The 60,948-nt window shown below is 46.0% G+C and overlaps 2 protein-coding genes across 3 annotated transcripts; one reads left to right on the top strand and one right to left on the bottom strand.

Moving 5' to 3' along the window:
- The first annotated feature begins 1,556 nt into the window (after positions 1-1,556).
- PLS3 (plastin 3) lies at positions 1,557-51,390 on the top strand. 2 transcript variants are annotated; one of them, XM_058814341.1, is made up of 16 exons: positions 1,557-1,639; positions 31,044-31,130; positions 37,684-37,847; positions 40,112-40,241; positions 40,672-40,804; positions 42,107-42,188; positions 42,824-42,989; positions 44,069-44,211; positions 45,553-45,648; positions 46,185-46,380; positions 47,008-47,086; positions 47,249-47,363; positions 47,483-47,616; positions 48,452-48,575; positions 49,137-49,261; positions 50,077-51,390. In XM_058814341.1, the coding sequence occupies exons 2-16, from the start codon at positions 31,064-31,066 to the stop codon at positions 50,207-50,209; spliced, it is 1,887 nt and encodes a 628-aa protein (XP_058670324.1). In that variant the 5' UTR covers positions 1,557-1,639; positions 31,044-31,063; the 3' UTR covers positions 50,210-51,390. The 2 variants fall into 2 exon arrangements, with proteins under 2 accessions (XP_058670324.1, XP_058670325.1); XM_058814342.1 differs by lacking the exon at positions 1,557-1,639 and adding an exon at positions 20,459-20,558.
- A 3,282-nt stretch (positions 51,391-54,672) lies between these two features.
- LOC131564087 (nyctalopin-like) lies at positions 54,673-55,938 on the bottom strand. Its single transcript, XM_058814347.1, has one exon. The coding sequence runs from the start codon at positions 55,936-55,938 to the stop codon at positions 54,673-54,675; it is 1,266 nt and encodes a 421-aa protein (XP_058670330.1).
- Between the last annotated feature and the right edge of the window lie 5,010 nt (positions 55,939-60,948).

Below are 60,948 nucleotides of genomic sequence, written 5' to 3'. Positions count from 1 at the left end.
TGAGACCGTGTCACTCTGCAGCTTTGGAAAAAACACTGCAAAATGAATTTTCCTGGCAGTTTTGACAATAAAATGTGTTTTGCCTTATGTTATAATGATCAGACTGACAGCCTTTCTGTAAATAATTCATATAAAAATTCATAACATAGGACTATGCAATACAGATCCAGAAATGTTCACCTGTAACATTGCCAACACAGAGAACTAAGTACTCACTGCAATCAGTTTCACTGGGCAGTTCCAGTTAAATATGTCCTACATTTATTTAAGTTTGAAAGAGAAGAGAAAGAATGATCTAATGCTGGTGTGTGCCTTATCTATTAATAGTCTGTTAGGTAACTGTCATCTTTCGGCAAGCTTAATTTTTCTGACACTGGTGGAAATAGTTAAACAGCAAAATATGAGATGTGCTTTTACATTATACAAGAACTGACATCTTCCATTAGTGTCCCTGGTTGTTATAGAATTTATTACTTTGTGCTGTTCTCACATCCAGGCACTGGAATGCCTCATCCTTCTGGCCTGGAAAGGGTTTTTGTGCCTGAATGGATATTTGCTTTTCTCCTAAAACCAGAAGAAGACATTAATATCCTAACTCCTGTTTTCTCCTGGTCATGCTGGATGTGCCAGTGTCAGCCAAAAGTGTGAAGTTTTCAATTTGGAGAAACAACTTCCCCTTTTTTTGGCCCAGGTCCGAAGTGCAGGTCTGGCCCCATCTCCTTCTCCCTGCTCCCGTCCCTCTTCCCACAGCAGGTGTTTGCTTTTTCTTTCTCTTTTCAAGGCCTATTTGGATTAACTTCTGTTCTCCGCCACTTTTACGCAAAAGCGTCCCCAAGGCCCTTGATTTCCTGAACCCTTCTAGCAATGTTCAGTGTGAATATCTGTGTAGCAAATGTAGAAATTAGGACAGTTATGAGGTCAGCTATCCCAAATCGGACAGCTGGAAGCTGCGTGGGGAAAGGCCATGGCAACGCTGTCAGGTCCAGGAGCACAGAATAGCAGGGTGCAAGGGACGGGCACCTGCACTTCACTGAGCCCTGGCTCTGCTCTGTGCCAAGCTCCGTGCCCGATGTGCCCACCAGCGCCAGCCTTCCCTGGACATCCTCAGCATCAGCCCGCAGGGTTATCCCTGGGGGGACAAGGGGAATTTGCAGGAGAAGCGCAGAACTGCTCTGTCTGCGTGGCAGGGCTGAGGCAGCCGGGGCTGCGTGTGCAAGGGAGACAGGACACAGGGAGGAGGGACAGCACGGGAGGAGGGGATGCCTGTAGGGAAGAAAGGACTGCTTGGGGGAGAGTTGCGCACAGGAGAAGAATGAGAGGAGGTGAGGCGTGCGCGGGGCTGGGGACACAGGCAGGGGGTGAGGATGGATGCATGCAAGGGGGATGAAGGCAAGGAACGGCGAGGGGCAGACGCGGCAGAGCTGCCCTACGGCGGCAGGACGAGGACGGGGCGTGCCCTCGGCGGAGCCTGAGTGACTCCGCGGCCGCCCACTGGCAGCGCGGGGCCCGTGATGTGCGGCCGGGCGGCCCAATGGGGCCGGGGCGGCGGGGCCGGGGCGCGCCGAGCGCGGGCAGCGGGCGGGGCGGCGGCGGCGGGACGGCTCGGAGCGGCACGGCACGGCACGGCGCGGCACGGACGGTGAGTGCTCCGGGGCTGCTCCAGCGCGCCTCCAACTCGGGCAAACTTGCGGCGCTCGCCCCGTCGCTGGACGGGCGCCAGCCCGCGCAGAGCAGCATCCCGCCCGCGGCGGCGGGGAGCGGGGGACACCGACCGGCCCCGGCGGCTCCGCGGGGCCCGGCTCTGCTCTCGCTGCCGAGCAGGCGTGTCCCGGGGCTGCCGGGGCCGTGAGGCGGGCGCGGAGCCCGGAGCGCTCGGCGCCGCGGGACGCGGGGACGTGTCCGCCGGGCGCGCTGCTGCCGCCGCTCCCAGCTCCCCGCGGCGATGAGAAGGCAGCACTTGTCTGATTCATCCCCATGGAAAAGTTCAGCCCCGGGCTGAGCCGGGGCGGGCCGGCCCGGGGGATGCGCTGGGATGGAGCCCCGGTGCGGCAGACTCGGGCTTTGTGCGAGTTGGTGGGAGCAGAACCCGGCCGAGGGGAGGGGAGGTGCCGCTTCCCGCTGTGGGCTCCCGCAGAGCGGCACTGAAAAGGGGTTCGGTTTGTATTGCACTTTTATCTTTTGTGCAGGGTAGTATTCCCAAAGCAGAGAGCGTGAGGAAATGGGAACGACTTCACTTTATTTCACCCCGCTTCAGTTAGATGAGAAGTCGTGGGACAGCTGTGTGGGTTTATTTTTATACATCTCTAATTTGTACTGGGAGAGGAAGTGTCACCCTACTCCCCCTAACAATGGCTTCTTGTTGGGAGCCTGGGAAGGGAAAAGGAAGAGCAGGGGATTTTTCAGGACTTAAAGCTTCAAACTTTCCTTTGCTGGGGCACCCTGATGCTGTCTGGAAATAGTGTAATGGGTAACATCAAGTCCCAGTGCTCACAGAGGTAACAGCTCTGCAGGCGTGACTGTGCTCCAGTTGTAAGTTTCTGAGTAGAAACAGTGGTGAAACGTGCATGGGAACCGAGCTCCAGTTAATGCTTCCTTGGGACAGGCTGCATGTGCCTGCTCTGTGAGGGCATCCGTGCCTTCAAGCAGGGCACCCCTTGGACTCGCTGATTTCTTAGGAGAGCTGCTGGTATAGATCTGAGCAAATGCCATTGAATCAGCCTTTGAGGTTGTTGTTGCTGTTACACAATTCCAGTGGAATGTGAGAGCTGGGCTTCCTGTTTTTGGTCAATCTGTAGAAGCGACTATAAAAGATAATAGATATCTCAAGTAAATTGCTTTTGCATGACAGCTTGGAGCCATTGTTCAGCCAGTAGCACTTGTGACTTCTCCAGTGAGCCTGGTAACCTGAGAAGCAAAACTCCTTAATGCTGGGAGCCTCGCTCAGAGTAACTTTAAAGACAACAGCTGGAACCTGGATATAAAGAGGGAATAGTTACCGAGATCAGCATGTGCTAGTGCTGTGCATAATGATGTATAGAAATTCGATCTGTTTTGAAAAGAAATCTTGTGCAAAGAGGAGCTGCTGGTAGTTTGTGAGTGGAGAGCAGTGATTCAGGGGGATTAGTGGACACAAGGCCAGTCCCCTGGGTGCAATATTCTGCAGCTGATTCTGCCCTGGGGGTGTTTGATGGCTTTATGTGGAGTGTGTGCACACACGGAGACTTAAAATTCCAGATCTGTTTGTTTGCTTCTAAATAACTCTTAAAAAAAGAAATTAATAAAATAATTTGTTAAATGAAAACCTTTTCCAAACGTTATTGTTATCATAGCCTGTTAATCTTGCCAACAGTTTAACAATTTGAGGATGTTGCTTGGTTGTAACCAAGCTCCTTTGAAGGAATTTTCTGCTTGTGAAAGATGAATTACTCATTCTTTGTCTGAGCTAAGAGATCATAATGTGATTATTAAACTCAGTTATTCAGTGCTAGATGTAAAGAATTGTGTTTCATCAGGGTCTTTGTTCTCTTATCAAAGTTAATCTCATGAAGTTTCCACTCCTGTAAAATACGCAAACGTCTCCCCAGGTTAAGAACGCCCCTAACTCCAGAAACCTATTTACCACTTTTGGCTAGATGAGCTTTACAGTGGACAGGGCTCTGGGGACTGGTGACTTCATTAGGTATTTGGATAAACGCAGAGGAAGCCCTTCCCCTGGGGCTCCCTTGCTGACTCCTCTGCTCCGGGTTTCAATTGTTGTGAGATTAAGATGGTGAGTGAAGGAATTGCAGTCTGGTTAAATGAGTTTGTGCTGAATCCACTCATGCGGGATCTTCTAGTAACTCCAGTAACTCTTTCCTGTGTTTACTTGGCTTTCTAGTGCAGTGACTTCGGTGGCTTTGGAGAAACGGAAACACAACATTTCTGACTCTAGGAAAGCAAAGGAGAGCACTGCTCAGTGACTGACTGGAAGGGATGCTGGGGACAGTTAAATCAGTAGCTGTGCTTAAGCAGCTGCTGGTGATCTGAGTGGTCTGTGTGCCTTGTGAGCCACTTTATCTGCACTTTTTGTGTGGTAAAACTGCAAGTGCTCCACTTGGAGCTTCAGCATGGCAGTTCCATTATTGATAACATATAGTGCATTGGGAGAAGATAAATACTTTTCTTTTACATGATTGGCAGTGTGTTTAGGGAGGGTGTGCCCATCATAGATACTGTAACCTGCTTCCTTATCTAAGTAGATGATGTGATCAGCAGCTCATTTCACACCTGAGGTTGTCTTGGTGGTGATATTTTAAGTAGTGCTAATTTATTTGGTGACTCGTCCCAACACACAGATAATGTTCTTGGTAATCTTATTTTACACAGCTTTAAATAATAGGTGGTGAAACACAAAGGGGCTGTGTTTTCAGCAGAGCCAAAGACCAAGTTCTGCTTTATATCAGTACAGGGTATTCCTTGTTTGTGTTTGGGGTTTGTTTGTTTTTTTAAGCTACAATGTTTTGCATCTCTGTGCTTCATAAAACTGAGAGCTGTGGATTGGAATTCTCTGAGGACATTTGTCCCTTTTTAGATACAGGCCTGATTTTCTTGAACTGCCTGTGGCAGGGAGGTGATGGAAAAGCAGCATCAAGCCTGCCTGCATTATTCCAGCACAGGATTTGTACAGATCCATCTAAGCACAGTCCTGGCTCTCCTGATGGTGCTCACAAGGGCAGCTCTTGACCTGCCTCGTTGGGGGAGGCAGTTTAACCCTGTGCAGGGACATGGAGGTGCTTCTGATCACAGAGAGTGAAAGGAAGGAGGGAGCTGCCAGCTGCTACAGTGTTGCTGTGCAGTTTGCAGAGGCTTGGACAGGTGGAATTTATCCTGCTGCTACTTGGTTTTTATCTGTGTACCGCCAAGTAGCGCTAAGCAGCAAAAGAAACATGGTTTAAAGTTGGTGTTTTGTTTAGGCTTTGAATATTGCTCTGCTTCCACCTATATTAGAGCAGTAGTTCAGCATGAAAAAAGCAGATTCTCATCTCTTCAGGCCAGCTGTTTAAACATGTGACTGACAAGCTATCAACCTGCCTGCTGCAATAAGATATTAATTTTTAACTTGTCAAATTGGGAATAGCCACAACATTTTATGTTAATATTTATCAAGCAATTGCTGGTATTTGGATGGTCAGCACTTTTTGGACTAAATACTACTGTGCATTTAGTGATCTGTGTATCTTTTTGGACATTGAGCTCATGACGTAATTAAAATTGCTAATTATATCAAAAAAGCCAAACATGAATCCAGAAACCCCTACCAGCAGATGGGTGAAAGGTGGATATTAAATTTTAAAAGTTTACTAAATAGCCTTAATGCATACACAAAGCAAAACATTCCTGAATACCTTTTTTTTTTTTTTTTTCCAAGCATGTTGCAAAACTGAGACCAGCTCTTGTAATGAGGGCGATGCAAGGTTGAATTAAACCTTGAATTAATTTGTTGGGTTACTGTAACAAATGTCACAACATCACCTATCCCTGGCCCCCAAGCCCCTTGATAGGCATCTGTTGACATTGTTGCACGCACATTCCTGTTGGCACTTTGGGAATTACATTATTGCACAAGCAGCAGTGGTTGTGTTTGTGGTGGGTGATGTCTTGGCAGAGCTCTGCCCTCCACTGCTGGCAGGGGAGGGCATGAAAGGACTGATTACCCTGTGACCATCCCAGAGAGCTGCTCAGACTCCTGTGCAGAATCAGCTGTCCCTGCTTGCACCATTTGCACTCTTTTCTACCCCAGAGGTGCCTGCTGCTCTTGCTGCTGGTGGGTGAGTAGGTGGGAAGTGTGAAAGCTGAAGGCAGTTGTGTGATGGTCCAACATCTGGGCCCTGGGTGCTGTGGCTGATGATGCTCAGGGAGCAGCCTGGAGGGCCCCAGAGCAGCAGCAGCTCAGCTGACAGGGACTGGGCTGCTGTAATCACTTTTAACTGTGTGACTGCTGCTCAGGAATAGCCACTGTTGTGTCCCCTGCTCTGTGCACAGGGGTTGGGGTGTGTCTGTGGGTGTGCTGTCTCTCTGGAATTTATTGAATTAAAAATGGGCATCTCCAGTGTGCAGGGAGTAAGAATGGGTTGGTGGTGTTTGGACACAGCAGCATTATTTCAGATTCAGCCTTAGCAGCTGCCTACTTTGTGCTCTTCAGTGCTGAAGTTGTAGGTGATGGGTCAAGCCTGTCCTGTCCTTGCCAGTGTTTCCTGCCCTGGATATCCTTCCAAGTGTCTCTGAAGGGGAGGCTTGGATAGCACCTTTCCATGTGTTGTGAGATCCTCTTGGAGCCCTGCAGAATGCTCTGGGAAAAGTCTTCTGGTTTGTGCAAATACTTCCCCAAGTGCAGGGCTGAAGGTGTAGATTTCCTCTTCTTTACCTGAGTGGCATTGCCAGGCTGTGCCATCAGCATGGGGACAGGGGGTCCTGGCTGTCAGAAATCCTCCTTCCTCATCTCCCTGTGCTGCAGGCCATCCAGACCATCTCCACGGGCAGATGGCACCCCTGGGGTGGCTGTGCTGTGACATGGGGACATCCTGCCCAGGGAGGGTGATGGAGGCTCACCCTTTTAACTGTTGATTGAAGAGATGATTTTTTTGTAGCCAAAAGATGGGACTTATGTGTCTGTGGCTGCAGAGCCCAGTCAGGGCAGCAGGCACTGTGTTTGGGATTTCAGGTGTTTGGTGTGTTCCTGTGAGACCTTGCCAGCCATGTAAAGAACAACTGTACCAGCTAAACAAGCAGATGTGGTTAATTGGTGGAGCTGAACACAGAAGTCCCCACCTGATAGGCCTGGAGAATGGGGTGGGAGGAGAAGATGTGCACATCTGTACTCTGCTAGTGCCACACTTTGATTTGGAGATGACAGAGCCCTTGGGGTGGGCACATGTGACATCAGTGCTGACCACACTGACATCAGTGCTGGCCAGCAGCTGCCCTGTCTCCAGGACTGTTTGCTTGGCTGCTCTGCAGTTCTGTTCCCATCCGGGGTGTGGACTTCCTTGGGCAGGGTGCTGAGGTGTGGTGGCCAGCCAGTCCACTCAGCTACTGTGGCATCCACTGGCCTGCTGGGAATCTAAGATCTGTTGGCTTTTTTTGGTAATAGATTAGAAATGCCAAGGACAATAATCAAGTCCTGTCTGGCCTGCTTGAAGAATTATATCATGTGTGCTCCTCTAACAGCCAGGGTTTCCTGTCTGGGTTTGTGGGTTCATGCCTGGGCTACTTAAAGCTAGTTTTGCACTGGGTTTGTGAATGGAATCATGATGAAAAGAGGGCTTCCATGCCCTCAGGAGAGCTGCTATCAGCAGAGATGGAGCTACCCAGAGTCATTCCTTCCCTTTTGTTTGTTTTGCCAGCTGATTCCTGTTAGTTTGTCTCTACCTTTCAGCAGCTGGGCGATGAGGGTGACCACAGCATCCTTGGCCAGTGGGCTGCTTGCCTTAGGTCCCATCCTTGTGTCCCCTGTGCTGCTGGACAATGTGCACATCCTTGGGGGCAAACTGACTCCTTCTGCAGCATCCAGGCTGTCCCCATGTGCTGTGGTGGCCTGTGCACCAGTAACATTTGGGAGTTAGTATGGAGGAAATAAAATAATGATTGATTTGACATGTGTCTGAGGATGTGGGGAGCAGGATCACTGTCTGAAATGGTGAGCTCTGGTTAGGGCTGCTGCAGATTGCTCATGTCAATCCATATGGGCCATATGCTTCTAACCAGTCTCCTTGTCTCATTTCCTTCTCTGAAATGCTTACAGCTGTTTTTCCTGCCGCTTCAGTAGGTTTTTTGTTCCTGTAAAAAGAGTGACAGCTCACAGATGCTGCTGGGAGTCCCCACTGAATAGCTGGGAAGAGAGAATATTACTGTGATCTTCAAGAGAAGATAAAGTGTAGTGTCCCTGCAGGAGGCCTAATTACTGGTGTTTTAAGTAAGCTTTTTTGTTTTTTCTTTTTAAAGTTGACAATAGACTTAACTGTCTCATTCACTGTTTCCTCATCACATACTGACCTTAGTGCTGTCCGCGAGAGAGGAGGGAGTTGATGAGGTTCCTTATGTGTAGAACAAGGAAGGATGAAGGGAAGTTGTCCATAATCATGTGTTGAGGTGTTCAACATCCAGTTTTGCTGCTATGCTTATAATGTTGGGGGTTAAACTTCACAATGTTGCTTAGATGTTGGCTTTTTTCCTAAAGAAGTCTGTGACCAAAGTGATGATAGCAGTGCTTGAGGTTCATCATTGTTGGTCCTCCACTTATCCCCGTGTTCATCTCTTTGTCCTGCCCTTCCTGCAGGGGGAATTCTGCCAATAATTCTGCCAAGAGAATTAATTGCAGACTTTTGTGCTTGGGTTAATGATCCAGGCCTGGCCAGGTGAAGAGATGCTGATGCCTGTGCAAGAGTTTCACAGTTTATGGCTGGGTGCTAAAGGGGCACCTGAAGACAGTGAGAGAGGCTGTCTGTATCTGCTTTTAGACAAATGACCTGTGCACTACAAGGAGTGTGGGGCTGATGTGGCAAAGTACATGGCTGTGTTGAATTGGCTTGAATGCCAAACTAAGACAGGGTCTGTAGCAAATAAAACCTAGTGGGATGTTATGTCTGAAGTTTAGGTGCTGAGAGTACAAAAAATCTCTGCTTTTAGTGGGTTGGTTGCCTGGTGGCCAGAAGCCCTAAATAAGCAAAACTTGCCAGATTCCAATCCTCTGCTTTGCCTTTTTTGCAGTCCCAACAGAACAGTGAGGTGTCCCAGCAGCTGTTGTCCTGGTGTCTGAGATAGGAAACCCTGTATGGGATCCTGTGGGATGTCTGTGGCTGGTGATTGTTTTCCTGCCTTGTCTTCCCAAGGGTCTCAGTGCTGTGCAAGGAGCCATGGATTGGCTTTTCCTCCTGTAAAAAATATACTGGGGCTGTACTCTCCTCAGCCCTTGTTATAAATTATAAACTGCTGTGGGAAATGGAAAATAGAGTAATTCTGATTTGTGTTCTTTTAGAGCCTTGTTCTTTAGACCAAAATACACAGGATAAGTCTAGCCCTTCCCTCTATTCACTTTTCATAGCCTCCTTTGTTTTTAATTTATATATCTTTTTATTCTAAATTCCTCCCATCCCCAAAATAGAACAGACATCAGCCTGCAAGCAAAGATTGCCAGGCACTGGTCTTGTGGATTATAGTGGCTTTTTGGCCTGGTTGGAGACTGAGCCCCACCCTACGTAGGCTTGGATTAAAAATAGTCTTCCTTTTCATTAGTCTGTACACAACACATTTATGTCTTGGTTTCTGGGGTATTGGCAGCCACAGGAAGCCCTTCAGCTATAAAATACCTCAGAAAATCTGTTTGCTGCTAATTAATGCAGAAATGCTAAGGTGACCAGTGTTGGAAAGGTGTAGAGCCAGATGTCTCACTGCCAGCCATGTAGTTATCATACGTGTTGATCAGAGTTTAGCTGTGCTTCTTGAAGGACCTGAAACAATTGAAAACTCTTGCCCACAGCCTATGCATTAGTCTGCCCCTTCAGGAATGTCTCAGCTCAGGTGCTGCAGGGATGTCCAGTGGCCAGGACACTGCCCACAGCCTCCAGCTCAGTCCTGTCTGCCCAGACCTGAGCTGCACGCGCCTCCCTCTTTGTGTAAAAAAGAAAAAGCATTGAGGGCAAGAAGCTGAGCAGTATCTGGTGTGGTGATCTCATTCCCCACTGCCTCTTGGCAAAGCCAGGCCTCAAACCCAAGCTTAGGCAGGTCTGGGTGCTTGGCCATGGCACAGCAGAGGGAAGATCTGAGCATCTCCTTGCCCTGGGCATCTGTCCTCTGCCTCATGAACATCGAGTGTTGACTCCTTGTGTTGTTCCATGTGTTTCCCACTGTCCTTGGCCATGCCTGGTGGGCAGTGAGTGCTTTTGCAGGGTGCCAGGCAATGCTGCTGGCAGGCCCAGGGCTGCTCCGTGGGGAAAGGCAGGATGCAGCTGAGCCGGGATCTGGAAGCAGGCAGTGCTGCCTGGCAATTCCCGCAGCTCAGACCCAGCTTTATGGCTGTTTAGGGCAGGGCTGGGAATAAATGAGCAGGGGAGGGATGGGAGGAGGGCAGGGAGGCTCTGCCCAGTGCCTGTTCCATGGCTGTTAGCGACTGGCGTGCTCTGTGTGCCGGCTTTATGTGACCTTGGTGATCAAAGGTCTCTCTGTAATCAGAGAAAATGCTGCCTTCTCTTCAGTTTTTGTAGACTCTGCCTTGGCCTGTTCTGTTTCTGGTAATTCCACTCCAGAGTAGACTGTAAAAAAAACTTAAAAATGTGAAATATTGTATTGTCTCATAAAATCTTTGTAAACAGTCGTGAAACTCTGTGGAAGGACACTAGAAGGATTTTATTTCTCCCAAAGCCTAGGGATGAGCTTTCAGCCTTTGTCTAGCTCAGTTACATGCCTTTTACTTTGAGAGTCAAGGGGCTATTTATTTGTATCTCAAATTTTTAAAGTGGAAAAACTGACTCCTACAGTTAGGTCTTTACTGCAGATTTTTTTTTTCTTTTTTTTCTTGCTAGAGGAAACCAAATTTTTTCCTGAAAATATGCTGGCCAGGCTTTTAAAAAAAATTGTATAAATACAGGAACTTACACAAGGCAAAGTGAGTTGCTGCCCACTGCAGGGTCAGGTCAAGACAAGGAAAAACCTGCAAAACACCAACTTGGGGAAAAGCATAAAGAAGATCTGATTATCTGGTAGATGAGACAGGCTGAGTAACATCAGAAATGCTGCTGGCTTCTATCAGTGTTTGCCATACCAGCTGCAGAATGAGGCTGTGGCTCAGATGCTGTGGGTAATCTTGCCTCTGGCCTATGTCCTGTTAGTTTTGTGCTTCTGCTGGAGTTTTGTGTGCTAGAGCTGCTTCTCTTGTGCCCAAATGATGGGGAGACTGTCTTGATAGGGGGAAAACAGAAATAATTGATTGCAGAGGTCTGGGGACATCCTCTTGGATTGCTCCTGAAATTGTTGTCTCTTTGAGGTGGTGGGAAAGGAAGCTATAGAAAAATCCCCTTTGTTTTATCTTTTTTTCCCTGATAGTTGACATATGAAAAGCATTTCTATACTTGAAAGCAAATAGGAAGGCATGTGATTCTGCATTATATCTGTGTGGATTATTTTTTCCAGTATATTAGTGATTAAATTAGGGGCTCTCCAGAGCTGAACACACAAGATGTTTGAAATTCAGATTGAAGACCTTGGATAAAAGAAGCTTGTATCCTGTCTGGGTTAGATGGAAGGTGATGTGCAGTGGGTTGTTCCTGAAATGAATTTTCACAGTCACCTGTGTGCCATTTCAATGTTCTTCCTTGCCTATTGTGTTATCTGAAAACTATAGCTGAAATCCTTTTTTCTATGTGCTCATTCCCTCAAAGTTCCCTTTTTTTATCAGATTTGGGGTTTTTGATGCTTGTATGGATCTGTGCCTCAGTGATGTTGCTGGTGCATGTGGTGCTGTCCCAGCCCTGGCAGCAGAAGCCCAGGCACCAGGACCTCTGCTCCATGGATTCTGCTCAAAATAACAGGGAAGGGGAGGTGCTGATCTGCCTCTTCCCCTCCCTTCTGTACTACAAGGTAGAAAATGTCTTGCTCTACTTTCACAAGCAGTAGGACTGAACTTGTTGCCTTTGACTCTGCCCTGCTGGGAAGGTCAGGAGCTGGAGGAGGTCCTGTGGGTTTCACCGTCTCTGTTTTCATGGAAGATCTTGGTGCAGATGAAACTGCTGGGCAAGCACCAAAGCTCTCAGTCTGTCCAGTGCAGCACCAACCAAGTGGAAACTTGAATTCAAGCTACCCATCCCTGTAATTGGCATTCATATTTTGTGAGGCAGTGCTTCAGCTGGGTCTGAAAAATCATTAATCCTGGCTCCTTATTTGTGCTGCCATTGCAACCTTGTGCTCCTTCCTGCTAATCAGCCAGGAGGGGTTTGTGGAGTTTTGTTTGGGTTTGGAACAGGGCTGTGGTTTTGAGATTCCAGGATGCTGAGTCTTGTCCCAGGGACTGGCTTGGATGCTCTCCTGCCTTGGAGCCTTAGTGAGCAGGCTGATATTGCAGCCCATCCCTGTTTTCCTTGGGCTGAACCAGTGTTTGCCTTCTGTTATAACTGTTGAGCAGCTGCAGTGCTGTGGTGATATATACACATCTATATTGTGCTATAAATCCTGTAGTTAAACATTTCCTTGACCCAGCGCACAACAAGGTGCTTGTCTCCAGCTGGTTACAGAAATAAAGGAAGTGAGTTCTAAAACAATATTGCAATTAAGCTGTTTTTTCCTAAATTTTGCACAAAATGTTTTGCCTCCAGGAATGGATTGTGAGGAGTTTTATTTTAGGGAATACATAGGGTGTTGTGGGTGTGTATAAAGTTACCCTGTTGTGATTGGTGTTGGGCAGGCATTCAGGGAGAAAGTTGGCCCTTGCTTTTAAGAACTGTTTCTAAGATAGCAACATTCTGAAGGTCAGTAGAGAACAAATGGAAATACATTTACAAAAACATTCATGTTTCTCAGTGCTCCTGGTAATAACAAGCAAGTTTCTGAATCCTCACTTAGGCAAAATTCACCTTTTCATACAGAGGGAGGGGAAACCAGGCCTTCTGAAGACTGAAAATACTTTGAATAAGCAGCCTTAATGTCTGACCTAAACTTTAGCCTGTTCCTTTCTGCACTGTTTTTGGCTGAGGCTGGGACTAAGCTTTCCTTGGGGACATGGATGGGAGGTTCCTGTGCAATCCTGCTCCTGCCCTTCTTTTGCCCACCCCTTTGCAATGTTCTCGTGTATCTGATTTCCAGCTGGGCTCTTGCCACTGCATTATATAAACCAAATGCTCAAGCAAAGGCAGCATAGTCAGACTTCTTGCTGAAAACTTGAAAAATTGACATTGCTTCTGCCCGGCTGAGAAGCTCCCAGAAGTTGCTGTAGCTGTGCTGGATGGATGGTAATGGCAGTGTCCAGCCTACATTAGTTAGATCCATCACTAGTGGCAACAACTTTTATTCCTTCCTTCCCTTTCTCTAAGTAGTATAACTTTTTCAGGGTTATATAGGGTGGTTTTAGTTAATCCCTTTGCTCCCTGTGTTCTGAAGGTCTGTATAAAAAGAGTTTTGAAAGGCATGAAATGGAGTAAGATTCTGCCCTGCACAGTCCTTGAAACTCTGTTATGCAAGAGCCTTTACAACCAGGACCAGTCAATGATTCACTTCAGCAATTAAAGCTCTGTGCATGGGTCTGATATCACCCTGGCACAAAGCAAGGCATTGCACTTTCTTTGGTGCATTGCCCTTTCATGTGTAGCACTCACAGCTGATCTTCTTGCTCAGCATTTGGACCTCTCTGGTGTGATCCATGTTGAACCTTGTGGTGTCATTGCTCCCAGCCATACATCTGCCTCTTCTGCCTAAGCTCCAAATTTGCTTCATGCCTTCTACCAAATACCATGCCTTGTTTGGCTTTATTTAGGATCTGTAGATGTCTGGTTTTTGGTTTTGTTTTGCTAACTTCTAGGATGAGAGTTTCTTTAATACTAATACTAAAATATTTTAATACTAAGCATTAAATGTTTCATACTAAGCATTAAAGTCGACAGCAACAACAGACTAGAGAATAGAAGAAATCTGCTGTCAAAGCAAAGACTGGCTTCACAGCACAGAGATCAGTCTGCTACTAGTAGCTGTTTTTTATGATCTGGAAAATGGGAGATGGCTTCCTAATTAACAGTGTAATGAGCTGTGTGGTGAAGATTGTGCTCTAGGGACCTGAAGGCTATGGGTGACAATTTACAGTGTGTGTGTGAGCGGTAATCCAGCTCTACCCCACCTTTCTACATATTTGAAAAGAGTGCAGTAGTTGTGGGAGCCCCTGGAGTTACCCTGTTCAGTGGGTCCATCCTACAGGAGACTTTCTGTGGGGGTCTGAGATAAAAAGAGCAGTTGGAGGGAAGCCAACAAGTGCATGAGCTAAATACCAGAAAAAGCTTCAATGCCCCTTGAGATGAGAGTTTGGACTAGTTCAACACAGATGAATTTGTACAATATGATGAGCCAGTGCTCCTGGCAGGGTGATGTCCTGATGAGATACAATCCCTCCCTGGAGATCCTGCCTGCCTGGGCTGGGTGTGTGTGCTGCTGCCCAGGCTGGGCACTGCCTGGAACCTCTCTGACAGTGGGAGCTCACCTGCAGATGTTGATGGGTTGTGTGGGACTGAGGAGCCACCCAGTGGCAATCTCCCACAGCCTCCCACTGGCCAGGAGTGGTGCAGCAAACTGGTCTGTGCAGTGGCCAGCAGTGGTGGCCAGAGCTGGCTGTGACTGCAGAGGTGAAATGTCTTCTTGCATAAAGGTAGAAGGTATTAAGCACTTCCTGACCTCTGGTTCTGCACAATTGCCAGCCTTGCTACAGCCCATGGATCTATGTTTCAAACCACATCTTTTTAACTGTTGTGGTTTTATTTTGAAGATTACACCTATTTTATTAGCAATCTAATAGGGTGCTCCTATAGGCAAGTCCCTGTTGGTGTTTGGCTTTAGAGAGAGCTTTGTTTCCAGTTGACTTTTTTTAAGATGAAATGAGGTGTAGTGCTTGGCTTTGGTAGCAGCATTTATGTTTTAGTATTTAGAAAGTTAATCTTCTCAGGGGCAAAATCTGGCTCAAGTAGCTGAAAACTTTGCAAAGATGTTGCTCCTGCTCAGGCTGCAGAGTATTTATTGTTGATAGAAAGTTAAAAGGCCTGTGACAGACTTGTATGAAAATATGACCCTCTTCTAAACAAATCTGTACTCCTGTAATTTGCATTGTGCCACCATTTGCATTAGGATTGTTTTTTTGGTGCTTCTTAAAGCTTTCTTTAGTGTGTGTTAAAAGACCTTAGTTCAAAGAACTACATTCCTATTAAATGGCAGCTTTCCCATATTAATACATTCCGTGAGGATGCAGTCCACATGAATGCTGTATACATCTCATTTGTAGATGTGTCTAAATTGAATGTTGCTAAAAATGGATCAGAATGGTTTTCCTCTTCAGAAATATTCTGTAAACAGTCACTTGTGTTCTGCAGTAGTGCAGCTCTAGTGTAAAATTCTATTTCCTTGAGTAGTGACTGAGGGTGGATAGTTATCTAGAGCACATTCTCCTGGAGAGCAGAGGATTGCCTAAGTCATGTCAAGGACAGACTTGGGTGATGGGCAGAGCTGGCAGCTGAGATGAAAGATGAAAAAGTAAATTTGTGTCTCCAAGACCCTCCAACCAGAGGCAGTGCCACTCTTTCTCCAGTGGCCTGGTCTGTGGGTGCCTGAGCTGGCTCTAACTGGGATGCTGTGCTAACAGAGGGCCCTCTGCCCACTGCCTCATCTTCCCTGTGCTGGTGTCCACAGCCAGCCAGGGTGGGAAGACTGAAATGCTGAGGAGAAGGAAAGGGACAGGATGGCCTTTGGTTGATGTCAGCCCTGCCTGGGTGCAGTTTTAGTGTGCCAGGGCAGTTTCTCTTCTCATGCCTCAGTAACAGCCATTAGCCATTCATCTGATGCTGTTGTAATCACCCAAAGTGCTTTCTTTGTGATTGTTGCAAGGTGCCCTTTGTGATTTGTTAGGTGGAGATGCAAAACTGGCCTAAAAATATTCTCTGCTCCAAGTTCCTTCCGGTGGCTTGTCATTTGGCTCATAGATGTAGCAGACAGGATGGGAAAGTGCCTCAGAACTGGTGATGCTCTGCTCAGGCCTGCAGGACTGGCTGGAGAGATCCCAAAGGCACTGCAGGCTCCTGCAGTGGTTTCAGTGCTGGCTTCTGCCCTGGGAATGCAGCTCATCTGGCAACTGCTTTTCCAGTGGGTGTGCAGAAGGGGTTTCCAGGTAATCTCTTAATTTCTTTCTCCCTTTACAAAAAACTCATTCACTGCCAGACTCCCCATGGCCCATGATCTCCAGAGAATAACTTGTTCACTTTTTTCCCACTTATCCCCTCTCCACACCCACCTTTTTTGTATTTTGTATTTAATAAAGTGGGTGACTCAGTACTAAATATAAAGCCTCCTGCTTCCGGCATCATCTGCCTGGGGCTCATTTCCTGGAGCTGACATCAGTTGAAGCTCCCGATTTCCTTATGAAATAGCAGGACATGAAATGTCCTTTGCGCGGTGATCTGGGCATCCTTGTGGACTTCTGTGGTGGCTGCTTGGCTCCCTGATCTAAGCTCTGAATAATTAGCTGGTTAATTGCTAAGCTGAGCACTGGTGGAGCAGAGGGTAAATGGGGCAAGTCCTCAGACCTGTTTTGCACTGCAAAATTGTACTCAAGTTTGCAGGCGATTTTTTAAAATAAAGACCAACTTTCAGTCCCTCCTGCATATGCAAGGTTTTTATTAAATAAGCATGAGCCTGACTAATGTCTTGCTTTCTTCCAGATGACAGGCTCGCTGACAGAGCAGGTCAGGAAGCTTTTAAGGGCGAAAGCTAGCAAATATGGACCTGTTTTTTCTTACTGATAAACTGAGGAATTAGGGTCAAATGCTTGCTCCTCAGTTGTCACATCTTTCTTTCCATAGCCGTTTACATTGATGGGATATACATTGCCATTGTTTGGCACTGAGGGAGAAAGCAAAAAGTGCATAAACCCTCAATTTGTGTCAAAAAGCACAGGTGAGAGTCTTTCTATCTGTTCATAATTTCATTAAAATCCTTACATTTAAAAGAGATTGTGGACAGAACTGGAGGAGGGGAACATGTTGCGCATGGTAAATGGTCACTGATGTCAGTCCAAAACAGGCTGGTGGGTGGCCCCTCAGCTTTGCTGTCTAAAGCCCTGGCTCACAGAGCATGGTGTGTTTTCTCTGGTGAAGCAGGCTATTTAAGTTAACTGGTTTTCTCTTTCAGTTAGGTACTCTTTTGAACTTCTCCCCCTTCGCTCTCTCTCTCTCTCTTTAATTTTTAAATTTTTTTTGTAAGGAGAGGGGATGTTCCTGAAAATCCTTGATTTGCAGCACCAGCCCAGGCAGAGGCAGGAGATTGAGCCACCTTTGCAGCTCCTTGAAGGCTTGCCAAGGTTTGCTGATGCTCTGTTGGCTCTGGGATCTCCTGAGGCTGCTGTGGCCCTCTGCCCATGGAGGTTTCTAGCATGGGGATGCTGAAGTGGTTCAGCATGTCTTACACTCCCAAGTTGACAGTGAAGCTGGCTGTGTCCTGCTAAATAGGTATTTAGGCAGAAGCTAGAAGTGCCAGCAGTTAAACCCATCCCAAAAATCACTGGGACAGATGTGGCATGCCCAGGAACTTGTTCATCACCGTGGATGTCATCACCAGTTATGTTGAACAGCTTCCAACATCAGCATGGTGTGTCTTCGTGTTAGTGAGAAAAACAGCACTTCTGGAGTGGCAGGAGAACTTGGAGTCCAGAAGCAGATGGTTGTCCTCTTCTGGACCCACTGGGGAGAGCAGTGGGGCTGCACAGCCCACTGTAGCCAAAAGGCAGCACACTGGATGAGCTCCCTTCGTCCCCCAGAACTTCACCAAAGGGTCTGAGCTCCTTTCCTCCCCCAGAACTTCACCAAAGGGTCTGAGCTCCCTCCCTTCCCCAGAACTTCACCACAGGGTCTGTTCTCAAGGGTTTGTGGTGAAAGATGACTCCTGAATTTACCCTTTCTGCTCCCCTGTCACCTGGCAGGCAGCAGCTGCCACTCCCACAGCCATCACTGAGTACCTTCTGGAGGGCAAATACGTATTAGTGGCCTCCCAGTGAAACTTGGCAGCTGGAGCTCTGGAGGAGATGTATCCCCTTGTGCAATGATGTGCTGGGGGAATCCTGCCAGTGCTGGAAGTTCTCTCTGTGCATAAACCTACATCACAATGTTCCATGCAGGGGAGTGGATGTGTCACCTGAGCACCTCAAGCACCTTCTTCTTCCCTAAAAGGCTCTTTCTTAAAGCAGGAAGAAGAGGAAAATACACTGCTATACTGGCTCTACCAAAAAAAAATTCCTATTTTGGAAGAGTGTGGGGAGTGGTGTGAGACCAGGCGTGTGAGGAAGTCTGCTGGGAGTGGAGTGCCCGGGGAACTGAGCGTTCGCTGCCTGCCACGCCACACCCGGGTGTGCTGAGTCTCGGGACATGACGTGGGGATGAGTGGTGCTGGCACCACAGAGCTGCTATTTTAGGTTTGACTGTAATTGCAGGTTGGACCGCCAGGACTGGATTTGGAGTATTCACAGAGCAGAGGGCTCTTAAAGCTCAGGAAAAACTGGCTATCTCTGATCCTTTGCAAATGTGGGAGATGGGGATTTCACGTGCGCTGTGCGTGAATTGAATTCCTTGTGGTGGAGCCACTGGGGACCTGTGCTGGCTGGTGATGGGGCAGGGATGTCCTCTCCCTCTCAGAGGGAATGATTATACCTGATAGCCTGTAGGATGCTTTCCACTTACCTGAAAAAAGAAAAGTGGGTAAGCAGAGGTGTGAAGAGCCACGGTCTGGTGGCTTTTAGGCATTTTCCTCTGCAATGCCAGTCTTCCACCTGCACACCTGCAGGTGCTGCCCTGCTGTTCCAGCAACACAGGTGACAGACACTGAGCAGACATTGCTTGTGCAATGGCTCTGCCACTGACAGAAAGTCACAGCCTGGTTTGGGAGCTGGGCTCTGGTGTGCTCTCCCCCAGAGCTGTCAAGCCCCAAAGCCTCACTAACCCCTGCAGGATGGATTTGTGCTGTGCAATGTAGGATGGAAAGTGGAGATGCTAAACTTCACAAGATGAGTTTTTTCACTTTTGTTGCATGATTGCCCCTAGACTTCAGAGGCTGGATGCAGTCCCTGGTTTTGGTCAGAGCAGCCAGCTGGGCTCTCTGCACCCAGATGTGCTGTGATGCTGAAGCTGGCTGCTGGTGCAAATCAGCAGAGCTGAAATTGCTCTTCCCTAAACCCTGCCTGATGTGCACTCAGCCTGGTCTCCGTGGACTGCAGAAGTGTTTTTCTAATCCAGCTTCTTTCTTTTTAAGTTACAGCTGCAGTTCTGGGCATAAAACCCTCTATTTTTGTTTCCATGATGTTTACCATCCTGAGGAAGCTGGCAGGCTGTGGGTTTGGGGTTAGGTTTTTTGTTTTGTTTTGTTTTTTGGGGTGTGTTTTATACCTCCTTTGAAACTTTACAGCTGGAAGCTAAATTTTCAGGTGGTACCCAAGAAATGGTACCAGGCAGTGACTCACTTTCCTGGCTGATGTAATTTTTAAAGAGAAACAACAAAAAAACCACCCAGTGACCATAATTTTTAGGACAGTCAGGAGTTCTTCAGATTTTTTACTAATTCAAATATTGTGTTTATTAGTAAATGACATATTTTCCTTTTAGCTATGGAAATGCTCAAACATTATGGACTTAACAGGAGCAGAAATCTCTGAAATATATGATTATAGTTTGGAAAGCCAACTTAACCTTTCTGGTGATTGATTCTGCTCCTGTTCATTGCATCAGCAGCACACAGTACATGATGTTTCTGTTGCTTGTGTCTTCCTGGCTCGCAGCAGATGTCTGTTCCTGTTTCATCTAGAGCAGACAAGGATGAATTGCTGAGGTAATGCAATATATTACAGTATGGGCCAGCTCTGAAGTCTGTATTTCATTTAATCTAATCTATTCAGACAATTTTTAATTTTTTTGTTAGTTTTTGTTTTTGAGGAACTGTGAGGTGAGATAGCAGGCAGCATCCTCCTTCAGTGCAGAGTAAGGCCAGATAGGTCTGGATCCTGAGTATTCTGTGAGCTTCTGGTTGTTTCAAAGGCATCCATAAAATAAGTACATAAAGCCAAATACAAGCTCTGCGTTGCTGTTTGGACACGCTGAGAACGAGCAAATCAAAATCCATTTGTTCTAAAGAGTAAAGAGTGGAAGATGGATTTTTTGTTCAGTTTTTTTTTGGGGGGAGTTTGTGTTTTGTTTCTTAATAATTAAAAAAATAGTTTGCTTACTTACATAAAGCCAAATGCAAGCTCTGCGTTGCTGTTAAGCTCTGCGTTGCTGTTTGACTGGACACGCTGAGAACGAGCAAATCAAAATCCATTTGTTCTAAAGAGTAAAGAGCAGTAGAGGGATTTTTTTTGTTCAGTTTTTTTGGGGGGGAGTTTGTGTTTTGTTCTTTATTAATTAAAAAAAATAGTTTGCTTACCTAAAATCTTCTGAAGAGTAAAGCGCAGTAGAGGGATTTTTTTGTTCAGGTTTTTTTGTTTGTTTGTTTGTGTTTTGTTCTTTATTAATTAAAAAAAATTAGTTTGCTTACCTAAAAGCTGTGTATCTTACTGCTTCCCATCCCAAGTGCCAAGCCATAAAGGACCAGGAGCTGTTTTTCGGGAGAATCCCTGCTCTCAGGGGATGCTCGGGCCGCTGTCGCGGCGTGACCGCATCCCTGGGAGCGAACCTCCCCTCGCTGGGCGGGGAGCGGGAGGAAGGGAAGGGAGGGAGGAATGCTGGCTGCCCTGCTCCGGGCCGGGGGCGGGGGAGACGCTGCGGGCCGGCCGAGGCAGCGATTCGGCGTCCCCGGGAGGAGAGAGCCGGGTAAGGAGAGCCGGGAGGGTGGCCCGGTGTGCCGGGCTGGGCTGTGCGGGCCGTGCCGGAGATCGTCCTGCAATAATTTGTCCTGCTGTGCTTTTCCCTGCTCAAAGTCTTGTGATTCCTCCTGCTGTAGTGGATGGAGGAAAACAGCTGAGGGCAGAGCGAGTTTCAGGTTTTGGTGTGTCTGAGTTTGGAATTTATCAGCGCGCCTGATAAACGCGTGCAAGCAGCAGCAGGGAGGGCTGCCCCGGCTGGGCATCAGCGAGGGATTCGTGTTTAGGGCTCAGGGTGTGTCCTCCCAGCTCTGGGTTTGTTCCATCTCTGTCTGCTGCGGGCTTTTACAAAGCAGAACTGCTCAAACTTACATGTTAAAGTGTTAAATATTTAAACCTGTGCCTTGCAGAAAGTGCGAGGAGCTCTGAGTGCTTTTGGGAAGTGGCTGTAGGCTGCTGGCTGTGTGGCTGCTGAACTTTTTGGGGTCTTTCACCTGGAGAGGTTGGGCTCTGAATGCTGCCCTGCCATTGCAGCTGGAATGGCATGAGGCATTACAGGCTGGCAGGATTTCATCTCCTAACAGAGGAGTTTATCTGGCTTGCTGTGGTTTCTGGCTATACCTGATGCTGGAAGCCAAGGCAGACCCTCTCTAAACACTTTAGTAGTCACTACTAGCTTAAAACACTTGTATACCAGTACTGAAATGCTGAGTTTTTTGTTCTGGAAACTTCATTTGTCTGCAAACCTGTAAAACACTTCTGGTATAGCTTTTTCACATCCTAATTTTGTTTGTACTGAATGTATTGCTCTGAGGTTTTGCTAAGTTATGTTTTATTAAACTGATACTGTATTATCTCTTAGCCAAAAGGCTAAGAAGAGATATTTCACTCTGCATTTATTCTGCAAAGCATCTGTCTCTAAAGAATGATTTCCACAGCTGGAGGACTCTCACACCCTCGAGAAATTCAAACTAGTGGTGAGGTTGCATGCTGTTTACAGGGCATACATCTCTCTAACCACAACATCTGTCCTAGGGGTATTGGGCACTGGCTGAGCTGGGAAACGGAGGGTGAAGAAGGAAGAGGAAGCAAAGCAGCTTGAAGAGACCTAAGGAGAAGTTAGTGCTCATCTCCAGGAGTGCCTGATGCATTTTCCCAGCCCTGATGCTGGATGCATTTACCTAACCTTGAAACCTGCTAATGAGAGTGCATTTTGTGGAGGTTTTTAATGCTTCTCCAAAGTCCAAGAGTCACGAACCAGAGCTTGCCTGATCCTGAACTGGTGGCTGCTGTCTTTGGCTCCCTATCACTCCTCCCCATATTAAGTTAAATTATAGAGAAGTGTGGGGAACACCCTGCAGTTAGACTAAATGTGATTTCACTGTCATTGCAACCTCCTGGGAGGCAAAGCCAGCAGCTTTCCTTCACTTTTGGCCATTTTGCATTAATTTTTGAGATTAATGTTTCTGATTTTGTGAAGAGTAGATAGGATCTACACCATCTATTCTGCAGTAAATGAGTGGTGAATTTACAGAGATTTTTCCTACTTCATAAGCCACTAGGACAGCTATGTAGTGGCACTGATTTATTGCAGTCTGATGTTGCTTTCTTGCTCTGAAACATTAATTTGACTTCTTTCCCTTTTTCCCAAGTGCTTTCTAAACAAGATCACAGACAACAGGGGAAGGATGGAAAAAGGTTTTTCTTTTTTCAGTAGCTTTTTCTAGTGAGAGATCTGTTACTGAAATTCCTAGGGTTTAAGACACTTTTGAAACATAATTACAACACTCAGGGTACGGTTTGTAGTTTCTAGTGTTTTGTTTCTTATTTAAGAAAACATTAATTGACACATTTCTCTGCATGTTCATCATCTGGGCAGCCAGAATTTCAGCCTTGGCTGTCTCTTTCTGGACAGCTCTATTTACCTTCAGCTGATAGAACGGTTTGCAAACTGCTTGCCCACAGCTGTACCTTCCAAAAGGTTGCACAGAACCCACCTTCCCAAAATGAACAGCTGAAACTCCTTTTGTCCAGCTTGCCAGGCATCAGCACCGTCATGCTGGGTGTTTGGCTTGCAGGAGCTTGTTTTTGCTGTTGAATAAGCAGTGACTGTACTGTGATTTAATTTAGGGATCTGGTTGATTCCCCCACCTGGGTGGAGAGGAAGTGTAACAGACTGAGTAATGCTCCTTGCTGCTTTATTGTGGCACCCTGGATATCAGTTCCTTTACCTGCCAAAGGTGCTGCCTGGGAGCAGAGCTGGAGCTGCTGGGGGGATGGAGAGTGTTCTGGGATTTGCAGAGCTTTATCCAGCTCCTGAACCAGGCTGCAGGCTCAGCTCTTGTAAGGAACTGGGCTCCTTTGGGGCTGAAAATTGGGAAATTGAGGGACATATGCTTAAAGCATGTTGAGGGTAAACCTGCAGGTCTCAGCAAGCAGGTGCCAAGTGCTTCTGGGGAAGAAAATTTGCACAGATTCAGCCTTGTGAACCTCATTCCTCCTTGTTTATGCTGGCAGGGAACCCGCTGTCTTTTACACTGTTGCTCTGAGAGTCCCCTCATAAAATGAGGGATGCTGAGTTTTTGCAATGGAGGGTAAGAGATGGGTCCTTTCTTTAAGGCATTTATGGTTAAGGTACAGAATAAGCAGAAGGAAGTGTTAATGCTGCTCTTTTTTTTTGGGAACTACACAAGAATAAGAATTACTATCAACATAAGAATTTCCTGAGAGGCTTGCATGACTTTTCTGTGTTTGAGCCAGGAATTTAAATGAAGCCTTCTGAGTTTCAGTCCATTAGCGACACCTGACCTCAGCCCCCCTCTCTTTTACCTTCTTGCACTTAAGTTTAAATAATCTCTGTTTGCTTTTGCAAGTTCCAGGTAGATGAGTGTTCAGCTCTTCCTTTCCTGAGACGTCTTGAAAGGATCACCTGTTCCATGTTGTGCTAGCTAGGTAATGAGAATATTGCTCTTCTGTTTCCTCTGACATGAGCAAACTATTTCAAAAGTTAGTTAAACCAGCCTAGTGGGTTATGATTTCAAACGTTCTCTAACCCTGGAGCAGCTGCTCTACTAAAACTGGAGGTGTGTCAAAATGCAACACTTAGTAGGAGTATTTGTTGAAGAGGCTTTTAAGGATTGATCAATCAGTGCCTTGAGCAGTATTTTATCTGTTTTCTACTGTGCCCTGTAGATTATGAATGCTCTGTGGAGATGTGTAATACATTTTGAGCAAGGTCTGTGGGCTGGAGCTGTGAGCCTGCAGCATGATGGGGGTGTGAGTGCACTTGGTCAATCCTCTGTGACCGACCATCCATCCATCCATCCATCCACCCATCCATCCATCCATCCATCCATCCAATCCACTTGGCCCTGGTCTTCCATGACAGGAGCCTTCAAAGAGTGTAAGGTCTGCAGAAAGCTTTTAGTGCTGCTCCCTTCCATTTGAGTCCCAAAGCAGTTTTGTGTTCCTGTTCAGCCTCCTGGTAGATGAGAGTGACCAAGCATCCATCCATGCTGCTCCAGGACTGCATCTTACCCTTGGTGTGCATCAGAGGCAGCTCTGGCTCAGGGGACAGGGATGTGCTGGGGGAAATTTCATTGAGGGCTGGGGAAGCTTTATTTTTTCCTTTCCATGGGCAATTGGAGTGGAAGCATTTGTGTTCTTCTGACTTGTGCTTCCTTCCAGCCTCTGGGCAATTTGGTGCCATGTGACCAAGCATCCTCAGCTGTTTGCTCTCTGTCTGTTTTCTCATATCTGTGAGACAGGGGGATTGCTGTACTTGAATCCCTGTGAATTTCTGTTCATATCCCCAGCTTTCAGTAATTTGGATGCTGCTGTGCAGGACATGGCTCTCCTGGGCTTTTATCAAGGGGCTGATTCCTGTTTGATGCTGTGAGCAAGTTTGATGCTGATTTTGGGTTTTCTCTGGGTGCTGGCTGCAGTTCAGTTCTGATCATGCTGATCATTATCCAGGCCTGACCACACCCCAGAGAGCTTCCTTGGCTGTGCAGGGCTGTCAAAGGCATGTAAATTGGCTGATGGCTCAGCAATTGCTTTTACTAAGGATTTAAGATGATTGAACCTCGTGAATCTGGTTCTGTCATGAAGGGAGAGAAAACACTTGGACCAGCATGCAAAAGGGGAAGGATCAGGTTGTCCAGGCTGCCAGTGGATGTTGGGGTGGTGGATAAAGTCTGTGGATAGGAAAAGTGATTTGCTGCATTTGTTTCCATACTGTTGGAGTGGCCCTGCCTCTCTGCAGCCCAGATCTCTGGTGGGCATCTGCCCAAGTGCTGCTCAGAAAAATACCTGGCATCACTCTCTGCAGGTCTAGCTGGGAGAAACTGAGCTTGTAACCTGGACTTGCTGGAGGAACATACTTGTCCAGAGGTGACTACCCCATTGAGACATGCCTCCAGATCTGGAGAGAAGCTCTGGCAAGCCGAGAGCAGTGACTAATTCCAACATGTGTGTCTGCTCCTGATGGATTTGGCAGATTTTTCCCCTGCAGCAGTGGTGGGTTGTGCAACAACTGGAGCAAAGTTTCACAGTCCACTCCCAGGTGATCATAAGCATAGCAAGGAGCTTGCTTCTCCCAGCATGACAGTTTCAGGAGTCTGAAAGGATATAAAGCAAAACCTGCTGGTGGGACTTCTGCTTCAGAGGTGCTTCAGAAACAGCAGCTGGAGGTAATCTCAATGTGGAATTGGGATGGAGTGACCTGGAGGGTGCCTGTGCAGTGGGAATCTCTATCTGCAGCCCTGTGTCCTTTCCCTGTGATGCTGCTGGTGGGCTACACAGCCAGTCAGGAGGTGTTCTGTGTGTAAAGGGAGCTGGAGAGCTGAGTGGTGTAAGGTGGTCCATTCAAATGGCCAGGCAAACTTAAAGTAATTCATAATTAAAGCTGAATTTATGTAGTTGGTCTTGGCTGTTGAGGTGAGTTTTTTGGTGCATTGCATGGCCAAGAAAAGCTGAACTAAGAGAAATAAAGCTAGATTTGGGTAATGGCGTTGCAGGGTTTAGGGTACAGTGGTGTTCAACAGTTTAAGCACTGCAGACCTGACAGCAGAGCTGTAGATTCACTGCTGTTGAGCCTGATGTGTTTGGGGCTGGGGAAACTTCACTGAAGGGGAGATCCACAGATGGGAGATGCAGCCACTCAGCCAAATGTGGCACCACAAAGCAATGCCTGCTCAAAGCATTGTGTGCCCCTTTCTTCCTGAGGCAGGGAAATCAGCTCCCTGAGGAACACCTCAGTGTTTGTGAGCACAAGAACCACAATTGTGCACAGAGCAGCACCAAACTGATTTCAGAATCTGCATCATCATGCTGATGGTAAGGGGTTAGGCACCACCATGGTGGAGCCTCTCTGGATGGGCAGCATCTCCTGATCACTGCTCCTACCAGGATGACATCTCTCACCAAAGGGTGAAGGGGAAGGTCTGGTTTCAGCCAGTGCCTCTGACCAGTGGCTGTCTGGAAGGTAATTGCCAATTAAAAGTTTATGTGCTTCCATCAGCTTGGTGTTTGCTAACAACCACATCCAGGGTGGGGGTGCTGTCTTGTAGGAATTTGATGAGCAAAACACTGTGGTGAGCATTTGACGAGCACACAAACTGATTATGAGCTGGAGAGGATGGATTTTATGATAGGTTTTCATTTACAGGCCATCAATCCCTTCCTGTCTCCCTCCCAAGCATTGGAAACTGTTTACCTCAGAGGACTCATCAGAGCAAGTCTGTGCACCATCATGTCCTCCTGTCAATGTCAGTTTGGGACTGTTGTCTGTAAAACCCCAAAGGCTTTGCTTGGACTGGACCACTAAAAGCAGCCATCAGAGATGATGGTGGAGATGATAGTGGATGTGTCTGTGCCTTCTCCTCCCTGCAAACATTTCCAAAAGCAGCATGAGCCCAGGCCTGTGCCTGTGCAGGAGGGTTCCTGCAGCGTCAGGAGATTGCTCTGACAATCTCAGCATCCTCTGCAGCTTCCACTCACCTGGGAAGGGATGCAGAGAAAACTCAGGCCTGTATCCCTTGCCGGTGACTCTTCCCTCACTGCCCTGAGGGGCTGCTCTGGGCTGTCCTGGCAGCTCTGGAGTTGCAGAGCCCTTTGGCATGGGTACAGTGCTGCTGGCTGCTTTCAGAGGGGCTGGGGAGGGTGAAGAGGGGAGAGCACACGGCCACCCCACTCTGCTGTGCTGCTCTTTCTTGGCAGGGAGCAGCCCTGCCTGCAGAACAGGGAGGAAGAGGAGGATTAGGTGAGCCACAGGAGGCCTGGGGGCTGGATCCTGTGGCAGCTGAATCACTGAATTTCCTCCAGACTGGCCAGGCAGCCCCAGGACTCTGGCATTTGCTGTGGTTGTGAGGGGACCGAGTGCCTGGCTGTCCCACTGCTTATTCCAAAAGATGTGTGCTGGCTTAGTGGTCACAGGTGTGTGGGGTTGGAGTATTCTTAATTAGCTACTGCTAAATGACTTGTCTTCTGATGTCAGGAGCTTTTGTCATGAAAAGGGAGCAAAACCACAGGTTCCTCAGAAACTGAGTCACTGCTCCAGACCAGGTCTAGCTCACTCGTTATGTTGGATTTTTTTTTTTTCTTTTAGATTGGGTGGAAATAGCACATACTAATACCTTTTTGTTGACTCTTGATTGTGTGTCTCTGCACTGGCCTGTTTGAGTAAACAAGTTGATATTGTTAATCAGTCATTGTAGAGATATTAAAGGAAGGCAGGCCTGGAAGGGATGAAGCACTCAGTTTTCAGAGTAACACAGAGCTGCTAAGAAAGTAAATTCTTCCATTTGGATCAGCAGCAAATTCCAGCTCTGTTTCTGTTGGAAGTGTTCAAGTGGCTCTCAGGAAATATTTGGTTGTCATGTGCTTTCAAATTTGAATTAATCTGCCAACTTTCAAGATGTACAAATGTCTGAATATCCCCCCTTCATCAGTTTTCTACCAGTGCTCTGTGTAATGGAGCTTCCAGGATGCAGCTTCCAGGGCTTCCCCTCTTGGGGAAGAGTCTTGAGAACATTTTTCTCTGTGCTTGTGAGTGTTTTTAAGTTGCTGTCTGAGCAGTTAATCCACCCAAATATCCTGGTTACCTTCTGGCACTAGTGCTGCAAGTGCTGAGTGCCTCAGCAGAGGCATCCCTCCAGTGATAGCCCTGCAGTGGCTGTCCCCAGGTGGCTCACAGCTGTCAAAACACACGCTGGGACAGCTTTCCCTGACCTGCCCCTGTTGCAGTTCTGCAAATAAACTAACCCTAGTTTGGTGACTGCAGTGTGCTTAGAACCTGTAAAATTTATTTGCACAGGAACTTTATACAGCCAGTCTCAGGGAAGGATTTGATATTCCACAACCTTGTACTTAGGCAGCTCTGATCTGTGTCCCAGGTAGTCTTGAGAGGACAGAAAGAGGCTGCAGTGTCTGCTGGGCAGGTGCCTTTGTGCATCTGTGTGTGACAGAGCTGCCCTTGCTTTTCCTCTGTGGGGTGAGGGATGAAGGCAGGATGAGGGATCTGGAGCAGGGATTGCTTCCTTGAACACTTTGTTTATCTGTGCATTGACCCATGGGCTGTCAGCCACCAGAGTAAAACTTTTCTCTTGTTCTGAGATGGGTGTTTCAGTCTGCCTGTCCTACCCTGGTGGAGGCTTTGTTGCAGTGTGAGTGTGACCTGGCCAGGCGTGAGCAGCGTGGAGAGTCCCCACAGGGCTTCCAGGGAGGCAGCTGATGTGTGATCCCTGTGCCAGGATGATAAAAGGGCCTTTTATGTCCCACAAGACAAAGCCTCTTGTTTAAAAATGCAACTGAATGAAAAACACGATTCTGAATGCCCTAGACTCAGCTATTAAAAACAAACAAACATAAAACCCCCCACACAACAAGAAAGAGAAAAGCTCCCCTGCCCCCAGCCCAGTGTCCCAGTGACGGTGTAACACCTCTGCATTGCAGAAAAGCTCTGTACAGTTGCTTTGGGAACTGTAACTTTGTGGCCCATTAACCTTTCCATGGACTGTTTTGTTATAACACCTTTCCCTCCACAGATAGCCCTGACAAGGTCAGGTCTCTGCTTTTTCTCTGCTGGTTTGAATTCTCCCTCCCTTTCAAGCAGAGAAATAGAAGGAAGAAGTGATATTACAAAAACTGAGTGAAACCTGTTTTATGGACTGAGCTGAACAGTCTAGGGATTAGAAGGAAGATTTTTTTTTTTAGTCAAGACCCATACAAACAACCCTAGGGCATATCCAGAGCATAATATTTACCTGATAAAGTCAAACAGCAGCATTTTTTAAAGCTCTCGGTTTATGGTGGTGTTTGCTGCTTCTTTTGGTGTTAAAGATGTTAGAGATAGTCAGCAGCAAATTAAATTCCAATTAAGTGGTTAGGTAATGATGCTTTGGGAAATCCCTTTTTAAGGGAAATCATCATGGTTTGAAAATGAATTGGTGCAAATGAGAATTAGGAAGAAGGAAGAACTTGTGGAGGAGCTTTGGCTCAATTTTCATCTGTAGCTCAGCCTCTCCTGCCTGGCAGCTCGTGCCACCTGCCTGCATAGCCAAATCTGGCCCTGTTCTTGGTAGCATTCTCCAAGTGTTTCTGCCAGTTGTGAAATCCGTTTCTTGTATCATGCAACAAGCTTGCTCAGAGCTGATTTTCTTGCTAAGCAACTCCTTTATCCCCTGGAAATAGCCAGGTTTTGGTGGCACTGAGGCTTGGCTGAGGCACCCATGGGAGTGCTACAGGGAAGGGGCTGCTCCAGGAATGGAGACAGATCCACACTGGAGATCAAGCAAGAAAATCAGTGCTGCACACAGCATTCCTGCATCTTGCAGGGACCTGCATGGTACCATTGCCTTGGTGAATTAGCCTTTTTACTGTGAAACAGTAAAAAAAAAAAAACTTTTATAAAGATTTATTTTTTATCTCTGTCAGTCTGATGTACCTTTGCTGCGATTCCTCCCTCTGTCCCATTTTTTTCTACTTGAGTCCAATGAAATTTGTTGTCTTGCTGACTGTTCAACATCTTGTTTTGCTGCTAATACTGGGAGGTGGGGTCTGAAGTGCTTTCCTTCGTGTCTCTGCAGTGATGCAACTCTTGTTGAGTTTCTCTGCTGCGAGCACCTGTCTGAGCTGCTTTCCCAGGCTGCCACACCTGCCCATTGCTCTCATCTCTAACAGCTTCATTCTTTCCAGACTGAGTGAAGTGTTACAGAAAATGAATATTTACAGCTACAGGCAAGCTTGTGTGAGTGCTTGTGAAGGCGGCTGGGAGTCTCAGACAAAAGAAAGTTGCTAATCAGAGCACAGGCATTTGTTAAACTGAGCCTCTTGTTGCTTGAGCCTTGAGCCAGAGCCAGCCTGTTCAGGATCCTGCTTCTGACAGTCTGTAAACCTCAATCCACCCTTTACTTACAAAGCAGGAGGCAGCTGTGTCTGTTCCCATAGGCAGAGGAGGAACATTTTATTTCTCAGCTTCAGGATTGTGGTGAACAATGTAGGAGCTGGAAAATCTTGGGATGCAAATCTCATTTGAAGTCGCACCAAGCCTGCCTAAATCCCCATTACAGACCCTGAGCTAGAGCTGGCAGAGGTGTTAGAATGTGCTTACCAGTGTTTCTGTTCCTTGTTTATCAATCATGCTCTCTCATGGTCAGAGTGCCACCAGGGCACCCGATGCCCTGTGACAAGTGTCTGGGATGGGATGTGTGTAGGTGTCTGACTTGCTCCCATCCCTGTGGTGATACCTCCTGTCCAGGCACTTCATCAGTGCTTGGAAAGGAGCATGATGGCAGATGGGTGGAGGAACTCTGTGCTCCATCCTCTCTGTTAGACACCAAGCAGATCTGGTCCAAGCAGAGTTTCTGTGAACTCGAGGTCTTGTTGTTTCTCAAGCTCTTCTGTGCTTGCTCAATGGTGCTTCTGCCATTCAGGGAAACAGGGGCCATGCAAACAGCCTGTTCCTTGCAGCTTTTTGGGAGTCTGACTCTGGGGAAACAAGTAGGTGTGGATTCAAACAGTTTTCTTGCAGAAGAACAAACTATTTCCTTTTTGCAAACAGTACCAGGTACACTACTTTGTGCCAAAATACCCTCTCCATATACTGTTCAGAATCTTTTATTTGGGTTTGGTAGCTGTGTGCTCTCCATTAATATTTTGACACTGGATTCTGATTTTGTTCCAAGTTGTGGAAAATCTCTGGAGATGTGAGTTCTGACCTACAGAATACACTGACAGCAGGTACCTTAATATGTTCAGAACACCATAATCATAAAATAACATACAGAGCTAAATATTGACAAGGCTAATGGGCTTTTTGACTTGTTAAAGAGTGTATTTCCCATCTCGAGTTTGACACATCTGTTTTCTTAGTGGAAAAATAAACATGGTCCCAGGAAGTGTGGTGACACTGGTACTGATTGTTGCTATGCTGCTGTTGGAAACTGCGTTGTTGAATGCAGCCTGGTTTCATACAGTGTTCTTTTTCTCTCTTTAGGTACTCCCTAAATTCATGAGATGGCCAACACCGTGCAAATCTCCAAAGATGAGCTGGAGGAACTCAAGGAGGCCTTTGCTAAAGTTGGTAAGTCACACAGAGGAGGGCACCTTGCTCCTGTCTGCTGCACATTTGAATTGGATTTATCCCACCCCTGTGATGAGCAGCAGTGCCAGCAGGATGTGGGCATTCTGCTGGTCTCATGATTGTCTCTGTGCCAAGGAGTCCCTTGGCAGCTTTGCTGCTTCTGGCTTGTCCCTTTGGCCAAGGAGCACAAAGGCAGGAACAAGGCAGTCTGGCTATCAGGGAGCACTGGCAGACAGCCCTGCACTCTTGCTCCAGGGTGGGCTTTGTTGCTTCCTGATGGCAGAAGAAATATCCAGACAGGTTTTGCATTGCTTTGGCCTTGGCTGCACTTCAGGGCTTGCAGGGTGCTTGGTTCTGGTGGTGTTGGTTTGGCAGATTGGCTGAGCTGTGTGCATGGTCAGTGTAGGTGCTGCTTTTTTGGCTTGCACAGAGTGCATTTGGGGGCTTGTAGGCAAAACTGAATTTGTTTACCTGGCTTCAGTGGAGCAGCTTGTGATGATCAATGCCTTGTGCTGAGCACACCTCCATTGCCCTCTGCTGGCTCCATCTCTGCTGATCTCCCTCAGCCTGCTGAGCTTCCTCCAGGGGCTGCTCCTCCTGCCTCCCAGCTTTCCCCCTGCCCTGGCATCACAGAATCTCTGGCAAGCTGCTTCAGGAAGCTGAAATGGGCAGAGAACTGACATAATGGAAAACATGTTTTTCTGTTGGTTTAGTTTCTTGCAATGGCTTACTGAAGGGTCAGAGCACCAGCAGGGAGGGGTGGGATGGGCGCTGGAGCACAGCCCTGGGGGACTGAGGTCAGTGTGTTCAGCTGGGGAGCCACACCCGGGACTGGCACTGGCCAGGATCAAGTTGCACAAGCACTGAGAGCCAGCATTTTGTTTTTCTTAGCTGGACATGGGCATCACTTGAGCACTGGTTATATATATAAAATCATAGTTGCCTCTTATCTGTATTGGGTGGTACCGCCTTCCTGGGGCAGGGTGGCTGTGAAAACTCTCACTTGTTCAGAATTTCCCATCTGCAAAGAGAAATGTGAATTTCAGAGGCAACTGATTCTCATGGAGCAGTAACCCCTGTTGGAACCTGAAGGAAGTTGCATTTTAAGGAGTTCCCTCTCCTCTCTTGCCCTTCTCAAGACTTTTGCAGCAGAGGGAGATGTTCCTTGGGAGGAAGCATGGTGTTTATCTCTGTCTAATGTGCCTCTTAGTGCAGTCTCATTAAGGCTGAGATGTAGGCAGCTTGTTCTGTCCTTGGATACATTTAAAATTATTAACCTCTCTGGAATGTGGTGGCCTTTTGTCATTGGTGTGGAGGAAATGATCAAGATTAGGTTGGAAACATGGAGAAACACAAGTCAGATCTTGGTTTGTTATAGGAAACCAGCTCACCCTGCTCAGGATGTGGGTCCCTGTTTGGTTTTAAATTATAAAGGCAGTGTCAGAACTTTAATATTAATGAGGAATGTGCTAATTATCCTGGACATACCCACAAATGAGATAGGATCTGCTAGTTCTTTTCAGCTGCCTTGTTTTGTGTGCTTTAGGCATGGTAGAGCCCGCAAGCATGTGGGACACACCTGTCAAGAGTGTCTCTAATGCTCTCATTCCCTTTATTCTTGCCTGAAGGAGCCATGTTTGCCCTGGGATATTGGGCTGGTCACTGCCTGGTGACTGCCTTTCACTGTGAACTGCTAATAGCATCCCCAGTGAATGTGAGCAGAAGCTGGACTAAGGCTGCTGTGTAAAATGAACCCCATGTTTCATCTCCCAGCTATCTGGAGGATTTGGAACACAGCTGAGAACCATGGTTATAGCAAAACTCAGCTGGTTGGCTTCTAGGATGTCATGAAGGAGATGTGGGGAGGAGGAAACATTTCACAGAGTGCTCACCAAGGTGTGTCTTGCTCCAATGCACAGCTGGTTGGGCTTCCTGGAGACCTGCTTTAACTCCAGCATGGGGCAAGCTCCTGCTCTGCATGGGTAGGTTGATGGGGCTCTAAAAGTATGTGTTTGACCAGCTTTTTTGTCTGCAGCTGACTGGATTGAGACATCTGGGGATGCTGGAAGGCAGTGAAGTGTGTTAGTTACTATGTGCTCTGTCACCACTTGACTTCCATGCCACTTGAAGGTATTTTCTCTCTCCCATGCAACTGATGTGCTGTTCTCTGACAGCCAGCCAAAGGCATGAGTCCCGTAGACATCCTATTGCTTATTAAAACAGTCCACAGGTGAGAAACCACTGCTGAAGATTATCACCAAAGCCAGCTATAGCACAGACAAGCAGCTCCCACCATCCTATAGGCAGTTATTTGTCTTGGAACTGCTCCAAGTGGTAAAGAGCAGTGGGGGAAAAAGCTTTGTAATGTTTGAAAACAGTAATTAGTGGGGCATTGGAACTGTCTGGGCTTGGAGTGACCCACAGGTTAGTGGGAGAAGAACAGGTTGCTCCAGATCTCATTGGATCTCTGAATTTGTTCTGTGCAACAGGTGCCTGTGTGGGTACTTGGCCAAACAGGGGCACTTCAGAGGGGAGGCGTGGCAGAAAAAAATCCACAAACTTGCTCTGTTTATTTGTCTTCATTCTCTCTCCTTCTAAGATAAGCAGAGATAAGCATCTTTTCTGGAAACATGAAGTACTCAAAAATCATAACTGGGCTGAACACTTTGTGCAGCACTCCAAGGTGGTAAAACAATGCTCCGAAATGTTTGCTTAGGGCAAGTAGGGATCTGTGATCCTGTGCTCCTGCTGAGCATATGTCCTTAAAAGGAAACGTGTGGGTTACTTTCCCCCTCTAGCATCCTGTTATTTAAGCTATTTTAAGTGCTTGTCCTCAGGAGGAAGCTGAGCTGGAGCTTGAAGCAGCTTTTGGGATTCGTGGCGGCTTTGCTGCGCCACCTGCACACGGCAGAGGTGCCGTGCCTGCTGCCATGACCTTTCCCAGCTTTAGCACCCTGGCATGCATGCATCTTTCAATAGAAATAGGAAACTTCAGATGTGCTGTAGTTTCCTTTCCATCAGGCAGACTATAATGAATCCAGGCTGCAGCTTGTCTGTTAAAACAATTTTGCTTTCTTCCATTAGTAATGCTGGGCAGGCCGCCGAACCATTTCATTTGGGATGGCTTCTACTTTGACAGCCTCTTCAGCTGCTCAACACCAGCTCAGATTTTGTTAGAGAGTTCTGTCTGAAGTCAGGGCCTGTTGCAGGGCATCCAGCAAGGCACCATATTGTGGGCCTGAGTGATGTTGGAAATGGTTTTGGATCTGGCTGGTACTGCAGAGGTAAAGTTTTTTAGTGTTTAATTTTTTTTTTAAATGCTGCTTCTTTCTACATTTGATGCCAGAAGGGGAACAGAGACAGTAGGAAGGGAAGCAGCTGCCCTATGGAATAGGGGTCTCAGGTCTATTTGTCATGTCAGGCTGGTTGACATGTTAAGAACAGGTCCATTTTCCATCTCATAGTCAATCACTACTCGACTCTGCTACCAAGCCAGAAGCACAGGCCAGCACCACTTTATGGTAAAACCAGCAGTTTTAACACTCAAATCTGCCCTTCTGTGGCCAAGAAGTAAAACTTGAAATGAGAGCATCTTCAGTGCAAAACCAGTAACTTGGTGTGTGGTCTTACAGTTAAACTAACAGACCTGATTTACTTGTAATCCCCATCCCAAGTGTCTGGCACATGAATGCCCTTTTACTCTGTGAAGTAAATCAGTGTTTAATTTTTTTCCCAGAATACTATGGAAGAGTAGCTTGTACAAGTGGGTGTTTGGGATATTGTTAAGGGTTGCAAGAGCTTAGGTCCTGAGTCCTGAGGATCAAAGGTTATGAGTGAGTTAAGGTGTGTCCTTCACACTTGATTTTGTGCTGTTTGGTTGAGCCCAGTGCAGCCTTTGCTGATGGGCAAAATCTTTCTTTGTGCCATGCTGCTGACCTATGTGAGGTCCCTTGTGAGCGTGCATTTCAGTGGCTCTTTGTGTGGCAGAGCTCCTGTTTATTTTTCTTTTTAGTGCACAAAGGTAAATCTTTGAACTAAGCACACCTGGAGAGCTGGGAAGATGCTGATTGCAGGAGTGAATGAAACCAAACTGGGCAGATGTTGACCCAGCTTGGAGTAAATTCCTCATGCCTGCCCTGCAGGGTTTCATATGTAGAACCAAGATCTGAATAGGTTTCAGCATCCTTTTATCCATGTGTCCCTTATTGAAGTTACAGACTTTGGAGCTCAGTTTTCTGCTGTCTCACCTAAGAAGCTTCTGCCTCATTAAATACCATGTAAGGTTTTATCCCTTCTGCATCTGAATAGGCTCAGACATAGCACATGCAAGCCTGAATCAGAAACACTTCTGAATGCTTAACCCAGACAGATGAAGAGGAAAACCTTTACAAATCTGAATCAAAATTATATCCCATCAAGGATTCAATTTATATTTTGAAGTCTTAATTTTCTCTGTCCTTTCCTTGCTGTTTACATTTACTCTTAACATTTGGGTAGCTGTAAAACTTAGGTGGTGGATTGACTGGAAGAAGTGATAAACAGATGTTTTTGGATTTACCTGCTTAATTTGGGAGCATGCTGAGGAATTTTGGTTGGTTCAGTCAGGCACAGGCAAAAGCAAGGGGGTTGGCTGCAGGCTGAGGGTGAAAGTAAAGTTTTGTTTTAGGTTCATAGGCCTTGGAGATTAGGAAATCACTTCTTGACTTATTTTCCTCACTGGCTGTAAGGAGGGGAAAAGATGCATATTGCAAAGTTAGATTCACTAATAAAAATACTGTAATAGAAGAAGCTGTGATTTATCTAGAGGGGAAATAGTTTGCTCATGACATCTCAGGCTGGACTGTTAATAAATCTTGCCGTTGTAAGCTTGTATTATTTCAGAATAAAATTCTGAAACTGAGGGCCAGAGAGCAGCCTATTGTTATCATTAATCATTGCCCCAAACCACTTTATTTCCTCAGCACTGTTGTAAACACTGACTTCTCATGAAGTAGTTTAGTGTATTTATTATTCCATGGAATTGATGCTCTTCCTTAGTCTGAGACACAGAGACTGGGGTGTAGGAAGGACTACAGGTTTGCTCTGGTTACTTCAGTATTTGCCACTGAGCAGTTTCACTTTCTTTCTGACTGATAAAAACAATTGTAAAATTCCATATTCCCGTATGGATCTAGAAGATGAGGACTGCAATGGTGAGGTGCAATGGTTGGAGTGGTGGTGCAAATGTACTGCTTGCTGGAACACTGCTGTGAAGCAAAACCTAAAACCCACAGAATCCTCATTAAAAGTAAATTGACCTCCACAATTTGGTTAAAAAATAACCCTGGACCTTAGAGCTATCCTCATTGTTTTCTTTATTCTTGAAAGTATCTACCTTCAAGCATAAATACCCCAGTGGCTGTGGTGAGATTCTCTCTTGAAGACAACCAAATTCTGGGGCTGGTGCAGCGCTTCAGGCACTAAATTAACTTCCCTGGGCTGTCTGTAGCACTTGCCTGCAGCAAAGGGATTTTAGTATTTTGTTACTGAGCCAGTAACAGCACAACATGCCCTGAATCCCTGCCTCCCCAAAGATGGGGCTGGAGGGTCATGCTGGTGTCTTGAGGTGTGAATCTGGGCTGTGCAACCACTTCAAACACTCTGTCTGCTTGGGGACCCAGCTCTGCTAAAATGTGGGTGTCAGCTCTGCTGTGAGCAGCACTCTGCTCACCCTGGGGAAGGAGGCACCAACCCCTGCCTGTCCACAAAACCTCACTTGCCCTGAACAAGGTCTGGAGATGCTGGATTTGTGCTCAGTAGATGTGGTGATGTCCCCAGAGAGGTTGGGATCTGTGATGTGCAAAGCTCCAGTGTCACACCAGATTCTTGTTTTCTTCCTCCGAAAGGTGACACTATCTCACTAAACACATGGTGCTGCTGTGGCTTGGTGATAGACTGTGAAAGCCAATGTCCTGGCAGAGCATTCTTGGGCAGCAGTAAAATATCTGCAATTTGCTGTCAGTGTTATTGGAGAATATCATTGACAACATGGTAAAAATGCAACTGCAGAGCTGACTTGGTGTTTTTAGTTCAGAATATAAGAGGTGCTGTGTTTCATGACCATCTAGACCATCTATTTTTAACATGCAAGGGCTGTGGTATTTAGACACAAAAAGAGACATTCTGGGGATTGTTTATGAAAATACAGATGTTCTGTTGTGAAACTTTAACACCAGACTGGTCACATGTGCCCAGAGTCATCGTGGGCAGTCCCGCTTCAAAGCTGCTGTTGCCAGAGCTGGAGGGCTCCCAGGACTTGTGCTGGGGCACTCTCTGATGATGTGCTGTGTGTATTTACTGTGTGCCTTTGGTCCCTACGGGTGTCCTTAAAACTCCTTGATATTTTTGGTGTGGCCATCCTGCTGTGTGCCCATCAGCAGGTCCCCAGTGTGCAGGTTGCTCTCCATGAAGCTCTTGGACATGGGGGGTCACATTTTTGCCCCTCTGTTGGGGGTCAGTTCTGTCAGGTACAGGGACATTTCTAAAACCTTCTGCTGCCTCTTCTCTTCCTCAGACCTTAACAGCAATGGTTTCATCTGTGACTACGAGCTGCACGAGCTGTTCAAGGAGGCCAGCCTGCCTCTCCCTGGCTACAAAGTGAGAGAGATCATCCAGAAGCTCATGATTGATGGTGACAAGAACAAAGATGGGAAGATTAGTTTTGAAGAGTTTGTCTATGTAAGTGATATTTCTGAATTGCCAGCAGCCTGGGGGGGGGAGCCTTTTGGACAAAGCTAAGGAAGACCATAGAAGAGATTGAACTTGACTTCTCAGCCACTTTAACCTAATCCTAATTTTCTTTTGACAAACTTATTATTCTAGCCATGTAAAAATCAGCTCTTTGTACAAGTATCTGTATATGATCAGACTTTTGTGCTATTATTGACAGCCTTTAGATTTGGACAGAGGAGAAATATTGGTTGGTTTTTGAACAAAAACCAACCAACCAAAAAGAATCCTTGTGGTTTTAGTGTGTGATAGCTTCATTGGAGGCCAAAATACTGTTTCCGCATGATGTGACAACTGGAAAGAAAGACTTGCAATGATCCAAGCTTACAGTATTTACTGGAAGCTGTTCAGTTTTTCCAGGCACACAGATGAATGCTTGTTTTCCCTGTGTATCAGTATAACTTCCTTTCTCGGTTTAATGGGACTGCAAGTATTTGCTAAGGAGTTCAAAGGGCATCTCAAGACACACTTGGATTTGTGTTAGGTGCTAATCTAGGAAAATTCAAATCTCTTGCCTGGAAAAGGAATAACAGGAATAAGGTGATGGGTGCAAGCTGGAAGATCAGTGTTTTTTAGTAGAAATAGGCCAGAATTTAAACATTTATTAATTTTGACAAAAATGCAAGACTTCTTCAGTGTTTGTTTTTCATCCTTTGATGCTCTGATGACTGAATGCTGAAGGAGTAATTAACAAGTATGTGCAGTACATTGAGGGAGCTGTTTTCATGTCAATTAGTTTTCTTGATAGTTCTTAATTTATCTTCACTTTCTGTTCCTTAATTGTTTTCAGACCCTCTGAACTTTTTGAGTTCGGAGCCGATTAGTAAGTTGGAGTTTGCAGTTTGTAAACACTTGCATGCTGGGTGCATGTTTCAGCTGTTGGTTTGAGCTGGTCTATAACTCTTAACTTTGCACTAGGAAGGAAGAAATAAATCTCTTCTGTCACATTTGAAAGGTACTAATGATTGAGGAAAAACAAAATGTCTTAGGGCAGCTGAGGTGTACATTAACAATGCTTAGCTGGATGATTTTTACAAACTGAACTCTTGCTCTGAGCATTTTTGCTGGAGTTTATGGTACAAAGAATGGCATGAACTGTCTTTACATTGAGACCAAGTGATTTAGTGGTACCTCAGCATTAGAGCACCTATTCTCAATAATAACCCGGTAAATTTTAAAATAAATTGATCTAAAACAAAATCCTTGCGGTTAAAGCCAATCAACCAGAAATCCCCAACTTTTGGACTCTCATATCTTCAGTCAGCTTTACCTGATCAACCTCTGCATGCTATCAGGGGATGATTTAGCTGCACTGTATCATCATTTTGACTTGCCACCTCCCTGTGTTTAAGGGATGGGGAAGGTGAGGTGTGACAACCAGCAGCCTGACCCTGTAGTTTCATTGTCCTTTTCTGGGTAGTGTTTAGAGAACCTCTACACATTTCATTTGTATTTTCAGCTTGGTTTAAACTAGTTTAGTTTAGCTTTGAGAGAGTTACAGTAGACTTCCAGCCACTAAATGTGTTTTTTTACTAATAGCTGCTCAGTTCTGTAGGGCCTTGGGGCCACTAACAGTAGCATCCAACCTGTGCAAATGGCATGTGCAGTCTTCTGTGCTAAAGCATCTCTTCTGCTCTCCAACAAGAGGGTGCTTCACCAGTCAGGTGAAGCCTGCTGTTGAGGAAGGGGTAATCTTTACTTGGATGACTCGTTACACTTTATTGCAGATTTGACTGTTATATGCTTAAAGAGAGTTGTTGTTGTTGGGATGTGGATGAAGTCTTTTGTGTGAACTAAAGTCACAGTCACATGAGCATCTGGCTTACACAGAAGGGTTAATATTGCACCACAGCTTTCTCAAGTTTGGCCCTGCAGGACCTGCTGCATGTGTTACCTGTGCTCAGACTGCAAAGGTTTCATGGCTTTTTCTTGTGGTCTCTTGAAATCTACTTGTAAAGGTAAATCTGTGCAAGGTACTTCATGCCTAATGCTTCTGTTTCAATAGGCACTTGCAGTGTGTGTTTGAGAAAGTGGGATAACTCTGCCCACTGTCCATGTCAGATTTAATACCACTACACCCTTGCTGGGCCTTTCACGTTTGCTGTTTTTACTGTGAAGTTTGCTTTAAAGCTGAGAAGAAAAGCTCTTTCTGTGGTCCTTTTTCGTTTATGAAGATGGATTTTTCTTGCCTAACAGAGCACTTTCAATTGTAGATTTTCCAAGAGGTGAAAAGCAGCGATATTGCTAAAACATTCCGGAGAGCCATTAACAGGAAGGAAGGAATCTGTGCCATTGGGGGCACCTCAGAGCTGTCCAGCGAGGGCACCCAGCACTCCTACTCAGGTACCATCTGCCTCTCGCTCTTCTCTTGGGTTTTTGGAGGTCCTGTGCCAAAACCAGCCCATTTCTACCACACCATGCCATGTGCTGTGCTCTAGTTCTCTGAGAGCAGAGTGATCTCGCATCAGGGTGAAAGCAGGACAGAATTTATGTGCTGCAAATTTAATAGTGTAGAAGTTAAATGTGTTCTTATTTGCTTGCTGATTAAGTCCTTGTGTCACACTTGAGTATGATAAAGTTGTTAAGTATCAAGTAAATAACAGAAATATTCTGATAGTTGTGAACATCATCTTTCTTTATACTTCATGTGACCAAACAAATGTATGGTAATGATAGTCAGGCTGTTATTTCCCTGGGCTATTGTACTCGGCTTCTTTTGGGAAAATCTTTGTTATGAGAAAACCTGTATTAAATTTATGATTGGTTATCTTAGAGGAGGAGAAATATGCCTTTGTAAACTGGATAAACAAAGCCCTGGAAAATGATCCTGACTGTCGGCACGTTATCCCAATGAACCCAAATACAGATGACCTGTTCAAAGCTGTGGGAGATGGCATTGTGCTATGGTAAGTAATGATGGCTCTTGAATGAAAGAAGTTAAAAATCAGCAAAATAACTTTCTGAAAATGCAGTTTGGGGAATTTTCATCCTGTTCTAGGCTGGTTTTGTGACTGGTGTGTGTGCATAACGTTTTGCACATATTAAAACAGGCTCAGTCTCTCAGGCTTTTGTTGCCATTGTGTGATGCCTCAGCTTTGGTGCCAGCTGATATTTTCATCCAGTGCTTTTGTTTGGGCTTGAGACTGAGTTTGCTGAGGGGGCAGAAGGTGCTCTGTGGGAGCAGGAGTTGTCCTGGTGCAAACTCAGCTGGGTGCTGGATAGCTTGAGGAGAGGCACATGTGATAAATGACCCATTCTCTTGGATGTTTAGGCAGACAGTGTTCTCCATGGGAATGTTAGTGACCTTATTATGCATTAACCCAAAAATGGATTTTCTGGGAGTCTTCTTGTTCTTTTTAATAACTGCACTAAGTAGGTTTGGTGACTTATTCTGTTACATGCTGAGAACAGAAGGCATCCAGGGCTGCTAAATACCAGCAACCTTCTGTGTATGAGATTTTTGTTGGTTTTATGGGTTAGGTTCATTTGTTTTATTGTAAGTGAATTAATGTAGTGGAGAACTGGATCAGCCTGGAATTTCAGAATCTCTGTATCAATACACAAAGTAAGTTTAAGTGAGTTACCTCTTCTCTTTATACTTATGCTTTTATTTTTTAACTTTAGCTCATGATGCATATTTTTAGTTTATTTATTTCCCAAGTTTCAAGCAATTCATGGCTTTAGGCAAAGACTGAACTGAGTAGGAAGTAGTTCATACTACAAAGTATAAATTTGCCATTTTTGGTGTTGATTAAAAATTCATTGTGCTCACATGCTCCCCACTGAGCTCTCCAAGTGTTTGTTCTTTTTTGGGGCAGGTTTTCTTGCCAGCAGTAGTAAACCTTTACAATAGGAGGAAGTTTGTTGTCTTACTAGAATGTGCAGTGGATGTCAGCAGAGCAATGAGTCTTCACTAGTTCAGGAACTACACTGTGAATAATTCATGTGCTCTTTTTGCTCCAGCAGCTGAGATCAGTAGTGGCTGGGAACATGTTTAAAGTTTCAGGCTTAGCTATTAGTTACAAATACACTCTTGATGATGTAAATATTAACTTCTGATTTATGCAGTCTTGATTTTTATGTTAAAAAAATGACACAAAAACAAGCAGGCTAAAGGAAATGTGCTGTGGTATTGTCACAGTGCATTGAGTTTTGTTCAGATTAAATACTAAGTGTTTTTCAAATATCACTGTTTTTTCCCCTAACAGCAAAATGATCAATCTTTCTGTTCCTGACACAATTGATGAAAGAGCAATTAATAAGAAGAAACTCACACCATTCATAATTCAGGTATAAAAGCATTTCTGTATTTTATTTTCTGAAATTCATATTAATATAGAATTAATGATTGTTGCATGGTGGCTCAAGGCATTATTGGGAAATGTTGGAAAGGAGCAAATTTTATAGCTTCTGTTTAATTATTAAATGCAGTTTTGTACCATGCATAATTGACAGTTCTGTGGGCATGGTTAAAAAATGCTGAATTAATGACAGAATGGGTAAAGTAGCTGAAATGCTGTGCACATGTGATATTGCTGTGGTGATGAGGTACAGTACTGTCTTTTTTAAACAGTGTGATGTTGGTGTTAACCATGAATCATTTCATACTAGGGCAGGTTGTTTCTGTGAGGATCCCTCTGTGTGTGCAAATTAGTACTTCTCTAGCCTTATTCTTGTCGATGCCACTAGATGCAGCTAACTCAGAGGCTGAAACTAAATACCAGAGGCTGAAATTAAACCCTGGTGCCCAGTTCAGTTCTTATTGATTCAGCCTGCTGCCACACAGCTCCCTTAAAACTTCAGCTGGGAGTGTTTCCTCTGAGCTGGAGCAAGGACAAGGGGGGAACCTGCCCTGTGCTGGTGCTGGATGAAAGGGAAGGCAGCATCTCCCTGGGCTGTGTGTGACTGGGCTCTGCTGTTTGCAGGAGAACCTGAACCTGGCCTTGAATTCTGCGTCTGCCATCGGCTGCCATGTTGTCAACATTGGCGCGGAGGACTTGAGGGAAGGGAAGCCCCACCTGGTCCTGGGGCTGCTCTGGCAGGTCATCAAGATTGGCTTGTTTGCTGACATTGAGCTCAGCAGAAATGAAGGTAATGAAACCCTGAGTGATTCCTCTACAGCATGGACACAGCCTGGCTTGTGCTGCCAGCCCCAGCCCTGCCTCTGCCTCTTCTCTCCCTCCCCTGTGCTGGAAGGAGGATCATCAGGGTGTTGTTCTCCAGCCTGTTGGGAGCTGTGCAGCAGGGTTGTGCAGGTGGGCTCTGCCAGCCTGGTGATGTGTATCAGCCTTGCAGAGCTGGCTGAACACCAGCCTGTAAGTCAGGATGCAGCTTGGCTTGAGCCTGGGCACACACTGCTGGGTGATGCCCTAGGCTGCTCCAGCTGCAGCCTCCTGTGGTTTTGGGATGTGGCAAAAGCTGCTTGGATCCTTTTAGGATTATAGACAACTGCATAGCTTTCTCAAAAAAAGAAAAATTAAAAAGGGGGGCTTCAGCTCTGTGGTAGTTATTTGGTTCTAAAATCCTCCTTGCTACTGTCAGTGGAGCAGCTTGAGCTCTCACTTTGTCCTTGGTGGTGAGAGACTGATGCTGCACATCTCTCCCTGTGTTCACTTGGTCCTGCATGACAGCCTCCAAAATTTAAACTTTTTCAAATCATCTGAAGAGCTCTGATATTCCTGCATGTGCTATCAGAGCATCCAGATGGATGGAAGGGATTCAGTGTCTTTTATTTAAGCTTCCCCATCATGAAGTGTTGACATTGTTTGGTTTAGATTGAAAATTCATGGCAGAGAAAGCCCTGGCCAGCTGAAAGGGTGCTTATCTTGGCTCCTTTGGGTTTTTTTAATGGTGCTTATGAAACTGCTTGGAAGCATTTTTCATTGACATGGAAGTGCATTTGCATTTAGCTTCCTGTCATCAGCTTAAAAGACTGCACATAAAGTCCAGAGAATTTTGTTATACAAGAAAAGGAAAAATACTTTTTTACACATATATTTCTAGATCATTTATACTCCTCTCCGTGTAACAACCAACTCAGGAAAACTCTGCTAATACCCAGAATATTTTGACATAATCAGTAGTTGGTATTGTACCCCCCTGAAATCTTGCTGCAGCTTGAATTCTGTTTTGCAGGTTTGAGTCTTCCCTCACAATCCTTTTTCTTGTAGCACTGGCTGCCTTACTTCGTGATGGTGAAAATCTGGAGGACCTTATGAAGCTATCCCCAGAAGAGCTGCTCCTAAGATGGGCCAACTACCACCTGGAAAACGCAGGCTGGCAGAAAATCACTAACTTCAGCACAGATATCAAGGTACCAAAGCTCTCCTGGTTTGCAGTGCCTCAGAAAAGGCTGGGAGCTGGACAGGGATGTGTTTGCATGTGCAAATGAGGCCTTTCATCCTTGGCAGGACCTTTCTTGACCCTAACACACAGTGTGCTCTTACCAGGGGGGGTTTGGATGTTGTATTTGGGGTCCTGCAGTGCTGTTCTCTCTTGCCATGAGGGTGAGGCCAGTGTTGAACTGTCTGTTCCTCCAGTGCTGCTGTTGTGTGTTTTATTCAGCTATAAAACTGGTATTGCTTATATGTTTTCAAATGTCCTTAATCCATATTTTGATGAAGATAATGGGGGAAACGCTTCACTGGAGAGTGAGAGTTCCACACACTCTTGGCAGGTGATGGCATTTCATCTAAAATGTCATGGGCTGGAGAGAGGAAGGGAAAGAAGAGCTCTTATTCTTCACGCTGGGTTTAGTGGGAATGGGAGTGGGGACTCCTAAAGCTGCTTTTCCCATGTGAGTGGGGGCACTGGTGAGAAATGGAGGATGGTGACTCTGGGTCAGTGTGGGGCATCTGGACACTGGTCTCAGCAGTTTTTTATTGACATGGCCAGCAGTTTCAAGTAGGAGAAAGAAGATTGAGATAGAAAAAGAAATTGATAATTGAGATGTGTGAGGATCATAGACCTGACCTGTTGTGTGCATGGTCACTCTTATTCCAATTTCAAAATTACTTACAGTTTGCTGGTGGCTGTTGGCTTCTCTGGTGCATCCCCTAAGCTGCCATGATATGTTGAGGTGTTCCTTAGTGCTGAGGACTGAAAGGACATGTAGTTGATAATCACTGCAGCTCTTGGCTCCTCCTGCTTTGTGACCACCCTTGGCCTCTCTCCTCTAAGCTGTTCTAGCTAATGTGCAGGCACAGAAGAAAACATTCAAACATAATCAGCTTTTTGCTTGGAATTTGTCTTCACTGATGCATTTTCATAATTGCTGTAGCAGTAGGAATGGCTAGAGGTTAGGGCTGCCTTGGAGCATCTGGGGGCCATGAGTGTGAGCAACATGGGGTCATTGCCTCCTCCAGCCACTGCAGAGGTGGCTGTGACACCAGAGCTTGTAGCAAAGGCAGCTTTCAAGCAGTCAAACCACATAATTGTCTTCTTAAATATTTCTAACCTTTTCCCTTTGTTTCTTTTCCTGCTGCCTGGATTTCTACCATTGTGCTCTCTTTTAAGCTTACAGATTTTGGCAATTCAGTAAAGGTACATAAGCCAATTATGCGTGGTGACTTGTTAAAAATGAGCTTGAAATGAATTGTTATGGTGTATTCACTGCTGTGCAGGAGAGCTGAATTTTCTTTTTCGTTCATTTCAGGATTCCCGAGCCTATTTCCACCTCCTCAATCAAATTGCCCCCAAAGGGCAGAAAGAAGGAGAGCCTCAGATTGATATTAACATGTCTGGTTTCAATGTAAGTATTCAGGCTGTTGTGTCCTCATCCTGTAGGATCCTGAGCTCCCTGTACCCTGTCATTGCCCCATGACATCTGGGTAACCTGGCATCTTAATTTCTAGAGCGTGTACAGTGTCAGTGACCATGTGCACACCTCAGGTGTGTGCTCAATGAGTGCTTGCTGCCAGCCTGGTCACTACCCTCAAATTAACAGAGATAATTGAGAGATCCTCTGTGGACTTGCTCCATTTGGAAGTCAATAGATATATTGACTTCTTTTGAACCACTAAGTTCCGAAAGCAATAAAATTTGATGGCATGTGAGCTTGGAAAGAAAAGAATGCTAAGAAAATGTTAAGAAAGATAGCAAGACAAGGCATGACAATGGCACAGCAGCAGGGGTTGGTGTGTGTGCCTCATCCCTTCGCCTGGTTTGTGACTGATGCCAAACATGGGCTTGTGACATTGCTCCAGACAGTGGTCAGGAGCTTCCCATCTCCTGTGTGGTGTAGCCCAGTGTGTTCCATGACAGCTGCTGTCCCTTGCATCCCTGCAGGAGAAGGATGACCTGCGCAGGGCAGAGTTCATGCTGCAGCAGGCGGATCGGCTGGGCTGCCGCCAGTTCGTCACGCCGGCCGACGTGGTCAGTGGCAACCCCAAACTGAACCTGGCCTTCGTGGCCAACCTGTTCAACAAGTACCCAGCACTTACCAAGCCTGAAAACCAGGACATCGACTGGACCCTCTTGGAAGGTGATGGCCCTTATCAGTCACAAAATTAGCAGGGGGGGGACTGTCTAAAGTAAACAGTTGTGTCATTGGAGGCTGTGATATCTGCAGAGATATCTCTGTTGAATTAACACTTATGATTTGAGGCTTCAGTGCTGCAGCAGGTGTTCACTCATTTGGGGCACATGAGAAGGGCGCCTGGCAGCCTGTTCAGCTGCTCTGACCCTGTAGGCACTCTGCCAGCAACCCATCACTCACCATGCTGGGGAATTTGGTTTTGCCATTTCTTGTGATGGGCAAGAATATCTCAGAAATGCAGTGAGATATCCATGGGAATGCTAATTGTTGGCACAACTGGGACTGGGCTGTGACAGCAGTTAGCTAACACCCATGTGAAAGACCTTTCTGCTCCTTTTTCTTTCAGAAAGTGCAAAAGGCTCTTGTGAGGCCTGAGGAAATCAAAATTACATCCAAGACTAGATAGCAGGGTCACCCTCTTCCTTTGAAAAAAATTATAAAAAAATTACTCTTTCTCTGCTTAAAACCTCCTGGTGAGCTCTGCTGCTCAAAGCTCCCTGCCTTGCAGGGTGGAAAACCCTGCTCAGCTTTGAACTTGCAGAATTTGCACTGACCCTGTTTTCCATCATGTAGGAGAGACACGTGAGGAGCGGACCTTCCGCAACTGGATGAACTCCCTGGGTGTGAACCCCCATGTAAATCACCTCTATGGGTAAGCTTCAGGCTCTTTGGGAGACACAGCTTTTTTTTTCTTTTTATTGTTGTTGTTGAAATTGCAAACACTTGTAAAGAATAGTAATTATTCATGATGTGGCAAAGTCAGAGTGCACTCAAATCTTGATGCATTAGACTTAATCCATGTTTTCCACTTTAGTGATCTCCAAGATGCACTGGTAATACTACAATTATATGAGAAGATCAAAGTTCCTGTTGACTGGAATAAGGTTAACAAGCCTCCATACCCTAAACTTGGAGCAAATATGAAAAAGGTAAACATGACAAAGGAATTTAAAGGAAGCCAGTGACACTAAAACTTCCTGTTCGAGGCTTCCAGTCAAGTGTAGGTGTTTGTGAGTGATTTTGCTGTTTAAACTCTTGTCCTGTGTAGCTGGAAAACTGTAACTATGCTGTAGACTTGGGAAAGCATCCAGCTAAATTCTCCCTGGTTGGCATTGGAGGCCAAGATCTGAATGATGGAAACCCAACGCTGACACTGGCCTTGGTCTGGCAGTTGATGAGAAGGTAGGACCCCTCTCAAACATGTGAAACTTGAGAATGGAGTACAGAATTTGGGAAGTTTCTTCCACGAGAGCGTTGCAGTACAGGTCACTCAGAATGATTGTAAAACCTCTGTCCTTTGGGGGATGTCTGAGACACACCTGGACAAAACTGTGATAGAGCTCAACATGAGACTGGAGCAGACTCCTCTGGACTGCTTGTTGGTGGAGCTGTGATCATCCTGTGACAAGGATCACCTCTCTTACCTGCTCAAGTCTGGTCCACAGGCAGAAACCCTGAGCAGTAACATTACACAACTTTTATGTTCTGATTTTTAAATGGAAATTGAGAGGGAAACATTCTGAGGCTGCTTTATAGACCTCTTCTGCATTGGAATTTGAGAAAGAAGAAACTTAATAACAGACAAAATTGATCTTCCTGTTAGCTAGTTCTTAAGAATTGTAAGATTATGCAAATATATGTCTGGAAAAAAGGTGCATGGTAGCTCCTTATTTGACATTAGAGGTCTTAATGCCAGCTCCTGAGGTAATCCACACCTTTTAGGTAATGGAGCAAATGCTCAATGATAAAACAGTTTAACAAGTGTCCTGAGACCAGGCAATTTTGTGAGCTCCTATTAAAGGACATGAAATGCTAGAAGGACTGATGCTTTAACAGAAATCGCACTTCAGATAAGACACGTGGTTCTTTCTTTTTGCTAAAGGAGTTAAAAAAAAAACCCAAACCCAGAGCTGAGACTGTGTAAAGACTTTCTAAGCTGCCATGGCTCATGTTGCATCCTGGCTGCATGGCTTTGTCCTGGCTCTGTGCCTAATCTGTTCTCTCTGCTGGTTCTCAGGTACACACTGAATGTCCTTGAGGACCTGGGTGATGGTCAGAAAGCCAATGATGACATTATAGTCAGCTGGGTAAACCAGACCCTGAAAGAAGCTGGCAAGTCCACCTACATCCAGAACTTCAAGGTATAAGTTCCCTTCTTGCCTACAAAAGGAGATGAGTGCCCAAAATTTTTTTCCTTGGCTGGAGGAACAGGAGGGGCATCTTAGAAAGGAGTTGAAACAGGACAGGATTCAGACTGTGCTGGGAACTGAGTAGCTTCATGCTCTAAGACAGGAGAGTGTTTAGGACTGCTCATAGTGGGGAGCAGTGCCTGAGGAGGGAGGGTGAGCAGGATCTGTGGCAGAGATGGGAGGTGAGATGCTGGCAAGCAAAGGGGCTGGAGCTGGTGTGCGTTTGGAGGTGAACATTTTGCCTTGGGCTGTGCTCAGCAGGGCAGAGCTCCTGCCTGCACAATGATTACTTCTTTGGATTGCCAGAGCACTTGCAGTAAATTGGAGTAATAGTACTGTATTATCACCAAAGCTGAGGCAGCAGTTTGGTTTTCCCTCTGGTCCACCTGGGAATAGTCACTAACACCGCTGCTTTGAAAGGGCTCATTTAAAACTTCTCTGGTTGCAGAGCGACTGAATTAAGGTGAGAATTACGGACACTCATCTTTACTTCTCTGTCCCTGTATTCTCTAGGACAAGACCATCAGCACAAGCTTGGCAGTTGTGGATTTAATTGATGCCATCCAGCCTGGTTGTATCAACTACGACCTCGTAAAGACTGGTCAGCTATCGGAAGATGACAAGCAAAATAACGCTAAGTGAGTTTGCTCTCTCAAAAGCTGTTTGGCATTGAAAAGGTGCACATTCCATGTGCTGGCCTCAAGCTGCAGGTGTTTTGACCAGTTCATTGCTGCGGTTTTCAGTCTCTTTTAGCACAGTACTCTTTACACAGGCAGCACTTTGTGAGATGGAGTTGCTGTCCTTGCCCGTGACACTGGAGGGAGCAGTTGGCTGAGCTCTGGCTCACTGAGAGAAATGCAGAGCAGCTCTGGCAGTTCTTACCAGTGACTCTCCATTTCTCACCTGTTTGTTCAGGCATTTGAAGTGTTCAGCTGGTGGCTCAGAGTTTTAAAATTGAGCCCTTGTATGTCTTATGTCTTGTTGAATCATCACAGATTGTCAAGTTTAAAGTATGCATATTAAAGCATGTCTTTGAAATGTGTGTTCTGTGACTGTTCTGCAGTGGCAGAATGACAGCAAAATTTCTGGCAGATAATAGTCTCACTTTATTATTCATAAGGAGCAAACAGAAAAGGAAGTGTTACATGATTAATCCTTCATTATATATGTTATTAGCCCTAACAAATATTAATTAAAATTCTTTAACTGTCAGTAAAGTGGACTTGACATTCAAAGGTCAATTTGCACATTAAAAACACTTTACTGTGGAAAAGGAAAACAGCAAAAAATGAGAAAAACTTGTAAAACAGAAGGATGTGGTGTGAATAAACTGTCCCACATCTTGAATCTTAATACAGAATAGGTGAAATTGTGTTGGATAGGGCAGGATTTGACTTGCCATTTACTGATAGCAGTCTCAGTGCTGACCACCTTATCTTTCCATGGTGAATAGGTATGCTGTGTCCATGGCAAGAAGAATTGGTGCCAGAGTTTATGCTCTTCCAGAGGATCTTGTGGAGGTGAAGCCAAAGATGGTCATGACCGTGTTCGCCTGCTTGATGGGCAGAGGAATGAAGCGAGTATAAAAGGGATGATCCATGTAAAGAAAAAAAAAACCAAAATGCAACAAAAACCCAACCTGCCACCCTGGGTGCATGAGTAGCAGATGGGCTGTGACCACGTTGAAATGCTGTTGGCCTTGGAACTGTTGAAGTTCAAAGGACTTTGTTTTGCTTTGCAAGACAAATTTATTAAAATTCTCAGGGGGAGGAGTTATAACCAACAGATGTGCTCTTTTCCCAAAGGAAAGTTTAATTTATCAAGAGCTCACAGAAATGCATTCATAGCAGACCTGCATCTTGCAATATTGCTCTGGAGCTGTTTTCACTCCATTATTTCTCAAATACTTGATGTGTGGTTTTATACCCTTGAGGGCTATAAGGTGGTTGGTATAAGTTGTAATGGAAACAAATCTAATTTCTGTCTGCAGTCCACTTTAATTTCTGTCATACAGTCCAAGCATATTTTAGTTTTGACCACATCCTTAATTTTGCAAATAAATCTACAGTACAAGTTGGGACCTGCAGGCCAGCTCGCAATGCTAAATGAGAAATGTGTAATTAGGAAGATGTACTTCCTCTGGTATTCTTTGTACATGGTGCTTTTTTGTACATCTAACTATTTTGATTACTTTACAAATAAAGCATGGCAGTTTTTTCTCTTGCTGCTTATAAAAAGGGGTATTTTTTTGTTTGTTTGTTTGTTTTTTAAGGTTATACTGCATGTGATAATACCACCATCCTTGGACCTCTTGCAGTAACATATGATCATGTTGCTGATGGCACGGTTACACCTGAGAATGGAAGTGAATGCATTTTTGTATGCATCTTGGTTCAGTTCTGTGCACCTAGAAAATAATTTTTACAAAAATCTGCATGAAAACTATAACTTTTTTATTTAAAATGCTGTTAGATACAAAACCATATTACATTGTGGAGAGGTTTTGTGCAGGGAAGAGGCAAATGGTATAAACAGCAGGGTTCAATAAAGTGAACAGCAACTGTGCTGGAATATAAAATTATTTTTAGAGATAAATGGAAGGAAGCATTGTCGCCAAAGAAGGAAGATGCTGTATCCATAGGATTTCATAATCTCTTGCTTTGGCAAGCTGTTTGCTATATTTTGAGATCATATTGCTATTCCAAGCTATTCAAAGTGATGTAATATGGTGGCAAAGCATCAGTTGAAATAAAAACATTTAAATACATGCTTCTCTCCTTATTTGCACTGACCCAGCATGGCAGCCTGTCTTCAGTTCCAACTGATGCCACACACAGTCTTCATCTTTATTAGCCTGATGTAAATCTGATGCCAGGTACTGGTCCTTCAGAGCATGGTGAGGGGTTGGTGCTGCTGGGAAAGGTCCCTGAAAAGCAAAGTTGGTTTGAAGCTGCAGCTGCTGTGATGTTGTGCCTTGGGGGTTTCAGAGGTTAACATTTTTGTGACTATTTGTATCACTAATTTAGTGAAAGGGAATTAATTTTCCTGTGTGTAGGAGATGGAAAAAGGGCAGGTGAAAAGGAGGAGATGGGCAGGAGCCCTGCCAGCTGCAGGGGTGGCACCAGCTGGGAGTGCTCCCTGCTCTGGCTATGGGGTGTCACAAAACCACCCCAGTGATTCCCTGCATGGAGCCTCGTGCAGAGCTGGCTGGAAACTTTCCACTGGTACAATTTTTTCACAAGAGAAGTATGTTAACAAAGCTTCCCACAGGAAATTGCATGTTTTCACTCAAGATGGAGCGATATACTGTAAGTAGAGTCACAGCCATCCCACTGAAACTGTTCTGGTGATTTATGGCACTGGCTGGGGGTGTGGTGTGATTAAGGTCAAAATTCTAGGACTTTGGAAGTGGCCATGTGCATCTGTACTTTGTTGCCTCTTTTGCCTCTGGTACCAGGTTGAAGAGGGAGAAATGGGTAATTTGACAATTACAGAACGGGAAAGCATCTCCTTGGGCTGGATGTATTTAAGGAAGAAAAGTTTGGGGTCTAAGCAAAGTGGATCTCTCACACTGAAGGTCCAGTGCAGTGCAATCAGGACAAATCCAGTGCTTTCCCTCCACTCTTAACAAGCAGGTTTTCAAGTAGTTTGTTTTGTCAAACACACCTTAAATTTTCAAATCACATCAAGGAGATGTAAACTTCAGGACATTTCCTTCTTCCTGCAACTCTTCTTGCTCCTTAATATTAAATTATTTGTTAGTATTTATACTTAGTTTTGCTTCTTCAATTACATGCTTTTTTGTTTGCAAGGCTTTTTTTAACATTGTCAGCTTTGTTCATACTGATTTATTTTTTTTAAACAGTTGGACTTGTTGCTGCCCTTGTGGGTGCATGTTGTTCTTATCCTGCATGTTAACATCCTCCTTCAAATATCTTTACCAGCCCAGACGGACTCCTCAGGGTCTGTGTTTTCTGGCCTTCTTGTATTCCTTGCAAGTTTCATTTTTTGTGGATTAAAAATGTGGCCACATGTTCTCCCTGAGCACACTGTGTATAACTTGTTAAATATCGCTATGACTTTTTATCATAGCACAGAGGAAGCAATTTAGTTGTGTTCCTGTTACTCTTTAATGAGGTGGTGGTGTAAAAGTGGAAGGAATGTTTTCTCAAAGTGTTCAGAGAAGGCAAGGTTCTTGTCCATATAAATTTTTCACCAATTTGTATTATTCAATGGAAAAATTGAATCTTTTAGGGACATAAGAAATTGCTGAGGTGGACTTTTTTGCTTTTTTGCTTCTGCCTTTTTCGATTGCAGCTTGACAGAGTAATTCAAAAGCAAGAAACCAGCTGGAGTATTTTTCTACCACTTCTCAAAGTATGTGAAGCTGAGGGACATGAAGATGATGAAACAGCACAGACAATGTAAGCAAAAATTTATTGTATTGGCCGCTAAATGCTTTGCACAAACGTAACCACAAATACAATGAGGTGCAGCATGTGTGGTTGTGTGAAGCCTCACTTTGTCCCTTCCCTGGTGTAACAAAAAAGGTTGGTCCTGCTCTGCACTCCATGGCAGGTTTCCCATGTCAGATTGTGCAGGTTTGTGTGTTTTCAGCCCTAAACAAGGGTTTATTTCTCTCTTATCAGCTTGGGGTAATTCCTCTAAGGACAGGGACAAGTGTGGTGTGTCTGGCACACATTCCTTTGCTACCTTCTGTGAGCACCTAGTAAACATTGGATAAGGGTGTTTCATATACCTGCACAAATGGAAAATTCCATTTGGGAGGACAGAGAAGGCTGATCTGTGTCTCCCAGCAGCTGAAGGGAGGCAGACCTGGGATGTGACACTGGAATTGTGCTGGGACAGAGTTCCTTAACAGCATACAGGGAGATAGACACAGCTTGTACAGACCATCCCTGAGGCAAATGACCTCCTTGCACGGGTAAATGCAGAGCCACATTAGCTGAGGTTCAGTGCTGTGAGGAACACCTGGGTGATAAAATGTTTTACATGATGGTGCTTTTGCCCACACCTCCCACGCATTCCAGCAGCAGAGATCCCCATGTGCCTGCTGTGGGAAGGCACCATGTGCTCACAGTGATGCTGATGGACTGGGCCTTTTCTCAGGACTCCAGATGTTCTGGAGCATGTGCAATTTATTCCTATTTCAGCAGTACTCACTCACAATATTCCCAGTATGGGCTGGGAACAGGAAGGCAGCCCCTCCCAGGCAGGTCACACCTGGCTGTGGTCAGTTGGGAAGTGGGGAGGGCAGAGGAGAACATGCTTCCTGGCCCCACATCACCAGCCACAAGCCCCAGTCCTGAACTTCCCAATTTGACCATTTGCATTGAATTTTGATGTTAGCATTTCAGATTAGACTATTACCCATAAAGGAAATAATACATTCCTATATATTGAAATTTCTTTATTTGCATATAAAATCCAAATGCCATCAAAACCATTGTTCATAATCAAATGTCAAGAAAACAAATAATCAGCCTCCACTTTGTAACCGAAATGTCTTGGCCTCGTGCTGGGCAGGTTTGCCCCCAAGCAGGCAGCATGGGCCGGATAGCTCAGTCCTTTGGGGGCAGACTGTCCGAGTGCCCAGGCCACTCTTAGCCACAGGCAACCTTAGCAAGCTTAAGAGATATCAGCTCTTTTTTAGTGATTATCAGCTCTCATATGATTTCAGCTCTTTGCTTGCTAAGGCGCTGTTGCAGGCTGACCGAAAGGCAGACGCGAGAGGAGAAGGCAGCTGGAGTTCCACAGCAATGGCTTTACTGGGGTCTGTGAAGAGTTCCAGCGATGGCTCTTCTAACCAGAATGGGCTAAAACAGCCCTTTATATAGGGTATAGGGGGATCCAAAATTGTCCAAGAGCAGGGGTTAAGGGAAAGTGACCTATGGGGTTACAACTGGGGTCTGAAAGGCAGAAGAGAGGGGCTTCTTGCTTTTTCACCAGGACTTGGCATTTCCTATCTTTAGGCCTCTTCCCTCCACGGAGCCCTAGCAGGCCCAGAGCCTGCTACACTGGAACACCATTAAAAGGCGGCCAGCAGGGTGCCCCATCCCCATGTGTGGCAGGCAAGTGCCAGCAGGATGAGCTGGCCTGGCAGGGCGGGAGGCCTGGGGGCCACGCTGGTGCCAGCCACCCTGCACCTGTCCTCGGTGGCCATCTCCAGGGGCACGGGGCAGTCCCCCAGGAGGCCAGGGAGGGGCTGCTGGGCTGCTGTGGCGTTGGCAGGGCCCGGGAAGGCACAGTCCAGGCCCTGGATGAGCGCGGCCGTCCAGCGCCGCAGCCAGAGCGCGCTGCAGTCGCAGCTCCAGGGGTTGTGGGACAGGAACACGTACCTTAGCCTGGGCAGGGAGGAGAACAGGCCCACAGGCAGCGAGCTGAGGTTGTTCCTGCTCAGGTGAAGGAAGTGCAGCTTGTTTAGGTGCAAAAAAGCAGAGTCTGAGATGGAGGAGATTTGATTGTTGTTCAAGTACAAGTTTCTCAGGTTGAGCAGCTGCCTGAAGGTGCAGTCCACAGCAGTGATTCTGTTGGCTTCAAGGTGCATGGTCTTGAGCTGGATCAATCCTTCAAAAAGCTGATTAGGCAAATCAGTGATGAAGTTGTGGCCTAAATTTAACATGCCCAGTCTGAGAAGCTTTGAGAAAGCTCCGTTTTGGATGATCCATATCCGATTCTTCCTGAGATTGAGATCATTCAGGGTTTCCAGGTCCTTCAGGGAATCTCTGCCGATGGCCTCTATGTGATTGCCCTCCAGGGACAGCCTCGTGAGGCTGGAGAGGTTCCTGAAGGCTTGTGGGACATACCTCATGTTATTGGAGGCTAAATCAAGCCTTTCTAAAGAAGGCAAGTGTGAAAATAGAAGTGGGTGGATTTCGAAGATGTTGCAGTGGGACAAATCCAGGCTGATGAGGTTTAATAGTCCTCTGAAAGTGTTTGCATGCAGGTAGGTGAGGCGTGAGTTCCTGCTGAGGTGCAGCTCTTGCAGCCTGCTGAGAGCATGGAAAGTTCCTGGGGTCAGGAAAGTCAGATTGTTCCCATCTAGCCAGAGGCTGTGAAGGAAAGTCAGGTTTCTGAAGGTGTTGGTGTTGAGAATCCGCAAATAATTGTTGGAGAGGTTTAGAGAGATGGTGGATGGTGCTATTTCTCCAGGTAGGGTTTTCAGTCCAGCTCTGTTGCAGAGGATGGTCTCTTCAGATGTACATTTGCACATGCTTGGGCATGAATTGGAGACATTCAGACTCAGCCCAGCCTTTGCTGCACAAGTAAATATAAATATAGCGAGAAAGAACATGACCAGCCACACATCAGCCACAGCATCTAATACCTGATGGATTGTAGAGAAGGCAAGAAAAAGAGCATGTACCTTTTGGGCAGGTGAACCACAGGCAGGGCAGGGTTGGTTGGACTGTGCACAGTGAAAATAAATCAGCTGGTTCCTCCTGCTGCAGCCCCGTGGGGATTAAGTGTTTAGGCACGTCAGAGCTGATCAAGTGCTACCCTGAGAGGCAGGGAGACTTCTCAGCCCAGGGTCATGCTCTGACAGTGGCTTTTCTCACCTCCTGCCCTCTGCAAACAGCAACAGGTAACATACTTCCCCTGGCAGCTGTCTGGGACAGGCTCCTGCTCATGGCTTATCACCATTCTCAGAGTCTGCTTGGCAGTTGCCTCACAAAAACTATTCTGGGAAAAAAATTTGTGATTTTCTGCAGCTGGAGCTTCAGCAAAGGCAGTGGAAGGTGGCTCTGCCATCCAGGTGTGAGGTGAGGGCTCTCAGCCTGACAGAGGCTGCACACACTGACAGATGCCCCAGGCTCAGGGATTTCCCTTGGTGATGGCTGTGACTCTCCTGCAGTAAAATGGGAGACTGCCAGGAGCTCTGCAAGCCTCACGTTCTCTGACATGAGAGACATTTCTCTGACATTTTTCTCTGGGAAAGCACAGGGAAGTGCGGTGTCCTGGCAGTGCCTCTTCTTGGGATAAGCCCTGAGCCATCTATGAGGGGTGAAAAATGAACCCTGTGGTTGAAACAGGGAGCACCCCAAGGGCACACTGTCCTTCCTAGGGCACTGCTTGTCTCCAGCAGGTCTGAAGATGCCACTGAGAAACTGGAGCAGGACTTGGGTCCTTAAATATCTGTGTCCTTGCCCTGCCCTGTTTTTTATCCTATATTCATGGTGCAAAGGGAAAGTGCATTTGGGGGCCTGATTGATGAACTCAGCAGCCAGGGATCAGCAATTTCCAGACTGATCATTCTGCAGGAGGACCAGACACAGGGCTTGCAGCTGATGGGTCATTAGTGACACAATTGTTTCTCTTGTTTTTGTCACTCTTAATTTCTTTTCCACTTCTCTCTGCTGGAGTTCTCATGTGTTCTGATGTGCTTGAAGCACCTTTTGTCAGCTCCCTGCCTTCCAGTGCATTTCCTTGCTCTTAATTCCTGGTCTGGCTCAGCTTTTTCCTTTTTTTCATTTTTTACAGATTGGGTTTTCTTTCTGTCCCCTGTTCTGCCAGGTCTGTCCAGACAGTGGCCAAACCCCCAAATATACAGTATGCCCAACAGTAAGTGTGACATGGACAAGTTTGCAGCTCTGTTGTTTTCTCAGCAGAAGCAGATTATATTTTCTGTGCTGTTAAATCACTATATTGGCTTCAGCTACTTCTGTTTTCTTCTTCATTTTTTCAAGCAGCAATCCCCTGAAGAACAGCTTCTCCCTGGAAGATTGGCCAGGATGATCATGTTGTGTAATGGAGAGCATCCTCCAGCTGTAAACAACATCATTTATTTAGTTAGACAGGCTTTGGTGCAGTGTTACTGGGGGCCAAAATCTGGTTTCCACCACGAGCAGCAGTGTTGGCACCATGCCCAGGGCTGGTCCTGGGAGCCCCAGAGGAAGGTGGAAATGTGCACTGCTCCCCCCCATCCAGCTGATTGTGTCTGGGGTCAGGCCAAAGGTTTTGGTGGGTGAATCTTTGTTTTCTCTATTCCTGGCTCAGCTGGGGCTGCTCCTCCAAGGACATCACCTTGGTTTGATGTCCTGCTGCTTGGTCTCCATGGCTTCTCTTGTCTCTTGATGCAGCACAGCTGGGAATCTCCACCCCTCCATGATTTGTCAGTGCAACCCCGTAAAGGAGACAGGTTTCTGCTGATCTCTCTGATCTCTGTGCAGGACAGGTGAGCTGCATTGTGTGCTGGGGAACGCCCTTGCCTTCAGCTGAAGTTTGTACCTCAGGCTGAAAGAGATGGATCTCTTGCTTTGGTGTCCCTTTTATTCTACACAGGGTTTATTTCTGGTTGTAATTCCAGCAGCGTTACCATGTTCTAGCTCTTAGTAAAGCTCAGTGCTCTCTGTAGTGTAGCTCTCCTTGATTTCATATTGGAAATTTTCAGACCAAAAGCATGCAGCTCTTGGAGCTCATTGCTGCCAGATGTTGCTTAACTGGGCTCAAACACTGTGATGGAACAGGACCATGCAGCTGCAGAATGTTTCCTTGCTTTAGAACCTATAGGGCCAAGGAAACCCATAAATATCAAAGTGACCAGATTTTTATACTTTGTCCCAGCTTTGGCAATTCCAGGTTCTCCCTGTAAGGATTCCACAAAGCATGGAGGTGGGGTGGCAGCTGCCTTGAGAGGATTTTGTCCAAACTTACCAATGGCAGCCCAGGCTGCAGCTGCCCTTGGGGTGGAAGCAGCGCAGTGATATGCCAACACCCAGCACTGTGGAGAGCCAAACCTTTGCTGAGGGCTGAGTGCTGGTCCAGGAGAGTGGCCACAGGAATGTCCTGTGTGTGCTGAAGTGCCCAGGGCTCCTGTGCCCAGCACTGCCCCAGCTTCCTGAGCATCTCTACTGCAGTCACTGCCTTACCAAGTGCTGCAGAGACAAGGTAAGGATGTGCTCCTTGAGAAGAACTGACACATGAGTTTTTTCTCCTCCTACCTTTTTAGCAAATTTCCCTTTATGGTGTGTTCAAGTATTAGCATCCTGCTCTGGAGTTCTCTTTTCCAGGCTCAGCTCTTTGTGCTCCACGTGCCGGGACTCTGATTGTCTCTCCCCATCTGCCTGGAGGGTTTCTGGAGTGCATCATGTGTTTTGGCTGAGGTGCCTCATCCACCCGGATTTAATGGAAAAGCTGAACCACTGCAGGTCTTCTGTTAAATTCTATTCCACCCACCACATGGCCATGGTTGTGTTTTTGTCCTTTTTACAGTCACTGATTTATCTGACATCTGGGATTTATAGCCCAGCTCATCCCCTTCAGAAATTGTTTGTAGCTGATGTCAAGAGCTTTGCCTAATACTGTAGATTTTGAGGAGATGAATTCTCTTTAGAAGATCGAGGCAGTAGTCAAAACTTCTGCTTTGGGATGGTCTTGCTGGTCTAATAAGTTAAAAGAGCAAGGTTTGCATTCTTTAAACTTTTTTGTTGGGAAAAGATGGAATTAGTAGAATCACTTAATAGCTTTGTTGGTTAAAAGATTGATTAAATAATGTGGAATATGCAAATGTCAGGAATAATCTGGCACCCCCAAAGCTTTATCTAGCTGGTGAACTCTCTTTCGTGTGTATCTCAGTATTCTTGGAACATAAAAGTAATTTCTAGTAAAAGCACTTAAAAAGTGGGAAGGCTGTTTGCAGTGGTTATAGTTCAAAATAGCAAAGAGAGGAATATTTTTATTTTTAAAAGATCTCTGGAAAGAGACCCTTTGGGTGCTCTGTAACTCTACAAAATTTTCCACTGAGTCCTAAATCTTCCTAAATACCACCTTGAGACCCTAAAGAGAAATGTGAAACATTCTCACATCCTTTGAATGCCAGGCTATACACAACTATATTAGCTCAAATAAAGCAGAAGTTAGACAGGAGGGAACTCTCTCCCACAAGCTTTGGCAGTGTCTTGACTTCTGCTGCTCATCACAGCACCTGGTTTGAGAGAAATGAGAAAATTCCCTGTGCTGATAAATGAAAGCTGACTGTGGGTCCTGTTGTGGTCTCAGCTGCTGAAATGCTGCTCTGCCACTGATGCTGCTGTGGCCATGAAGGCTCTGTGCCTGTTTTTGGCAAGCCCAAAGTCTGGTGGTTTATTTGTGTTGGGGTAATGACTGGGAGCTGTGCAGCTCTCAGGGATGGAGTTTTGACCAAGTCCTGCTGCCTTCAGCAAGAGCAGGGCTTGCCCCAAGAACAGGCAGTGGTGCCAGGGTGTGTGCACTTCCTGCCTTTAATAGCAGCTTGTTTTCAAAATCACTTATCTGCTTGTTTTCTTTGCTTCTTTTAGTAGCTTGTAAAATGCTTACAGCCAATAATTTGAACAAACAATGTCATGGAGGATAACCTCAATCTTGGCAATGCTGTTGACTGGACACAAACATCTCTCATAAAATAAATGCTTTGGATAAGTTTTGTGCATGCTGAAGATAAGAAGGGCATCCCTCTTCTCTCCCCAATGCCTCTGTCACTCTCACTGAACTGCTCCAAAACTGACCTCTTCCAGCACAGAAGGTCTGTTCTCTCAGAGTATCTGATGGGCCCTGTCTGGGTGGCCCTTGTGGCCACTGCTGTGCTGCTGGGAAGTAGAAAAGCAGCACTTTAAAAAGCTTAGTTCTTCCACATGAAATCGTGGATCCAGCAGGGAGAGTGGAACACTGACCAAGGTCTTGCCTTTGAGATGCTGGCAGCTCTCCCTCTTGGCCAAAACACCAGCTTTGCAGACAGCCACTGCTGGACCTGATCAAGCTGTGCAAGGACCCAGAACTGACCCAGCAACAACCATGGATGGGATTGGGACTCACTGTCTCAACCTTCAGCCTTCAAGGTCAGTGCTCACAACTGCTCCCTTCCCTGAGTCCCCAGAAAGGACGCAAGCAATCAGCTTCTCTGAAGAAGCGCTCTGGGGCTGGGGAAGAAGAGTGAGGTAGATTCTCCAATCCTACTTGCAGGACTGAGCAATGAATCCCCAAAGAAACTCTTAAATGAACAAATGCAGGAAGGAGGAATGCTTAGAAAAGTTTATGGAATGCTGGAATGTTTGGCACAGCACACTCCAGAATATTCTGGGCTGGAAGGGACCCACAAGAATCATCAAGTCCAGCTCTTCCAGCCCATGCAGGGATCAAACCTGCAGTCTTGGCATTATTAGCACCATGCTCCATCCAACTGAGCTAATCCCAGGGTCTGGCATGATGAAAATCATCATTGTCCTGGCAGCTGGTGCTGGATCCCCAACTCCTGCTGCCAGCCCTGGCACCAGGGAGTCAGGGGATCCTGCTGTAAATCAACACCAAACACAGCCACAGTGATCTGTGT

The sequence above is a fragment of the Ammospiza caudacuta genome, chromosome 14 (assembly GCF_027887145.1).
Source record: "Ammospiza caudacuta isolate bAmmCau1 chromosome 14, bAmmCau1.pri, whole genome shotgun sequence".
Taxonomy (NCBI): domain Eukaryota; kingdom Metazoa; phylum Chordata; class Aves; order Passeriformes; family Passerellidae; genus Ammospiza; species Ammospiza caudacuta.
This window is presented reverse-complemented; position numbering and strand designations above follow the sequence as displayed.

Excerpts from the sequence above, each read along its gene's own strand:
- PLS3 (XM_058814341.1), top strand. The coding sequence starts at position 31,064 with ATGGCCAACACCGTGCAAATCTCCAAAGATGAGCTGGAGGAACTCAAG. Across the intron at positions 42,990-44,068 it reads TGAGCTCAGCAGAAATGAAG|CACTGGCTGCCTTACTTCGT; the intron begins GTAATGAAACCC and ends TTTTTCTTGTAG. Across the intron at positions 47,364-47,482 it reads TTGGAGCAAATATGAAAAAG|CTGGAAAACTGTAACTATGC; the intron begins GTAAACATGACA and ends TGTCCTGTGTAG.
- LOC131564087 (XM_058814347.1), bottom strand. The coding sequence starts at position 55,938 with ATGTTCTTTCTCGCTATATTTATATTTACTTGTGCAGCAAAGGCTGGG.